The 63,479-nt window shown below is 38.2% G+C and overlaps 1 protein-coding gene and 1 long non-coding RNA gene across 3 annotated transcripts; both read left to right on the top strand.

Moving 5' to 3' along the window:
* The first annotated feature begins 12,621 nt into the window (after positions 1–12,621).
* On the top strand, positions 12,622–16,352 carry LOC143852801 (uncharacterized). 2 transcript variants are annotated; one of them, XR_013236863.1, is made up of 6 exons: positions 12,622–13,203; positions 14,844–14,934; positions 15,383–15,450; positions 15,557–15,631; positions 15,766–15,874; positions 16,107–16,352. It is a non-coding gene; the product is annotated as an uncharacterized LOC143852801 (long non-coding RNA). The 2 variants fall into 2 exon arrangements; XR_013236862.1 differs by lacking the exon at positions 14,844–14,934.
* Positions 16,353–19,172: 2,820 nt separating this feature from the next.
* LOC143853388 (nucleotide pyrophosphatase/phosphodiesterase-like) lies at positions 19,173–50,251 on the top strand. The gene is made up of 13 exons (XM_077363142.1): positions 19,173–19,599; positions 19,859–19,946; positions 21,130–21,396; positions 23,337–23,445; positions 28,157–28,271; positions 32,287–32,419; positions 33,121–33,308; positions 34,109–34,295; positions 34,376–34,443; positions 47,866–47,962; positions 48,915–49,103; positions 49,727–49,807; positions 49,924–50,251. The coding sequence occupies exons 1-13, from the start codon at positions 19,298–19,300 to the stop codon at positions 49,975–49,977; spliced, it is 1,878 nt and encodes a 625-aa protein (XP_077219257.1). The 5' UTR covers positions 19,173–19,297; the 3' UTR covers positions 49,978–50,251.
* Positions 50,252–63,479: the final 13,228 nt, after the last annotated feature.

Here is a 63,479-nt window from a genome sequence, read left to right as displayed (position 1 = left end):
TGTGAATGGTACTTTGGTCAAAACCTCTCTTATCACTTAATGAATCGGATGGGAATGCGATTTCACTCATTTCAGTCATTTCATTTCATACTTTCACGAAGGAAAAGAGAGGGGTTTTATTCTTTATGAATCATTTTCTTTGATAATAGTTATACATTATATTTGTGTATGAATTTTGATTAGTTTTATTGCCTACAAGCATTATTATACACATAGATTAAACATAGATAAAATTTTAATTTAGTTGAAGAAATCGCATAGAAACACACTAATAGTGGACTGTCATTTCATCTCTTTTTTTTTAAATTAATTGTTTACTTAGCTTAGTGGGACATAATAGGACACTCCGATGGACGATCTGAATTAAAATGGATCGTGATCATGATGTGGAAAGTAGGATCCGAAGAACAATCCGACTCTGACCCGACCGATAAGGAATTTGAATGGATCGTGACTGTGACATAGGTGGATCCGACCCGAAGTGGATCCATTGACACCCGTATTGATTCATAAACCAGGATTTACTTTGAATTTTTCTTCACATTTCAAAAGGTGTACACCCATTCTTTCTAGTGCCAAACACTTTGGATTCTAAAAGAAAACAAGGATGAACAAGGAGCAGACTCTGACTCTTTCAAGGAATACTTACAATATTCAAAGGACTTGGCTAAATTTTGATTCACCCTTAGATCAAATGTGTTGTTATTTTTTTGTATGGTAAGGCTAACCACCATTGGAGTTATCTCGAAAACCATGTCAAGAGGTTCTAATTTCTTCCAACAGGATTTTCGTCATGGTTATTACCCCCTTCAGATTGCTCAGTCTTAATGCCCCTAGTTTAAAAAGATATCAAAGCAAGTCTCGCCGACATTACTTGGATTCCAAGATCATGCCCTGTTCAAAAATTGTTTCTTTATCTCATCGACTTCTCTTTTTAGCAAGAAGTCACAACTAATGTCTTCCATGCTTCTGGTCTAATATACCACTTGTCTCAACTTTTGCCTGGATTACTTGTTCGGCTTGAAAATTAGAATTCTTCGCAACTAAGGAACTCCTTCTGAATCTCATTAGCTCACTCACTGTGGGAAGTCTTTGCCTCTGACTAGATTGTCTTCTCAAGCTTGCAACCAATCAAACTGCTACCCTCAATTTTGTATAAGCCAATACCCTTTAGTTATTGACTTAGTAAGTACATGACTTTGTCTTGGTCGCCCTTTCGGATTTTCAACCTAGTGGATCTTCAGACTCTCGTTCTTTTCTTTTCTTTCTGTTTTTATCTTCAATTGCCTTGAACTTTTACTTGCATCACCAGAAGGGCTTTCTAGGTGGGCTTGGGTTCAAATGGGCTGGATACGTAAGGTTCTAAGGATTTGGACCGAATCTAGTCTAGCCAGATTGCCTACGTACCCAAAAATGGAGGATCAGATCCACGTAATTCGTTTTGGGGTTTAACAAAGAATGGTTTTGCGTTTAAGCTTCAAAAATTAAAGGGATAATGATTTAGTTTTTATCCCCAAGGTTAACCGAACCTGGCATATCAGGCTGCCTATGTACCCCTGAAGAGTTAAGGATCAGGTCCACATAGTTCGGGTACATAAATGCCACGGGTTTATAATGTGGTTAGAAGAAAATAGTTTAATTTGACTTTTTGGCCCAAAGGGTTTACAAATGGATTTTTAAATGTTAGGATTTTAGCTATAAAGGGTCAGACGTCCAAGGATGGCCTCTTGGTACTTTTGACGTACAAGCTCTTTTGCTTAAGGTTCAAAGAATTTGAATATTTTTGTCGAGGAGTCTGGCGGTATTCTCAAGCAAGACTTCAACCATAATGCTTCACTTGAATTTTCGCTTATCTCGAAGATCTTGGATTTATGTTTAAGACTCCACAACTCTCATGAGTCTTCAAGCTGAAGACGATTCTCATATTCAATCTGTTTCATTGACTCCATCATTTGGGGTCTTTGATATTCTAAGGAATTGTCTTAGGGACACATTCCCTTCTCATTCTTGTCTTTCTCTCATGCTTTTCTTTCTTTTAGATGCGTTCTTTCTTTCGGACACAAGAATTATCCCTACTCTTTTAATACAATAACTTGAAATCCCACCAAGATGTACACCCAAATTTCTTCTTGAGGATCAAGTTATATGCATGCGACTTTGCATATGAAGTCTTCTCTCAATGTCTCATCAGTTCCATTGGATATCTGATGCTTCACTCTCTAAAATTTTTCACTTTTGACTTCTAAGCTGATGGAGTCTTGCTTTGCATCACGACAGGGCATTCCCCTGGTTTATCCTTATATGATCAAGCAAGACTACCTCGAACCTCTCTAAATAGGTTTATCAATTCCCCACGTTCCTCGCGAGATAAAGTTTTGTCAATCCATCTTTTTCGAGTTTCAAATTTCGATACCACAATCGATAGCTTCGATTTCTTCTTCGAGTGACTATGCTAGACGCTCTTCCTCTTGTTTGACCCTTTTCAAATCTCGAGGGGAATTTCGTCTGCACCTCATCTGAGGAGGGTGACTTTAGTTATTTAAACATCATATCTAAGAGTGAATAATAGAGTATCAAATATACAAAATCAGATGCTTTATTGAATTGAAAACTGTAAGTACATTGATAATTTTTGACGTGCCTCAATGGGCTCTACATTGAACTTTAACAAAAAGCTAAACACTGACTCTAAACGAGAAAGACTGATTAACATGACACATTTTTTTTAACGAACCTCACAATGACTAAACATTGACTCAATGAAAATGACTAACAGACTCAATACACTCAAGACTAATATTGACACAACTTGACTTGCCAACTTCGAAATGCGAATTGGCACTTATTTATCAAAAGACAGATTTTAAGAAAATGATTCTCTTTTATAAGCAAAAGATTGGCACTGAAAATTCACGAGTACCAAGCCTTCCTCCATGATAATGATAACTATAGAGTTCGATCCCGGAGTAGGAATCTCAGAAAAAACAACTACACAAGGTCTAGGTTAAATGAGACAACAAAAGGCTATATTGAGAATGTGAGTTAAGCAATAAATTGCCTGGATCGAATGAGTTTAGAAATGGTTAGTCTTTTGGAAAAATGGTCTTTCGCTGGACACCGACTCTTGAATTGGAAGCACACACACTACATCCAAGATCATGGGATAAAAATTCTGAACAAATGGAGATGAAAGCAATCTCTAGCATATCTATTGGTATTTTAAGTTGGAATGTCAAAAAGATACTTTCTATGAGGGTCAAAGGAAAATAGGCTATGATAATATGACCTACACCTATAAGGGTATTAGAGAATCCTCAATTCACTCCTTTAAGTCTTCTTTGGATATGACTGTTCTCATTTGGATATGAAAGAGTATGAATGATAAACACCCATAATCATAGGTTTTTAATCTCAGCAATAATCATGCACTCATGAGATAGATGGGCAGGACATAACCAATCCATTAATGGTTATGGTATGATACAAGAAAGGTAAATTCATGATAGAAACAGACTCATGATCAATGAACTAAAGGATAGATTATGGCTAAAACCCAATGACCTGATGATATTCCACAGAAGGGATTGATAGGATTAATTGATTAGATTAGGAAAGAAAACCTAACTAGAAGGTAAGCCATAATCTAATAAATAATATGTATACATATAAGTATAAGTATATATATATATATATATATATATATATACACATATCCTAAGCAGGGGCACCAACCCTAGTTTAATCTAGCGGAGTCAAGGAAGTCTTGACTCATGACAGACTGATGAGTATGCTAGCACTGCGTCTGTAGCCACATAAAGTGAGCTACCATAGTCTATAAATAGGACAAGACTCCTAACTCTAGGCTCCACATGTGTAAGTAACATATGTTCGTCCCTATATGCAAACAAAAAGACAATGCAATATATAGAGGGGGTAAGGCTGACTATCACCCAACATACGAACTATGTCCGTTTTACACACAAGGTGTACAGGTGTTGAGTATACTACTAGTGCGGTAGCTCTACAAGGCGGGTATAGCCCTCACGGCTCCTACTCATAGTATCCTGAATAGGTAACTTTGATATCCATCAACAACAAACCATAGCAGAAAGTAACCACAAAACAAAAAATATATGCATGGATGAGAGTGGTGTGTGAGCCCTCGTTTTATTACGCACTTATTTGGTGCCCTTGGTTTTCTAACGAAAAAGTTCCCATTTAACTTAATTTTGGCCCAAATTTCTTCAAAATCAATTAAAATGGCATGCTTAACAGAGTTAGGCATAGATTCGAAAGATCCTCAGCAGAGTCGCCAGCCTGTGGACCCAAATCCGGAGGAGGCGGCGAGGGAACAAGTCCCCTGTCGGTCCTTTGGGATCTCCACATGAAGGAGAGCTCTACCAAGGAACTCTCAAAATGGTGCCACCCTCATAGCATAGCACGAGTGACGATAAATGAGATACCTCTTGATCCAAGGATAAATCTCCAAACCAATACATACCTAAAACAAATCAGAGTCGACATCCATGGATAGGACATGGAACCCAAAAAATAAAATCCTCTATGTAATGGATAACCAGAAATATATATGGGTCCGTGCCTGATTACGGATGAGGAAGATCCGAAGAGCATCTCAATCCGGCCAAGTGGAAGCACTTGGTCTCTTATGCCATTTTTTTAATTAACTTTGATGAATTTTGGGCGAAAATCATGTGAAATGGGAACAAATATCCCCGAGAAGACGTCTACCTAAACATGCATGACCCGGGGATGGGCAAAAGAAAATAAACATCCAAGACCTAAAGAGAAGTGATATTAGTGTCACCTGACATGGGAATAGGCACTAGAATCCATCATCTCTCAAAGAGGTGAAGAAAAGTAGAGTTAATCCCATAACAGATAACACTGTTATCTATCTCAGCACATTCATCTAACATCCATACCTAAAAAGAGCTAACATCAGTTTCATTTATTATTAGAATAAACACTAGAATCCGCCGTCTCTCATAGAGAGGCGTCGAAGACTAATGCTACTCTAATACCAGATAACCTAGATATCTGCCTCTAGTCATACATTTAATCCTAACCAACACATCTAGTAAGCAATAAACAAACACATGCATATCTATAAAAACTAAACACGATGTACCTGCACAAGGAACAAACGTAAAAAAATGACAGTAGAAATGATAGTAGAAATGATGATCAATAATAATAAAAGCTATAGCTAAACATATAAGAGCTATAACTACGCATGTAAGGAACAAGTAATAAAGAACAATAAAGAAACTACAACTAAACATGTGATGGCTACGGTTAAGCATGAGAGAGCTACAGCTAAGCATGCAAGTAAACAAATAAAGAAATCATCTAAGTTAGAAAGAAAACTCACTATCATACACATAAGTAAGAAATAATGATAATCATAAACACAAACCCTAAAATACTAACAACAAACCCTAAAACTCTAGACGCATTCCTCCGATTCTTTGGATGGTTTGATGTTCATCCAAAGCCGCATACGTATCCTCGCTTCCACAAAAATCAAGGCAACATGGTTCTTCGCACCTATTCTAAACTATGATACCTAAGACATCTAGACAACTAAACTAGACTCGACCTACAAGACCAAACTGGTTTTTAAAGTTTCTTGAACTTTTATTTAAATTCAAGTGGATTATAGATTTTAAGACATCCTATATGCCTTAACTAAATGCAAGTTAGCTCTAAACTAATGCGGATGGTTCCTATATCCTATGTGTAACTAGGCTGTGTGTCTTAAGGAAAATAATGGGCTATTTAACGCATCCTATTCTAGTCATCAGTCGGCGATGTAGATCGCCAATTGACTGGGCGAAGACGTAACAAACTCTTAGTTAGGACAGACTCTTAACTCTAAAACAAACACAAAACACCCAAAATAAACACAAATAAAGCACACAACATATCAAAGACAAATTCCTAACTCTAAAACCCTTTATCTAGGACAAACTCCTAACTCTAGAGGAAAATCTTTTCGAAAACAATATTTTGAAAGATTTTTATGTTTTTTTAAAGAGTTCAAATGATTTATTTACAAAGTTTGACTGGACTTGGGATAAAATCTCAAGCTACCTACGTACCTCGTGGAAGAGGATCAAGCCAACGTAGTTCGGAAACAAACTTTCCTAACTACTCCTAAAACTTGACTTTTTAATTGTTTCGATATTTTTGAGTTTCAACTTTTAATGTTTTTTAGTTTTCAAAATGTTTTCAAATGTTTTTGCTCGTTTAGAAAAATATTTCAATGGTTTTAAATTTCAAAGTTTTGTTGTTTTTAAATTTCAAATTTCTAATATTTTTTAACTTTAAAAGGTTTTCAAGTATTTTTGAGTTTTAAAATATTTTCATCCAAACAGAACAACACACTAGGGACAAACCCTAGAACTAAAGGGGAAACCCTTAATAAATAAACTCACTAAAAGTGAAATGATCCCAAAACGATTAAACTAGTGTCCGAAGAAAATCAAATGATAAGATCCCAAATACGTAAACTAAAGTCCCATGATAAAAGAAAAGTAAGATCCCAAGATCCCAAGCAGGTAAGCTCTAATAAGATTGAGATAGTCTCTAAAAGGAAATGGGGAAACAAATGTTCAAAGAATAAACTCCTAACTAAAGGATAAACAACTAGTCTATATGATAGACACTAGACTAATCACTCTAAGAGATGGTGCAAATAAGTCAAAGTAAGACTGATACTCTATAAGAGGGTGCAAATAAGTCAAAATATGTCGAACACTGAACAATTACCACTAATGAGACAATGTATGTCTCCTATGAAGGGCTCCAAGTAACCTTACCATTGCCCTTGCAATGATAAAATGAATAAAGGAAACTAACAAACCGAGTTGGTCTTCCGCTAATAGGGGGTACAAGTTGAGGTACAAATTAAAGAGGGTTATATAAATGAGGCCAAACATGCCTTTTATGAGTAACTCTGCTAATGAAATCAAGGTATACTCCATAAGGGTAGGTTCTAAATGAGGCTTGTCTCCAAAGAAGAATCACCTCATGAGACAAATTGTGTCTCCTAGTGGGGATCTAGATGACTCTTTTACTGCCCTTGCAATGATAGAAAGCTCCAATATCCAAAGGTACCTAAAAGGCTATAAAATCCCTACTTAAAGAAGAGAAAAGAATAGTAGAGGGTGCTACCATAATCCGGTAGGTCCCTCTAAGAATGGGCTTGGGCTAATGCCTTCATTGCCTTTGACATGATCGGTTCCCTCACGGAGGGGAGAAGACTCAAGAAGACATGATCAAAATGAAGGATAACATGTTTTAGAAGTGATCTTATGAGTTTTATATGCTAAGTTGTCATTTAGTTCAAGAACCGGAAGAATAGAGCAAGCTTGTTCGTAGTGTGTCTCTAGCAAGGTCGTAGCATCTTTCAATGCTTAATTTCAGCTTTTTTTTAGATATTTTCAGTATGTTTTATTCAGGTTCAATCATGATTAAATCATTTGTTTGCATTACATCATTGATTTCAATTACTTAGCATTGAAGAGGCAATGAAAGCACAAAAAAGCAAAATAAATTATAAGAATTACTCTATATACGATTTATAATCTTCTAACATGTTCAACATAATCAAAACCATCAATTTGAATTAATCTAAGCTCAAAACAACATTAAAAATGAAGAAAAGACAAAATTTCCACCAAACAAGTAATTTTCACAAAAAGGGTAAAAATGCCAAACAATTCATGAAAATCATTCAATATATGATTTAAAACTTGTTAGCACGCTCACCATATCCAACTATAAGCATTAAAAGTGATTTAAGCCCAAAATAGTCTTAAAAAGCAATAAAAGGCAAAATTACAACTAAAGATGCAATTTTTGCAAAAATGTCCCAAAATTGGCAAGTAAATCATGGAAAACATCCAAAAGATGATTCATGACTTGCTACCAAGCTCAAAACATCCACAACAACCACTAAAAATGGTTATAGCTCATGTTGTCCATGATTTTCAAGAAATTGCATAGTTATGTCATATAGTGTGCAAAATTGTGCATTGAATTTTGGACCCCTCAAACATCAAAACCATAAAAAAACCCTACTAATCAAAATTGTATATCTCAACATGAATGACATTCTCTCAGTTGGCAATTCATTTTGATCCAGCCAGAAGTGGCCGGAAAATGGCCGCTTCCGATCCATCGCCATTAAAAGACATTAATGTTTCAGCTGAAGTTTGCGCTCAGTTTTGACACTCAAAACATAATTTCTGTAAAATTTGCTCAACGACAAAGTTTTAGAAAATCATTCAAGGAACAACTTTGTTTTTATGGCTCCGGCCAGATCCGGCCAGAAGCACCCAAAAAATAACCGACAATCTGCTGTTATAGCAAACACAATTTTTCCAGAAAACTGAAATTTTAAAAGTGATTTTTGACACAGCAGACACTGTTTCTGGAAAAATGAACACATTGACAAAGTTTTAGAAAATATTGTGGCAAACAACTTTATCTTCTATGGCTCGCCGAATCCGGCCAGAAGCGGCCCAGAAGTTACTCGACGCAATAAATTTCCAAAAACTAGGAAAAATTACACATTGAATGACTGAAACTTAAAAAGAGCATAACTCTCTCATCCTTTTGCCAAATTTGGGCTGCAATATGCCAAATCGAAGATCTCGACAAGCTCTATAACTCTTATGTAAAGTACAACACTCAGTTCTAACAGGAGTTTGGTGAAAAACTTAAAAAGTAAATCTGGACAGCATGTATTTTGAAGTTTTCATCATCTTACAAGAGCATTTCACATCAAAACCCTAGATCTATTATGGATTTCACTAGATATTCACATCACACACATATTAACACATATATTTTTGAATCCAAATCCTAACACATCAGATCTAAAGATTTTCACAAAAATCATCCAAGAATTTATCATTTTAACTTAAATTTTCAGCTGAAATCTTAAAATTGGCATAACTTCTTCGTTTCTAGGCCAAGTTTGTGCCATTATACCCCAAATCGTAGATCTCAAAGAGCTCTACACCTCTAAGTAAGAAATTTCCACTAATTCGAACAAAAATTGATGAACAATGACAAAAAGAATCTGGACAGCACCTGTTTTTGCTATTTTCACATCGAAATTCAACTACAACACAAAAATATGAGGTGAATTGCTTTAGATCTTCATATGAGACATATTTTTAAACATATTTTAGTTGATTTTAGCCCTAGGTTGCTTGATCTAACCATTTTTAAGCATTTTCCACTTAGATTTTCCATTTTAGGCTAGATTTTCAAAGAAAACTCAAAATCTACTCACCTTTGATGCAAAAAATTAAAAATTTCAGCCAAAATTGAGTAGATCATGAAGCTTTTGATCTGAATTCCAGAAGGCTTGAGCTGCTCCTTTGATTTCCTCCCTTGCTAGCTCTTTTTCTTCTTCTTTCTCTCTCTAGGAAGGTCTCTTTCTCTCTCTAGAAAGCTCTCTCCCTCTCTCTTTCTAAAAAGAGATTAAAAACCCTAATATTTTTTCAAATGAGAGCCCAAATGTTCTATTTATAGAATTTAGGCATAATTTTTTACCCCCATTAGTTGCTAGGGCATCCCCAAAATGTGATATTTTGACTTGGTTTTTTGTTAGTTATGGTGGTCTAAGGTAAAAGCTTTAATGAAAAATTAACATAAACTATTCCCCCTTTGGTTACCCTAAGACACCCCCTCTTAGGTATTTTAAATATGGTTTTGCTGAAATAAGGGGGTCTCGGGAAGAAAATGGGCCAAAAATTAATGTGGGATAACTCACCCCCCTTTAAAGGTAGCTTACATCATAAGCTAAGTTTTCTTAGTGTAATTAACTAAATCACCCCTCTTTTAATCTAGTGTAAAAGCTAGTTAGATTAATGGCTAATACACTCCCCTATTGTGCCACTTGCTCTAACTCGACTCGTCTTATTAGGCATTTTTGCTCAGATTTTGACAAAATTTTGCAGGGACCATCCTGGGACCCTAATCTACTCAAATGAGAAATTTGGGGCACTAAATCACCTATTTAAAGGGTTTTCTATCCTAACAATGTTATTAGGGTTCGATCAAAATGGGGTGGCTACAACCCCATGCCGCCACCTTAGCCCCCACATAAGAGCTCTAGCTATTGTTGTAGCCAATCTCGCACTCGAATCGATGACATGCATTACTACCCGGTTTGGAGTCAAATAACTCGAAACCGGATCGTATGAGAAATTTCCCCACACGGATCAGAAATCCGATGGGAACTAGAGAAGAGTCGCCACCTAGGATGAAGGGCCTATGACCCTGTGAATAACTTTGCGTGAAAAGGCAGGTCGACGTCCTCAAAGTGGTGGGTCCACACCTAATTACGCATGGGGAAGGTGTTAAGCACCCACTCGCCTTAGAATTCTCAGTTTCTTATGCCAGTTTTATTATTTTTAGAAAATTTAGGCGAAAATGTCTGAAATAAAAATCAGCAACGAACCAACATCCCCAAATAGATAGATAATCTATCTGATCCTCCATATGGTCCCACTCAACAAATTTCTCCTAATTGGCTCAAATATCAAAGTGTATGTAAATTGCCGGTCGGGAAAAATTGGCTTAAGTAGACCCAACGACCATCAAAGTCACGATTGGAACGGGTGTGAGAAGGGCGGCAATGAGGTTTTCCTCTCACGTCCCATGGAGGACCTGCTGGATTCGGAGGATTTCTCCCTCGAATTCAATGGGTCAAGGTCTACGAGGGGGAAGCCTTATTTTCAGGCTTCTTTAGTCGAGTTGTGAAAATACAACCAAACTCCGCTATAGAATAGAAAGAGAAGCAAACAACACATGCATATGATCCTTAAAAACTTGAAAAGAAAATAGGGGGTTGATATCAGTATCATCCAACCTTAGCTGAGGCACTAGAGTCCACCGTCTCCCCTTTTACAACTTTATACATATAATGGGCTCCAAAATACATCAATGGCTCATTGGGGAGGCGAAGGGATCTAGTGCAACTCCAAGGTGTGGATTGGAGCCTACTCTATGTGGCTACTAGGTTTTGGGATCCTAATGTCCATGTTTTCATCTTTGGCGCATAGGAAATATGTCCCATATTCGAAGAGTGGTGACGTCTGTTAGAGTTTTCCCATTCTGGCCCTTTGGTCCAACCCACATTTAAGGGTGGTTATGGCCTTTTGTTTAACGAATTGATGGCCAACCCACTCGTACCGACCCATTCCTTGTTCAGCGACTGAGGTGTATCCGTCACCCAGTTGATTAAGGCCTTTTCTTTACTGGGCAAGCCTATCGATGCTCGATTCCAAATCTGTCATCTCAAAGCCCTTCTTTTTGTGTCTATTCCCGGTTCTCGACTGTTCAACTATCTAAGATTGCTTCTTCAGTGCTCCTTGATTTGGTAGACCAAATTTCCCGTGGAGGTAATCTCGTCCCCACCATCTTGGACGAAACATTTACGGGATTTGATGACATCGCTTTCTCCAACAGTACATCATTTATTGGATGCCCAAAGTTATTGTGTGCTTGGCTCTGTGAGAAGTTTCGGATCCTCACACCCACTTCAAACACAGATTTCACCCTACGCCGATTTGCCTTGTACAAGAAAAGGTAGTATTAGCGACCCTATTAAAATGCAGTCGCTAATAGTACTAATTGCGACCCATTTTCTAATGTCGTCTCTTTAAAAAGACACCTTTTTGTTTGCTACGGCTCCAAAAATGGGTCGCTGATAGTTGTATTAGCGACGATATTTTTGTAGTAGCTAATACTTGGTCGCAAAAAGTGAATTTTTTTTTCCGCCAAGAGTTGGCATATTGTGGCGCGAGAGCATTAGAGACGAAATTAGAGTTAGGGTCGCAAATAACACTTATAGCGATTTCCAATGGTTGGGTCGCTATAGTTGTATTACCGATGTTTTTTGATGGGGTAGCTAATAAGTGGATGCGGAAAGTGAATATTTTGGCACATAAAATCGGCGCCTTGTGGCACAAGAGTATTAGCAACGAATTTAAAATTAGGGTGGCAACTAATACTTTTAGTGACGACCTATATTAGGGTCGCTAAACCGGTCTCTCTCTCTCTCTCCAATATGAATGGTTGGTCGTCCCAACAATTAATTTGTTTAAATCTTTGAGCCAGGTAGGTCCCACCCATGTTTTTCAAAATGAGCCCTATTGTCCACACCATAGGATGATCCAAACTGTCCATTTTATGTTGAGGCCAATCAAATGGATGGCTTGGATCTTCCTATGGTGTGGGCCGTAGAAGGCCCAATTGTAGGCCCCACTCCATATTTTTCAAAATGAAGTGTATGGTCCACACCATAGGATGATCCAAGCCGTCCATTTAATGGGCCACAAAGTAAATAGGTTGTGTTCTCAAAATCATTTTCATAGGATGATCGCAACCTTCCTCAAATACCACGTTCCTTCTTTAAGAACGCACGATTGTGGGTTCAGATTGTGGCAGCCGATTGTGAACGCTACATCAGATTATTGACTCATAATTTTGAACTAATAATCGGGCTCACAATAGGCTGCCACCTATCTGAACTCTGAAGCGAACAAGGCCTTAGGATTAAAGGCATAATCAATGACCATGATTAGAAGTAGGGTTAGGGCAGGTGATTCACGTTTGAAAATGGGGGGCGAAAGAGAGAGGAGGGTGAAGAAGTTCCATCGCCTTCTCGTGCGATCTCTCTCCCCGGCTGGCCACCCTTACTCCATTCCACCATCGCCACTCACCTCCATTTCAGCCCAACTACCATACGAGCTCCACCCTCACCCATTTCTCCAACAGACCTCATCTCTTCCTATCTTTCCCTTCCCCATTTCTCCATTTTCCAAATCTCAACAGCCCCACAACCAATTTTAGGGTCTTTTGAAAGTGTCTTTTAGGATTTGAAAAATTGATTTTAAGAAGAAGATAAAGAAGTCAGGAATTGGGGTTTGAGAAGAGGAGAAGAGGAAACTTCTGGGGTCCGGCTGTAATCTTCAATCTCCGCCGCCTGCAAATCCAAATTCCGGCGACTCACTCACCCGGAGTGCCATCTCTCTCGCTCTCGCCGACCAAAATCAGAGGAGTGAAAATTCGAAGAAGAGTAAAGGAGACCTCAATCGGCAGTGGATTTCCGGAGATTAGCGGGTGCCCCACGATTGTGACTATTTGCTCTCAACCCAAGTAACTCTTTTCCCTATGAAATGAACTAAAAAAAACATGGTTAACGAATAGATTATGTGCATTAGTATAATGTGGGTTTGTGATGTTGTTTAAATGTAGTATTGATTTAGATAATCGCTTGATTCATCACACCCCTTACTATCCAATTGCAGAAATTTAAGAGTTTGGACTCTGTCTGATCTAAGCTCTCAAATCTCAGATATGGATTAGTGCTGAGACCCCTTTGCCTCTATTATTTTCTTTGGGTCTAATCCTAAAATAACCATGTTTTGATGAATGCCCAAACCGTTTACTCTTTGTAAGTCCATTTTGTGGCATTGTGATGAACCCCTGATGATTGTGTAAATAATAAATGAGATGGAATAGGTTCTGTCCAATTATCAAAATGAAAAGGTGCTCATATCAGTACTTATGATATCTACACCACTAAATTCTAACACTCTCATTGAATCGGCTTGTCTATAATATTTAATAGATTTCCCTAGCTTTGTCTTCTTAGGAATAGTAGAAACACCGGGTGGCTACTTTAATCTCGGGCAAGATGAGTAAGTGTACTTAGGGAATTTGTCCATGGCGATGACCTCGTTTTCTTGAGCCCATAGAGAACTAACCCTTATATCATTGTGTTTTGAAAATGACCCCTTTCTGATGTTTAGCCCACATGGTAGCGGAGATGCCCTCTTCTCGAAGATTGAGCCCACATGTTTCGTCTTATCCATTAACATGGGTTCATTTCAATGAAAGGGCTGCATTTTGGAAACAATTTTAGTACCATCAAAACTCAGTATAAAGGTTTAGAGCAGGTTCCACAAGTCTAAGTTTGCTTCATTGTACCCTTGTTAGTTGAGGATTTTATTATGATGTGTGTTTGTTTTGATAATAGCAACGTACACAAATTCCAAAGCCTTCTTTTCTCCCATTAATTCCAAGCTCATAATCTAGGTTTGAGGTTCTGAAAGTTAGGAAATTTTTTGACCACCTTGAATTTGATCAAATAAATACAAGAAGCTAGAATTTGGAAGGAAAATGGAGCACTGTGTTAATTGCAATGGACCTGTGACATCCGATCCGCAGTGCTGTGTTATTTCCAAAGGCCCTTTGACATCCGAACCACCACTTTTATCTGATTTTTCACTTTGAGCTCTCATCAATGTTTTTTTTTTTTCTACTTTAAGCACCTCTCTACTTCTTTTGAAAAAAAATTTCCAGTTCCTTCACTTTTCTGGATTTTGTCTCCTATCGGTTTTCCACTTCTGATCTAGTTTCCATTATCCTAACTTGTGATTGCCTTGGATTCTTGTGTTTGCAAGTAGATAAGAAGACAAGGGTAGGGTCTTACTTTCTGTTCCAGTTTCATTTCCATTTTCAGAGTCTCCAAGGTGTGTATCTGCATAGCCCGTTGGTGTTTGTATCTTCTTCGATGTTATGGGAAACATGAGAAACCCAAGAAACACTCCCATAATCTGTGTAAACAGATTGAAACCCAGGAAACCCAATCTTTTTCTTCTTTCTCAATATCAAAACCCATTCAAAGGGTTTTCTTTTTCAAAACCTTCTCACTTGTTTACTTCGGCTTTTAACTTTAAAATTTTCTTGCAAACAATTATATGGATTGATTGATTTCTTCCTTTTATTTCCAGACAGATTGGGCTGCAGTGGATGCTTTCTTTTTATAATAACAAGTTAAATGGGATTTTGGCATATGAGATGGCTCTTGGAAAGACTGTACAGGTTATTTGCTGTTACATCCTTGCTTATGGAGTATTTGTGTGGACTTTGTGCTTGGCGTTTTGACTTCACTTGAGATATGGTTATATTTTTTTTCTTCCTTTTATCTGCTTTCCTCATGTTTGTGTTCTTATGTTTGTGATGTTTATATTTTCTATAAGTTTCACCTGTTCTAGGAGTTTATGGGTTTTTATCCTATGTTTTATTTTCTTTGGACAGGAAAGAGTTGCAGCCTGCAATTGCTCTGTTTATTTTTCTTGCTTGGCGATGTATTTCGAATTTGCGATGTATTGCATGTAGATGGTTTTTTAATTATGCATGTCTAATTTGATATAAGGAAGAGGAGGGCCTTTTCTATTTCAATAACTTTGTTTCAATTTAACTTTTTACTTGATTTAGACATGTGATATGATTTTAAATTGACTTTAGAGTTTAATGTCTTACTGAGCAGATATGACTTCCAGTTCCCAATTTTTAATGCTGAGAAGCAGAACTAAGACAGATTGATGGTTTCAAAAGGTTAGCTATCGATTGCTGCTTCTTTTTATCTGTTTAGTTTATGTTTATGTTCTTATTTGTTATGTTATGTTTAGTATCAAAATGCTAGTATTGATAATTCTTACAGGAACTGTAGGGAGCGTTTGTTGGGCTTTGAATACTGATGGGCAAGATAAGTTAGTGCAAATGTCAAAATATGATGGTACTGATATAATTTCCCTAGTTTTTTTATGCTTGGATATAAGCAGTATCATTTTTGGGAATTGTAATAACTTTGCTCATCAATGTGCTTCTTTTATTATTTGTTTCTTGATTTTAATTCATAATTTTATACAGAGGAAGCGATGATCTAATAGTGATGCAGCTTGCTAAGAGCGATAGATGAAAGAGATGCTCCAGGTGAAAGATCTATGTTTAAAAGTGTGTGTCAACATATTACTTACAGGTTAGTCGTTGTTGGGTGTTTTTTAATGTGATCACATTTGCTTTCTTTTATTAAAAAGTTATTTATTTGTAGTATAAATGCTTTTATCTCCTTTCATATCATTTGCACCAAGTTCCGAAATTGTCTTGAATATTTAGATTTGTGGGCCTTAACAAGTGGCTACTATATGTATAAACTGATGTTATTTTTAGCTCTATTTTATGTATACTTCATTCCTCGCATATTTTTGCAGCCAACAACTCGGTAAGGAGAAAATGTTGATGATGGAGAAGATGGTGACAGAGATGATGTTGCCGGAGAAGATGTTGAAGGAGAGGATGAGGAGTACTAGAAGATAAATGACATTTTTTTTTTTGAGTTTTAAAGGATGTTGGGTGTGGACATGGCTACAATTAATTTTTTACTTTAATATTGAATGTATGTAATGAGTAAGAATATTTTCGTAAGTTCTGATTTATATGTCATTTCAATTTTAATATTGAATGTGTGTTATGACTATGGTGGATATATATATGTAAGTTTTGATATATTGAACAGGTGCAGGTGCAACAGGATGATAAAATAAAATTTCCAAAAAACAAAATCTTAAAATTGAGTATTAGCTACCCAATTAATTTGGTCACAGAAATAACATATATATGGTGAAAATAGTATTTGCGACCCAATTACTTTGGTCCCTAATAGAACATGTATACGTTGAAGATAGTATTCGCGACCAAATTAAGTTGGTTGCTAAAAAGTTCTAATTATTAATAGCGATGCCATATGGTGGTTGCTAAGAGAGTTTTAGCTTCGCGAATTTATTCTTATCGCTAATAAATACTATTAGCGACTAACATATTTCGTCAATAATGCTTGATTTGGTCGTCTTTTTGGTTGCCTACAAACCTTCAGCTACGGTTATATGATGTCATTAGAAACGGTTTGATGGGTCGCTAATGGGTAATATTTAGCGAAGCTAATGTTAATTTGGCTCGCTATAAACTATCAGCAATGATCGAATTAGCGACCACACAACGACCCAAAAAAATGGTCGCTATTACTGTTAGTGATGGTATTTTTAGTACTAGCGACCCGAGATTTAGTGGGTCACTAATACCAATGTTTCTTGTAGTGGTGGCAGAACAAGGTTCCTACTTGCAGTGAGTCTGAGTGGGATGAGTGGCTGAGCTCTCGTGAGTGAGACCACATCGGTTGGAGGTACTCATGATTCTGTGAAGTAGTGCTCCAGTCCAGGCACTATGATTATATCCTTGGTCTAGACAAAACTTCCTTTTACATACCCGAGAGTGTCATTCGTCAGTATGGAGCCTTCTAGGCTCAAGTCGTCATTAGTGTACCACTCTGTCTTCCTATGATCTATGATTCGACGATCGCGAAAGTCGTAGTAGATGTGTGGAATTGCAGGACCATAATATCTTTGTGGCACATGGTCACTCAGTTTATCGATGAGGTATCTGATGACTACTACGAGTGGCTGAGCAGTGACTTGGAAGAATGAAAGTCCAAGAAAGCGAGAGTTTGAGAGAGTAGACTCATGAGAGCTTATCTTTGTAAATAAATATGTTGATATGAGTGCTTATAAATATGTTGAAATGAGTGCTAATGTTCAGAGAGTACCCCATTGGTGTGGTTAGACTCCCAGCTTGAGTTTTGCTTTGATTTTGCGGCTCGAGTTTGATCCTTGCTTTTGGGATCATTCTCCCTGAGTCCCTTACCTCTTCGCTTAATTTTTCAAAATTGAATTAAATCCATTTTTCCTCCCATTGTTTTCTCATTGTCGGATTTCTCGATTTTGGCTTGGTATATTTTCTTGTTGTTTTTATTCATCCATTTTCATGCACTTCTCGAGTTCTTTCTCCTTCATGGATTCCCCCTTTTTTTTAGTATTGTAGTGTATGCAGCTATAAATGGAGATCGGTATTAGGGTTAAAGAGAACAAACTCACTTTTTAAAAATTGAGCAGTAAAACTGTAAATAAGATGACTCTTTTTTCAAAAAAAAAAAAAAAAAAAAAAAAATTATATTAAAATATTAGCACTAAACTATTCATTGGTTGGGCCAGCATAGATCACTGTGCTCCAAAAAGTTGGGAAGTGATATTTACCCCCCTTTTGATCACCAAGGACACCCTGTGTCAGTGTATCAATGACAAAAGGGGGGCTAATGTACTTGATGTCAGAAAAATCAAGTGGATTTAATTGCAACGTACACTAGCGCTGGGTGTCCTGGTGATCAAAAGGGGCGTAAATATCATTTCCCAAAAAGTTGTACCATATGATGATCCTAACTTTGCACAAAGTAAGTAGTACCTAGGGCACTCTCTATGGATAGGCCAATTCGAAATGGATCGTGACCTAAACTCAAAAAGTATGATCCAAAAAGCACCTAAAGGATCCAACCAATAAGGGATCCAAATGGAATGTGACCCAGACTCAAAACGTAAGATCCAAAAGGCAATTCGAAAAGGATCCAAATGGATCGCGACCAAAACAGGTGAATCCCATCCAAAGTAGATCCATTAACACCCCCCCCCCCCCCCAGGGATTTGTTGCAAATGTGTCTTAAAAAACTACGTTCTTCTTGAACACTTATAATTTTCACATTTTGGAGTGCAGGCGAAAGAGACACATGCGGACTCGCTCTGCTTCCTTCCAAAAAAGAATCCAATTTTAGCCTCCTTAGCTGGTGATTTGTAGGATCGGGCATAACAGCTTGAGTTTGGAGAACTCCATTCTTCGATAATTTATTTTTTTATTTCTCCATCATGAAATTGACATCGTGACAACTGAGTAAGACCAACCGGACAATGGAACAATGAGAATGTGCAATTAAAGGAGGTGAATTTATCCTCAGGCAGAGAACCATTCTCATAGAGACAGTTAAGGGTGGGGATTTTATCCGTTTAGGGGGATATCAGTCGCCTTTTCCTAAACATAATGGCTGGCTTACATCAATTATGTTGTTGTGCTGTGAACCCATTTGTTCAGTCCCCTACTTAGGTCTTACTGGCGGTCTCGCCAGCATACGTAATGAAAAAAAGTGCAGGAAGTTAAAGAACATAACTTAACTTTTTGACTAAATCAGTATTCTCATAGAATTACTAGCAAAAATCCCCTTATTAAAGTATATAAATTTTATATTGGTGCCTATTTTATCAAGATATTGGTGCCTATGATCTTTCTTTCCGATAATTACAAACATTAGAATCCACCAAATCCTCCTTGTTAAAACTCTTTCCTTTAATATTTCCGCTGACAGCAAATAAACGAAATCCAAACTAAGTAATAACCGCCTACTGGCATCAATAACGGATCCAGACCGAATCACAAAAACCCAACAAAAGAAAAACAAAAAAAAAAAAATATTTGAAATTCTTATTAAGATCCTTAGAACACCCTTCTCCAAAGTTAATTTCACATCATGACTTCCAATTTTCTCTCAATATCTTTTTTTCTTTCTTGGGTTCTTTTCTTTTCTTCGTGTTCTTCGTTTCGAATTCTCAATTCCACGTCTGAATTCGATAAATATACAGCGATTTCGCAGTTTCGGATCATAAACAGAAGATCTTTGATTCAATGTCCTGATCTAAATCCTTATCTTGAAGTTAATATCAGTTCTAATTCGCCACTTTCGGACGAAGAAAATGTCGAAATTACGGTTAGTGGTGTTCTTGTTCCTGCTGATTCGGATTGGGTTGCCATGATCTCACCTTCTAATTCCGAGTAAGTGACAAAAGAAATGAAAGTAGAAAAAAAAAAAACCCATTTGGACAAACCCAGCTTGTCTTTTCTTTTACAAGTATTGGCTTTTTGGGAACTGTAAATCTGTAATAACCTTTGACGTCTCTTCAAATGATAAAGGACCAGATGAGTTAGTGCAAATATCAAAACATGGTTATGCAGATCTCATTTCCCATTTTTTAATATATATTATAATTTTATATTGATTTACTGACTTTTCTTATATTTTTTGCATTGACAGTATATCTGATTGTCCTGCTAATGATTTGCTTTATAAGGAGACTGGGGATCTTAGCAGCCTTCCTCTTCTCTGTCATTATCCGGTCAAGGTAATAGATAGGATGAAAATCTCATAAAAAGAAGGAAAATTAAATGTTAAGGAACAATAAAAAAATAATTTTAGTTGGATTGGTAGATTAAAATGAGTAATTCGTGTAATGTTTTTTCTTCTTCATAGATTTTATTAATGATAAAAAATAGAGATACAAGGAGGAAAATGAGCACAAATGCAAGTTGATATTAAGAAAAAATTGGTATTAGTTGAATTAGTAGATGTAGCTTCGGAAATTTTCTTTGTGAAGAGGTGTTATGTGAATATCTTAATAAAGAAGAAACAATAGAAAAAGACCCAAAAAAGAAAAAGAAAAAAAGAGAGTATATATATGAGCAAAAATAGCAATTTCAATGAATTAAAATTATTAACAGGAAAATGGTTTTCATTGAATTAGTATATAAAAACAGGTACTTAATGAAATCCATTAATTTTCTTATTCATAAATTTTTTTTTATGATGGATATTATATGATTTTTTATTAAAAATAGAAAAAGAGAAGAAAAAAGTCATGGAGAAGGAAAATGAGCAGAATTAACACTTACAATAAGATAGTCATTAACAAAAAATTGGTTTTAGTTGAATTAGTATATAAAAATATGTACTTCATGAACTCTTTTTTCTTCTTCATAAATTTTCTTTGAGATTTGTAATATATTAAATTTTTTTTATAAAAAAAAAGGAATATAGGAAAATACAAAAGAAAAAATAAAGAAAGAAGACAGAGAAGGAAAATGAGCAAAAATTCGAGTTGCAATAAGGTAGAGTTATTAACAAAAAATTGTTTTAGTCGAATTAGTAGATAAAAAAAGTACTTCATGAATTCCTTGTTAATCAATAATTTTTCTTATGATTCGTATTATAAGAATTTTTATAAAAAAGAAAAATTAGAAAAATCCAAAAGAAATAATAAAGGAAAACAATAGAGTGAAAATACAAGTTGCAATAAGATAAAGTTATTAACAAAAAAAATTAGTTTAAGTTGAATTAGTTTATACAGCAAAGTACTTCATGAACTCATTTTTCTCATTCATAAACTTACTTTACGATTGGTGTTATGTGTATTTATGAACCAAAATTGGGAAAAAAATAGCCCAAAAAATAACAAATAGAAACTAGACAAAAAAAAGAAAGAACATATTATTCATTTTAATGAAGTTTGAAGTTGTTATGGAATGCAGGCTCAATTCCTGAGTACAGACCCTGATTATCTAGGTTGCAAGAAGCATGAATGCAAGAAACAAGCAAAAGGAGTATGTCTTGTGAGAACATGCAGTGCCTCTTTAACATTCCATGTTATTAACATCAGAACAGACATAGAGTTTGTGTTCTTCGCGGGTGGGTTCGATACCCCATGTCTACTTAATCGATCGGACCCGATTACTTTTGCGAATCCTCAAATGCCGTTGTATGGCCATCTCTCCAGTGTAGATTCCAGCGGAGAATCGGTAATTTGAATCTACTTAAAAATTTAAATTTAAGTTAGCAAATAACCAAATAAGGATGCAATTTAGGTTGGGTCTTGTTGATCTTTTGCTAAAATATGAATGAGAATCAACCTGATCCAGACCCATTTTATGGTAAAAGGCCCGATTTTATGGTAAAAGCTCAATCCGGATTCCCAAAAAATGGACCAAAGTTACACCGTAAACCAATACACCCTAAATCAAACATAGATACATGTAATTAGTAGAGAAATTATATGGTGCCCGACTGTCAAATCCCGTGTGGGTGGTGCCGCCCTTGATATTTGATCCAACAGCAGCTTCTTAAAAGGTGGGCTTCCGTTGGATCAAATATCAAGGTCGGCATTGCTGGAAGTTTTCTAACTTTAGAATTTCTAAAGTTAGTGCAAATCAAGGGTATCTCCATGATTGGGATTTGATTCCATGATTTAGAGTTTCCATATTGTGTGGTCTTGCATACTAAGCAACCTTTCATTGCTAAAGGGTAATTCCCTAAGTTTGGAAACGTCAAGGAACTTGACAGCCGGGCAACATATAAAATTACGTATGTCTGAGCATGTGAACATTATACACACATCTGTTCGTATGAACATGTGTGAACTAGGGGAAATGATATCAGCTCAACCATCTTTTTATAATTGCACAAATCCATCTTGTCGTTTATTTTTTAAAGAGCTGTCTAGGGTTATTACAGTTCCCAAAAAGTTCTTACAAGCAAATTAAAATGGAAAAGACAAGCTGTGCCTGTGCAATTATTAAAGAATGGTTGTGGTGATATCATTTCCCATCTTAATAACGGTGTTTGGTGCGCGGATACAAATTTGGGAGTGAAATTCACCTCTAAAACCTACTCATCCTCAAATCCTAATTATCCTGAAAAAAACGGCAATAAATAGGATTGGAATCAAATTCATTGAAAACAAATGGGGATAAGAGAATTAATGTTGGGAAAAATGTGCACGTCAATCAACTAATCTATTAACCTTGAATCCCTTACCATTTAAGCCGTGTTTGGGTTACCAGAATTAGGAATCAGAGTCAACATAATATTCTCTTTCTCCCTTAAACAGAATGAGAAAAAATCTAAATAAAAAAATATAATAAAGTTTCCATTCAGATTGGGGAAGAATCAGAATACCACATATTGGAACGGGAAACACATTTCAGCATTTATCCCTCTAATTCCGCCCCCATGCATGTCAATTCCACCACATTGATTCCATTTTTTTTTAACCAAACATTGGAATCAGGCATAATTGGAGTCAAATCCCGATTCTTGTGCCTGATTCCGACAATTCAGATGCACCCATAGGGTGCACTTTGGATTGCTACAATCAAGAATCAGAATAGGCATCCTATTCCAATTCCCCTAAAAATGGAATGAAAAATATCCACTAAAATCTAAGTCCTGAAGGGGTGGAAAAAGATACCACCTCTTGGACGAGAAAAAGATTCCAGCATTCTCCCCATCTATTCCACCCTGGTTTCAATTCTTCCCCACTTATTCCATTCATTTTTTGAACCCAATGCCGAAAAAATAAGGGGTGCAACTTGGATCAGGTCAGGTTGAGCCTTTGCTAAAAAAAGAATTGGAATAAACCAGAACCCGATTCGATTCTATAGTAAAAGCAACTCAAATTTCCAAAAATCGACTGAGTTGCACCTCTAATTGGAATAGAATACTGATTCCAGAGTCTGATCCCATCAACCCAAATACACCATCCTACCCTTCTAGCAAGAAAAGGATATGTCAAATCCCCAATTATCGTTTCCTAGCCCAACCAAACAACATGTGACTGTGGAATACATGAATTAGGTTCATTCTGGGTTCTTATCCGCCAAACAGCTCCAACAGGACATAGACTATAGCTTGTAGTTTCTTCATTTTAAAAGATTTTCACAGTTTGATAGAATTATTGCAGATGAGATTAACTTGGGTTAGTGGAGATGCAACGCCTCAGCAAATTCAATACGGGGATGGAAAATCTGAGACTTCCCAGGTTTCTACATTTACCCAAAAGGATATGTGTGGTAAGTTCTCCTTTCTACACTTGATCTATATTTTATCTATTTGGTTTTTCATGTTTAACTGTAGATGAAGGATGCTAGAGTAGGGATCGAACTCGTTGTAATATATTAGTAGGCCCCACCTTTGGTATATCCATTGAGGGCCATGGGATCGAACGGCCCAAAAATCACATTATCATCATCCTCTTTAATAAGTCTTGTAACTATTGATTAGATGGTTAGGATCATATGATCATCATCCTCTTTAATTTGACAAAGACCAAAGGTGGGCCCATCTATGTGAACGATTTGATTTATCACGTGTTAGGAACCACTATGTAATAGTGGTCTGCCTCATTGTATTATTATCATGAGGTGGTTAGGGAAGACCCATGAAATCTCAAATAGGGTCAAGATCCTAGTCCATATCTCTTGAGCATACCTGCAATGAATAAGCATGTGGGGGCACTGACTCTCCCGCTCCCATACAGAGGGCATAGTGGTCGATGATAAGGAATCTACATTTGCGGAGATTATCTATGGGCTGAAGCCTACTCTGAAAAGCCAACCATCCGAAAGCTCTAACTCTAGGGGTGGGGTGGGGGCTGGGATGCTCCAAACTTTGGAGAGCCGCGATGGAGGGGAGGAGGAAGTCAAAAGGAGATAGAATGATTTGACAAACAAAATACCAGAGACATTTAAGATCCAAACCCTTTTGTCCTTTCCTGAATTCCTTTTGTCCTTTCCTGAATTCCTGATGTAGTGAGATTCCAATAAGTGAATAAGGGATGCCATCCTATCCACTTCCCAATCAAAAAAATTTCGATTGAATTCAACCTTCCATGTAACCCTATCTCCAACTGTCTCAAAACGTCTTCGACAAATGTTTTAGTGTTCGATGATACTCTGAGTAGATCTAGGAACAAATCTTTAAAAGGATCTTGAGAACACCATATATCCTGCCAAAACTTCACTCTATCTCCACTGTAAACTCTGAACCTTATTCTTTCTTGAAACTTAAACGATTGTCTCAAGATATCTCTCCAGATGGTTAAGGCTTTAGGACCATACTTGTCCATAGAGACCAAATAACCCGGATAACATCTGTTCTTGCTCTCAATTATCTTTGGCCAAGATTATACATTTATTCTCCAAATCTCCAAAGCCAATTACCAAGCAAAGCTCTGTTAACATTTCTTAAAGAGAGGATCCCAAGGCCACCTTCTTTGATTGGCTTACAAACTTTCTCCCACCTAACCAAATGCAACTTCTTTTTTTAAAATGTCCCTCTCAAAAACAAATTCTTTGGATATGCTCAATCCTTTCAATCACGCTAATGGGACATCTTAGAAGAGATAAGTAGTAGATAGGGATGCTGCAAGGACCGCTTTTATGAGTGTGATCCTCCCTCCAAGAGACAGTAGATTCCTCTTCCAGTTGGAAAGCCTTCTATCAACTATCGGATCCGAAGCCTTCTTTTGCCACGTAATTACCATACAACTTGGATTTGCTAAGTTAATCCTCTGGCCGGTCACTACTACTTCATAGCAACGCAGGACGCACTTTAGCTGTATAATGAGATCCTCCCCTGCCTTGCTAAAACTTAGAGTGACATCCGCAAATTGTACAAGAGATTCTTCCCTTGTCTAAGATTCTACTCGAACATTCCGCCATGATAATCTAATCTTGAATAAGATCTTGACCCGAATTGCCTATTGTCGTGGGATAGCTTTTCATATATTAGTTTTATTCTGTGTTTGTCGACTTTGTTTTCTATCCTGGAATTATTTTTTATCTACTATTTGTTCCGTGATGTACTATCAAGGAATAAATTATCTATGCTCTATGATAAAGTGAAGGGCATTCTTGCAAGAACCCAACGGCAAAGGTGCCCAATTCCATGTCACTCACCACAGTAGGAGCTAGCTACCCATCTCATAAAAAATTGACCAAACTACGCTTACCTCAAAGAAAATAATCAAAATGCCCATACGTAATTGAAAATTACCGAAATGCATGTTCTATGAAAATGACCAAAACATAGAAAATTATGAAAGTACCCTTATCTCATAAAAATGATCAAAATACCCCTAATCCCTATGAGGTATGGGTATTTTGGTCATTTGCTATGAGGTAAGGTACTTTGGTAATTATATATATATGAAATATGAATATTTTTATCATTTTCTATGTAATAAGAATTCTCTTAGGATTTTCTTTTTTATAATTTTTAAAAAAGTACTCATGTTTTCTATTTTTTCTCAAACTTTATGTAGATACATAAACTTTGTATATGGACATTTTAGTTATTTTTAATGAGATATGGGTATTTTTGGTCATTTTTCATGAGAAGTTATCCTGCAATCAAATAGGCCCTTAGTCTTGATACAGATCTCGCATTCACAGTGTAGGAATGGAATGGTCATTCATTTGTTCAACAGCACCCAAACAAAGGATAGGCAAGATCCTAGGAAACCCATTATTCTCATATATATCTCATCCACAAACAAACAGTTGATTCATTTCTAAGAAAGGTAGGAATCCTCTACTGAGGCGGCACACAATTAATGGTGCAATCTTAAACAACCTTTGTTTGGAAATAGTCACAACAATCAATGATCCTCGCTATTTGATTGATTGTGTCTACACTAAAAATGCTAACAAAACACAACCATGGGCACCTTAAAAAGACATGGCTCTACATCTACCACTTGTCCAAGAAAGAATGGCAGTAGAAGAATTCTAGATGCACACGCAAACATGTGTGCATCTTTAGAGGTTGACTACTACTCAAAATAAAGATCAAAACCCATGTCCTACCCACAAGCCATCTTATCATCTAGGTACATATAAAAGCGCTGGTAGTATAAAAAAGACCTCAACAATTACCTTTCTCTTGTAGTAGATTATCTTTCATTTGGCCCATCAATCTTTATTGTGCTTCCACAACTTTGGTATTAGAGCCATATTTTCTTTCAATTACCTGATTTTCTAATAGCCCCTTTAATATTTCGTTTTCTCCAACAAATTTAGTATCATTAGGGCTGCAACTCGGGTCGGGCGGGTCGGGTTTTGGAGAACCCAACCCTACCCGAGAAATATCTCGGGTCGGGTCGGGTCTGGTTTTTTTTCGGAAAACCCATGATTCCCAAACCCGGCCCTACCCATGATAAATCTCGGGTCGGTTCGGGTCGGGTCGGGTTTTTTCACGTTGACGCAAATTTTTAAGGAAAATTCTTGTCTGGCAAGGCAACTCAACTCATAGAAGCAGAAATTACACTCACATTACACTTGAATCAAACAATGATGTAATTACACTCACATCACACTTTAATCAAACAATGCTGTAATCAAACAATGTTGTAATTACAATCAAACAATGTTGAATCAAACACTTGAATCAACTCAACTCATAGAAGCAGAAATTACACTCACATAGAGTAACAGTGGGTGCGTGGGTTTTCACTTTTAACTTTGGGATAATTACATTTACACCCCCTCTAGTTTCTGACACATCCACTTCCACCCCTATAGTTTAAAACGTGACATATACACCCCTGTAGTTTCAATTTGTTTAAGGTTTGCCCCCTCAGCTGAAGGTTCGTCCATAGATTGAAGGGTTAGGATGATCCGATGGAGCTATTTTTTGGGCACACCATATCTATGTCAGGACCCATCAAATGAACGCTTTGGATCATCCAAATAATGTGGGCCCCTACCCGAATCCAAACACTACCAAAAAATCACCCAAATAATGTGGGCCCACATTGTTTGGATGATCCAAAGCGTTCATTTGATGGGTCCTGACATAGTTAGGGTGTGCCCAAAAAATCAGCTCCATTGGATCATCCTAACCCTTCAATCTATGGACGAACCTTCCGCTGAGGGGGCCTACCTTAAACAAATTGAAACTACAAGGGTGTATTTGTCACGTTTTAAACTATAGGGGTGGAAGTGGATGTGTCAGAAACTAGAGGGGGTGTAAATGTAATTATCCCTTTAACTTTTAACTAACAATAGAGAAAAATATACATACTATAACTTATGTAACTCGGGTCGGGTCGGGTCGGGCCCCTTCAAACCCGGCTCGACCCGAGATTCATGCGGGCTTTTGAATGCTGAACCCGGCTCGACCCGAAACCCATGAAACCTGAACCAGACCCAGGCTATTTTCGGGTCGGGTCGATGCGGGTCGGGTTTTACCCGGCTCGAGTTGCAGCCCTAAGTATCATGGCCACATTTTCTGTCAATTATCCTATTTTTTAATAGCTACTTGTCACATATGTTTTGGCCTCCATCAAATAGCAGGCCCTAGTATTTTCTTTAAAAGACTACTTACAAGTTACAACAACCAATTATAGACTTCAATGAATGTCTTGCACCAGTTTTACTCGAATATGTATAAATCATACTGATTCAACATGGCTTTATGAGAGAGTTAGTTGAGAAAGGGAAATTTACGATAAACCTTGTCAACACCAATGAAAAACTTACGGATATTTTTACCAAGGTGGTTACTTATGAAAATAACGAGAATTGTAAATTAAGAGGGAGTGTTTAAATATAATTTGTAATTCTTTATTGTGCCGTATAGTTTCTATGAGAATTCTACAGTACCTTATAGTTTCAAAGTCCAAAGAAATGTTTAATAATTAAAGGTGGTATATAAGTGTTTTTATCAATTTTATTTTATTATTTAGGTTTTAATTATGCGTTTCGTTTTGAAAATTATCAGATTCTGGTTTACCAAGTCCAGCAAAGGATTTTGGGTGGCATGATCCAGGCTACATTCATTCAGCTGTGATGACAGGGCTCCAGCCTTCTACCACCTACTCCTATAAATATGGAAGGTCTGTATACATTTAACATGAAATATACATACTATTTTTTTGAAATGGTGAGATTTGATTAAAGGGAAAAAGCGCTCATGACCAAGGCAGTAACTGGCCTAATGAGTACAGAAACAACGAACAGAGTAACAAACATGCAGTTCTCAGGGAGGAAGATAATTGAAGAATTCAATCTCCACTCTAGTCACTCCTTCACATACTAGGCGAACCACTTCACAATTAGCCGACCTCCTAACATGATGGTAGCAATCCGAATGACCCTCGACCTGATCCAAAATCTCATCAAAGAACTCAGTAAATCTCCAAGGGTGATGAGATTGGCCTTTCAACCATCCGATGACAATAAGAGAGTCACCTTCCACCATAAGGTTATCTATTTCTCTTTCCGACAACCGCCTAATGCCCTGGAGCATAGTCCTCACTTCCACTTCATTAGAGTCCGCAGTTCCTATCGGCCCAAAGAAGGCCCACTTTGTGGAACTTTTCTCATCTCTAAGAACACCTCCTATGTCTGAGGGCCCCAGATTACCCAAGCTGGAGCCATCAAAATTCAGCTTCAACCACCTGTGGGTAGGTGGGGCCCGTCTAGGAACGACCGACTTTTCTCCTTCCCTGCAATTGCAGATCTCCTTCCAACATCATCTTATTTCTGATGCCGAGTAAAGGAAGAAATAAAAAAGAACTTTAGCCCATGCAATGACTAAAGAGATGATCATTGAGAAAGAGACGGTGGAACTTTTCACAACATTCTTAAACGTGTGAGCATTTCTCTCTTTCCATAAGACTCAGATGGAAGCCATCAATGCCAAATTCCATAATGTTTTCCCTTGAGGGCGAGGGAGCATAAGACCAACGATCTAGAAGATTTGACATCTGAGATGGAAAAACCCAAAATATCCCAAATAGATTCAGGATCTTACTCCAGATCTCTCTAGCATACCTGCAATGGATTAGTAAGTGGGACACACTCTTTCCTGCTATGATACAGAGGGCACAATGATCAACAATGAAGAAGTAACACCGACGAAGATGGTCGACGGTCTGATGTCGACTCTAAAATGTTGACCATCCAAATGCTCTGACTCTAAGGGGCGTTGGGTTGTATATATACACACACACACACACATGTACAGTCATGGTTTTAAATTGCGGTGTCCGAAATTTTGGATTTCAGTGGAGACCGAAACCAAAATTTGGCGAAATTTCGGAATTTCGGTCCGAAATTTTGAACTGAAATACCAAAGTTTTTTTGAATTTTAGGATTGAAATTTAGGATTTCTGTGGGGTCCAAATTTGGTAGCAAAACCAAAATTTAAAACCTTGTGTACAGTTGATGCTCCTATATTTTCTATTCCTAGTGGCATTTTTTTATATAAAATATTAGAGCATATTAAGTATTAGAAAATAAGTCTATTACCTTATTTTTCTTGCAAAAGTTAGCTGCAACCTGTTGAGTTGGTGATACAATATCACCGGTTCTATTTCATTCTTGGAGTGGGTCCCACTTGGCCTTTTTAAGTGGGATGTGCTTTTCTCTCTATATATATGGATTGTATATGAAAGAGAGGGTTTGAAGAAGAAAGAAAAATATAGGGAGGAGAGGAGAAAAGGCTAGGGCAAGGCTAGAGGGTTTTCTCTTGTGGGTCCTAAGAGGGCTTTTGTGGTGGAGCAAAAGCAAGTTCTTCTTCTTGAGTAGAAAAGGCTCAGGCAAGGCAAGATGGTTTTCTCTTGGGGGGCCCTAGGAGGGATTTTTTGCGATGGAGCAAAAGCAAGGTTCTTCTTCTGTAGGTGAAAGCTATAGCAAGGCAAGAGGGGTTTTCTCTAGGGGGGCTCTAGGAGGGCTTTTGTGGTCCAAAAGCAAGGTTCTTGTTGAGGATAAAGATAGGGTAAGGCAAGAGGTGTTTTCTCTTGGGGGCTCTAAGAGGGCTTTTGTGGTAAAGCAAAAGCAAGGTTCTACTACTCAAGATTGAAAAGAAAGGTTAGGGCAAAAGGAGGGGTATTCTCTTGGTCTCTTGGCAAAAGGAGGGGTGTTCGCTTGGTCTCTGGGAAGGCCGTTTTCCTCTTTGTGTTTATCAAGGTGTGTTCTTCTTCTTCTTCCATTATTCTTCTTCTCCAAAGAGTTTTCTTCATACGAGAGAAGCATTATATTGGAGGGTTTGCCAATAGAGTTTTCCTTATACTCGGTGTAGAGATTTGAGGGTTGCTTTAGGGTTGCATAGAAGGTTGGAGAGAAGTGTTTCATCTGTGGATTTTACCGGTGGAGGTAATATTGTACTATTTTGGTTCTAAATAGTGGATTTTTTGTTGCCTTGTCCGTGGAATAGCCCATTGTGGTGAACCAAGTATATTCTTGTCTTTTTGTGGTTGCTTGTGATTTTCTTTTGGTGATTGTGGCTTGTTGGCATATTTTTCTCCATCTTGTTGAGCAAGATCTTGGGTATTTCTGTGTGTTCGCCGGTGGTTGATTGGCAGTGTTATTGGCGGTGGGTTCTTGGCCCCCTATAATGATACCATTTGTAGGGAATCTAACCGAGGTAGAACTCACCCCTAAAAGCTAGCCATTAGAGGGAGGATGTCCATTCCCGTATAGCTCATCCCCATCCATTTCACTTATCCGATGTGAGACTATTTGCTTTTGCTTGGAACCCCAACAATCTCCCCCTCCACGCGGCGGCAATGTGGGAACCACGAGATACTACATCGGGATTTCTAAGATCTCCCCCGAGGGACATCTTGCCCTCGGAGGCAAACCGAGGTTACCACACCATGAGTTCTGATCCTATTTGCTTTATTATTTACAGCAACGAAGAATATAAATATCACTATATTTATTCCTTTTTCTATTTCTTCTTCAAAGCGTAGGATATCCCCAAGGGGTTATGGGTTTTTTCTACCAATTGGGGTCCTCCCTTCACCACCCCCATGGGGATGGCATATAGGGTTCATAGCTACTCCTCCTACTAAAGGACGCTTCCCTAGCCAACACTTAGATCCGGCTCTACCCAAATTTTTCTGGTTCACCCATTTGTAGCGGCTGCAGAAACCCATCCACATGTGGGACTATTTTGCTTTTGCGTGGAACCCCAACAATCTCCCCCTCCATGCGGAAGCAACGTGGACAATCTTGCCCATCCACGCGGCGGCAACGTGAGGACCATGAAATACTACTCCGGGGTTTCCGTGATCATCCCCGAGGGTCATTCCCGCACTCGGAGGCAAACCGGGGTTACCGCGCTCTGAGCTATGATAACATTTGTAGGAAACTTAACCGTGTAGAACTCCTCCCTAAAAGTTAGCAGTTAGAGGGAGGAGGATGCCCATTCCCTTATAACCCATCCCCATCCATATGTGGGACTATTTTGCTTTTGCGTGGTACCCCAACACTGCCGTTTCTGCAAAAGTGCCTAGCAAATCCCCTCTATAGTATGTTTGACTATTGAAATCGCCCCAGCTTGAGGCATGAGATGATTGATTTAGTCAATTAACTTTGGGAAATGATAAATGTGCCCCTTTTGATTACTTCGGACACCCAGCTGCAGTGTACGTGGCAATCAAGTCGGTTGAATCCTTCCCTGGTGAAGTACATCAGCCCCTCTGCAGTCAGGTGGGTGTCCCAAGTAATGAATAGGGGCGCATTTATCTCTTCCCACTTAACTTTTTATTAGAAAGCTATTGTACAGTTTACAAAAAATAGATGTTGATTGAAGTCTTACACCAAAGGATAGAGATAGAAGTCTTACATGTATAAAATTAACTTAGCTCATATTTTACTTTAGTTAAATAAAGATTAGTGCATTGATCGACATGCATATAACTTAAAGAGTGGGTGATGCATGGGTGTTAGGAGATTGACTTAAAATGCTTGAGGCTTATTGACTGAAAAGTAAATGTTAGTTTGGAAAGAAAGAAAAAACGATAGGAAATAAGTCATTTGTTTGAAAATCTCTCAATTTCTCTTTCTTCTTCAGTTAGATAGAAGAGTTACGTTAAAGAAAAGAAAGTTTTCATCATGCAGCAATTCAGCTGGTTGGAGTGAAGAAATAAATTTCCGGACCCCACCTGGAGGTGGATCAGATGAGCTAAGGTTCCTAGCATTTGGTGACATGGGAAAGGCGCCACGTGACCCATCTGTTGAGCACTTCATCCAGGTGAGACCTACTTAATTTGTAAGATTAAGATATCTAATGGGACATGATATATTAGCCAATTTTTTAAATTTAGGACAGCCCCGTCTAGTGTAAAAGAGTAGACATCAATACACTATGGGGGGCTGGCCTAGGGAAATGAAGGGGGCGAATAACAACGTTTTGATAGTGGGACGAACTTAATTATCTTCTCTTAGACTCTTTAATTAACTGCTGAAAGCTTTTGGGGAATTATAATAGCCTTTTGACAGTTGGTCAAACAATAAAAAATAATGGTCGTGCCGATATCAATGGTGGGTATGTATATAATATAGATATGATATACAGAGAGGAATGCTAATCTCAAGAGCAACCTTGCAAAAATCAGATGAAAGGGGGGCCCCATTGGTGCAAGTCACGAAAGTTTATTTATAATATGTGTAAAAGTCAAAGAACATTAATTGCACTTTGGTGGCGCGAAACCAATGGGGCTGCTTTTTTATCTGAATTTTGTAAGGGCGCCCCTGAGTTTAGCTTTCCTCATATACATATATTTGCCCCTTTTTCACTTGGGACAGCCCGTTCTACTATAAAAGAGTTGTCATAAATACAATAGAAGGGGCTGTCCCTAGTAGAAAAAAAAGGGGGTGAATATATCACTTATATATAATATGTATGAGGAGGTATATATTGGGTGTTGAATATTTGGTTTGTGGGACATGCAGCCAGGATCACTGTCAGTAGTAGAAGCCATGTCTGAAGAAGTTTCATCAGGCAATGTGGACTCAATATTCCACATTGGAGACATAAGCTACGCCACTGGCTTCTTGGTTGAATGGGATTACTTCCTTCACCTCATTACCCCAATCGCTTCCCAAATTTCTTACATGACTGCTATTGGAAACCATGAGAGGTAACATTTACTCTTCTTCATCTCTTTTGCACAACAAAAATTATAGGCCAATTCTACAAGATAAATTACCGTATTCGAAAAATACGGTGTATATGCCTTCTTAGCTCCATTGGAGGCTATTATAATTCTCATAAACAAGATATACCCTAAACTTCTAGCCCATGTTTTGCAACAATGAAAATCTTTTAGGGGCCGTTTGGATACGTGGATTTTAGAATCCGGGATTTCTTCAAAATTGTAGCTAAGAGACGAGAAGAAGTGGACCGGCCATCTTTTTTGACTCGTTTTTTACTTCTCACCTTTCTTTCCGTCAGCAAGAGAGTAGGAGATCCGCCCATATTTCCAGGTTCTAGAAATCTCAGGATGTAGGAGAGATTTTTAAAACCTCAATTTCTCACTTAAAATCCAAGAAACGCTGTCAGGACAGCATACAGCAGCTTGATCATGAACCTCTCTTTTACACTGTTTTCAAACTAAAAACCTAGATTCTAAAATCTGCGTATCCAATCCGCCCCTTAGTGAAAAAAAAATCATTGAAAATAATTTTTGGAAGGTTTGTATTGCATTTTCTCAGGTAAAAGTTACTTAAGGTAAAACTTTCTGAAATAACTTTTACCTAAAAAGGGGTTATAAAACTTTGGAAAAATTATTTTCCAAAGAAAAAAAAAATCTTGGTTGCCAATCATGCACTAAAGTGTATACACTATTATCATTGTCCTCTAATAATAAAAGAAAAAAAATTACATAGCGAGTGTAAATTATAATGAGATGAAGTTTTTTTTTTTCAAATTAATTAACAGAGATTATGGAAACTCGGGATCTGTATATTTTACTCCGGACTCTGGTGGAGAATGCGGGGTTGCATACGAGACATATTTTCCGATGCCGACGTCTGATAAGGATAAACCATGGTATTCGATCGAGCAAGGAAGCGTTCACTTCACTGTAATTTCAACTGAGCATCCTTGGACTAGTGATTCTGAACAGGTAATGCGAGTTATTTTCTAATCACATTTTAATAATTAAGATTTTATTTTTATTTTAATAACGAATGATAATGTTTTCAGTATCAATGGATTAACAACGATTTGGGATCGGTTGATCGAGCACGAACGCCATGGGTGATTTTCACTGGGTAATTTGATTAAACTTGAGATTTTTATTCTAATAACAATAAGAATGATAAAATAATAATAAGGGAAACGATATTTCAATCACCTTTTCCAGCATTTCCACCCCTCCTTTTTTCTTATCATGTATTTGGCTGTATTTATAATTCATTTTTTGTCTTTTCCTGAAAAATAAAGTCACTTTTAAAAAAGAAAAAGAAAAAAGGCAGACAACGGAAAGTGCAAATGCTGAGATAGGGATTGAAATATCATTTCCTAAATTATTATTATTATTATGGATTTGCTACCGTCCATCAGAAGGCATTTCGCGGATGGTCTGTTGCATCTGACAACAGCCACAGTCTCAGTTTTCAACAGATTTTGTCTTCATTCACTAGGTTGCGCTGTCAATAGACTATCCGCGAAATACCTTCTGCGATGGACGCTAACAATTCCCTATTATTATTATTATTATTATTATTATTAAAGAACTAAAGAAGAACAGAAGCAGGAGTGCTATCTACTTTAAAGACTCTTTATTCTAAGGGAAATGATAAATTAGTACCCCATATAGAATAATCCGCACCCCTTTAATGTGAACTTGGGTGCGAATTATCCTAAAGGGGGCGTGAATTTATCATCTCCCTATTTTAATTTTGTTGTTGGTTCTTCCTCATTGAGAGCTACAGTTGAAATTGTAAAAATAAAAAAGGCCTATGCTAAGTTAAGGGAGACCTTGCCAAACCACACCCACAAGGACATCCCATTGGATCCACGTCACCCAACCATGTTTATCATTTCTTTAATTTTGTATATTTCAGTGCCATTGTAAATGCAGTTGGGTAACGTGTATCCCATGGGGCGCCCATACAGCTGGGTTTTTGCAATTGCACCCTTCGCTTTAGCGTTCTTTGACCATTTTCAATTAGAGGTGTTAGGCATTTTCTAATCTCTCAATTTTCGCAAGGTGCCATCCGGTGGCACTGGTGGCACCTTGTGAAAATAAGATGTGAGAGATTATCTCCTCCAAATGGTAACAAGGGATTTGCTAGGGACCATGGTGGAAGGCATTTCGCGGGCCAGCTGTTGCATGAGAGAGCATCCACATAGGCTCACTTTCAACAGATTTTGTCTCATTCATGAGGTGATTACTTAATTTATCATGCAAAAACCAGCCGGTGAAATGCCTTCTGCAATGGTCCCTAGCATATCCCGGTAACAGAAGACAAAGATTACATAAGAAATACTTTATTACTTCCTTTTTATACTGCTAACAAAATGGAAATCCATTTTATAGAAATAAGAAAAAAAAAAGGAATCCTCGATCTTTGAAAGGGAGCTCGAATCCCTACCAAACGACAAAAACACTGAAATGGTCAAATCATTGATCATTTGTGCACTTTCGTCTTTATTTTTGTTGACTTTTTATGTGAAAAAAGTCTTTTTGTAATTCAAACTTACAATGTGGTGTTTTTAGTCATTATATGTATGCTTTTGGGCTTCCCTCCAAAAAGACTAAAGTCATGAGAAAACTTTAGTCCTAGATGGGAAGTGTGAGAGGATGAGAGTGGCCATATATATACTTTCACTCTCTTAACCTTGTAAATAAGCAAGAGGTCATTGGGATCCTACGCGCACGGATCGTCCAGTTGGGTCCGGTGGGCTTTTGATCTTACCACACACGCGCGCCGCCCGGCCGCGTGCGTGGACCTAAGTCTTTTCTTTTTATTTATTTAATTTTTTCTTTTAACGGTCAAGAATTTATTTATTTTTATTTTAACTCTTTTTTTACCGTTTGAGATTCCTTAATCGTGGTTTAGTGACCGTTTGGAAAACGTCTCTCACGCACTAAAAGAGTGTGACGTTTAACCCTAACGTATCGATTACCTTTATATATAAATCGGTTTTAGAGAAAACAGAAGGACATCCTTGACGGATTCTTCTTTTGCTCTTTCTCTTCTCTGGTTTTCTCTCTGGTTTTCTGCTCAAGGCTTTTGGCAAATACAAGCGAGTTCTTAGGCATCCGGGCTGCGTGAGTGCACACCCCTGGAGCGAGAGTTGTTGTATCCTAGAGGCATACGCCGAGACGCCCATCTGCACCGTTGATTCGTCATAGTGGGGCGAGATTTGCCTTAAGGACAGCGAAGATTATTTGTGCCTCAACTCGATAAGTGATCTAACGATTTCTTTTTCCTTTACAGATTATTATTGCAGAAAATAGTATTATTGATCTTTGTCTTCAAGTTGTGAGATTAATTTGTTATAAGGTATTCTCGAATCCTAAATTACAGATTTGCACATCAATTTTTCTAACAATCTTAAGGCAAATATTTATCTGTGATCTGTAATTTTTGGAATTTCGATTATTGGAAATTAATCATCATGGCTTCCCAAACCGAAAGACCGGAGAAATTTGACGGATCGGATTTCGGTAGATGGCAGGAAAAATTGCAATTCTTTCTGACTTTTCTAAACCTAGACTATATCTTGAATGATCTTGACTCATTACCTGATGAGGAAGAGCCTGCTAGAACTCATCTCACTGAGAAAAGAAAAAGAGATAACTATTTCTGTAAAGGTCATATACTGAGTTGTCTCAGTAATAAATTGTTTGATGTATTTTTTAGAATTGAGTCTGCAAAAGTGCTGTGGGAAACTCTAGAGAAGAAATACCTAGTTGAAGCAGCGGGTTCTAAGAAACATCTAATTGGAAAATATTTTCGATATCAGATGGTAGATGGAAAATCCATTATGGATCAAGTGAATGAGATCCAATTGATTGTTTCTGACATTCTTGCTAGAGGGATCAAAATAGAAGAACAGATCCAAATTGGTGCAATTATTTGAAAACTACCACCTTCATGAGAGAAATTCCAAGACACATTATTGCATGACAGAAATGATTTTTCACTTCAAGACTTGTTTGTTTATCTTAGAACTGAAGATGAAAATCATTTCAGAAAACATAAATCTAAGGCCTATGAGTTTAACTCTAAGGCAAATCTCACTGAATCTTCATATGGAAAGAAAACTTCTTCTAAACCTGCATCTGGATCAGGAAAAGGTCATTTCAAGAAAAATAATAAGGATTTCAAGAAAAAGAAGGGTAACTGCTTTGTGTGTGGGAAAGAAGGTCACTATGCTAAAAACTGTCGGAAAAATGATAAGAAGAAAACTCTCAAGGAAACAATGCGCCTCAGGCTAATGTGGCTGAAGATCAATATCTGTCGGCCGTAGTATCTGAAGTGAACCTGGTTAGTAACGTGAAGGACTGGTGGGTGGACACTGGTGCCACCAGACACATCTGTAGTGACAGAAGTGTATTTTCTTCCTACTAGCTTGTAGGGGATGGAGAGCAGCTTTTCATGGGAAACTCGTCCTCATCTGTTGTGACGGGTAAAGGAACAGTGCTGTTGAAGCTTACATCTGGAAAAGTTCTGAAGCTCTGTGATGTCCTTCATGTACCAGATATAAGAAAGAATCTGGTGTCTGGGTCACTTCTGATCAAGAAAGGTTTTAAACTGGTTTTTTAGGCTGATAAATTTGTAATCACTAAAAGTGATGAATTTGTGGGAAATGGTTACTCTAGTGAGGGCTTATTCAAACTGAATGTAACTGAGAACATTATGAATAAAGCTTCATCTTCTTCTGCTTATATTACTGATTCTTCTTGTTTATAGCATGGTAAACTAGGTCATGTTAACTATGCATCTTTAAAGAAAATGATGACCATAGATTTAATTCATAAAAGTGATCAAGTAGTAGAGAAATATGAAGTATGTGTGCAATCAAAGTACTCTAAGAAGCCTTTTCACAAAGTAGAAGAAAGAAAAACAGAACTATTAAATTTAATTCACAGTGATGTATGTGACTTAAACAATGTTTTAACTAGAGGAGGTAAAAGGTATTTTATTACATTTATAGATGATTTCTCTAGATATTGTACTGTTTATCTTATTAGAAATAAAGATGAATCTTTTGATAAATAAATTACATATAAAACTGAAGTAGAAAATCAGTTAGAAAAGAAGATCAAAATTTTAAGATCTGATAGAGGTGGTGAATACACTTCTAATGCTTTTAGTGAATTTTGTGAAAACCAAGGCATAATACATCAAGCTACTGCACCATACTCTCCACAGAAAAATGGAGTTGCTGAACGTAAAAACAGAACTCTAATGAACATGGTAAATTCTATGTTAGGAAGTTCAGGATTATCTCAAAATTTATGGGGAGAGGCTCTTCTCTCTGCTTGTTATATTCTGAACAAGATATCTTTTAAAGATTCTGACAAAACTCCTTACGAGTCATGGAAGAGTAGAAAACCACATTTTAAATATCTTAAAGTGTGGGGGTGCTTAGCTAAAGTTAGGATTCCAGATCCTGAGAGTACTAAGTTAGGTCATAAGACTGTTGATTGTGCATTCATTGGATATGTACAAAATAGTAGTGCATATAGGTTCTTGATTTATAGGTCAGATCATGTTGATATCCAACCTAACACCATAATAGAATCCAGAGATGCTGAATTCTTTGAAACCTTATTCCCTTATAAGACTATTCTAAGTGAGAACACAATTAAAAGACCCTTTGAATCTATAGATAAAGAGCATTTAGTGTTTGAAGAATCAGTAGAGCCTAGAAGAAGTAAAAGGGCAAGAGTAGAGAAAAACTTTGGTCCAGAGTTCATTGCCTATCTTCTAGAAGGAGATCCAAAGACATATAAAGAGGCAATATACCTTCCAGATTCTTCATTCTGGAAAGAAGCTGTCAAGAGTGAAATAGACTCCATTTTGAGTAATGGGACATGGATCTTGACAGATCTGCCTCCTGGTTGCAAACCTATTGGTTGCAAGTGGATCTTTAGGAAGAAATTAAAAACTAATGGAACTATAGATAAATATAAAGCTAGATTAGTAGCTAAAGGGTTCAAGCAAAAAGAAGGAATGGACTTCTTTGACACCTATTCACCTGTAACCAGAATAACTACAATAAGAATTTTAATTGCCATAACTGCAATCTATAACCTGGAAATCCATCAAATGGATGTCAAAACTGCATTTTTGAATGGTGAATTAGATGAGGAGATCTATATGGATCAACCTGAAGGCTTTGTAATCCAAGGCCAAGAGCAAAAGGTGTGTAAACTTATAAAATCTCTATATGGTTTGAAACAAGCCCCAAAACAATGGCATGAGAAGTTTGATAGTGTGATGCTATCACATGGATTCATAATAAATGAATCAGATAAGTGTGTATACAGCAAATTTAGTGGGGATAGTGGTGTTATTGTTTGTCTGTATGTAGATGATATGTTAATCATCGGAACAAACATTAGTGTAATTAAAGGCACTAAAATTTTTTTATCAAATAATTTTGATATGAAAGATCTGGGAAAGGCAGATGTAATCCTGGGTATCAAAATTAAAAGAAACCCAGAAGAAATAATTCTATCTCAGTCTCATTATGTAGAAAAAATTCTTAGAAGGTTTAATCAATTTAATTGTAAACCTGTGGCTACCCCATATGATTCTAGTATAAGATTATGTAAGAATAAAGGAAGTGGAGTAAATCCACTTGAATACTCTAGAGTTATAGGGAGTCTAATCTATTTGATGAACTGCACTAGGCCAGACATAGCCTATGCAGTGGGTAGACTCAGTAGCTATACCAGTAATCCTGATAGTGATCACTCGGAAGCTCTAATTAGAGTATTGAAATATCTTAAAGGAACCATAGACTATGGTTTGCATTTCACTAAATATCCTGTTGTACTAGAAGGGTATAGCGATGCAAATTGGGTATCTGGATTTGAGACCAAATCAAGGAGTGGATATGTTTTCACTCTAGGAAGTGCAGCAGTTTCTTGGAAATCAACCAAGCAAACGTGTATAGCCAGATCAACTATGGAGTCTGAGTTTATTGCTTTAGAGAAAGCAAGTGAGGAAGCTGAATGGCTTAGAAACCTTCTCACTGATATTCCATTTTGGAATAAGCCAGTACCGGGTATTATAATCCACTGTGATTGTCAAGCTGCTATTGGAAGAGCAGGTAATAATGTATATAATGGTAAATCCCGACACATTCGTCGGAGGCATAACTCCATAAGACAGTTGTTAAAGAATGGAGTGATAACCATTGATTATGTAAGATCAAGTGATAATATATCAGATTGCCTTTCAAAAGGACTAAATAAAAATTTAGTCATGAGCACATCGACGGGGATGGGGCTGACGCCTACTGTTTAGATCACCTATAACAGGAACCCAACTTATCTGACTGGAGATCCCAAGAAGTAAGTTCAATGGGAAAAACAAGTTATTTGAGTGATCTGTTTTGCACCAAGTTGTATGTGAATTAAGTTCACTAAGCCTATCCCTATGATGTGGGTGCAACCTGTAACAAAAAGATGATGAGTTGTAGGACTCTTAATGTTATCTATAGCTGACTAGCTGATTGTCAATGGGGTGCGTAGTTACAGGGCACTCCTGATAGATACTGTGGACCCCGATCCGAGACAGGCGGGGGACGTGTCCCCACAGAGAGTCTCTAGATCATCCACGTGAAGGAGAGCCCCACCAAGGAACTCTCGAAAGAGTGCCCCTCACAGCATGAGCGGCGATGTAAAGCGAGATACCTCTCGATTCGGGGACTAGCCCGGATTCGAGACGCACCTTGAATAAAGAAAGAGTCACCATTCAAGGAAGCGGGCCCTGGATCCCATGCTGTGCTCTGTCGCAACAGATAACCAGAGATACAAAGGGTCCGTGCCTGATGACGAATGGGGAAGGGATTAGGCGCCCCCAATTCGCCCAAGTGCGAGCACCTGGTCTCTTATGCCATTTATTATTAACTTTGAAGAGTTTTGGGCGAAAACCACGCGAAATGGGAACGAATATTCCCGAGACAACGTCTAGCTAATCATGCACGCCTTGGAGATAAATAAGAAGCACAAAAGAAATGAAAGATGTGTCACCTAAGAATAGCTAAGTTATGAGTGCCATGCCTAATTGGTGTCTAAGTTCTGGTGGACAAACACAGGCATGCTACAGCTAAAGGTATAGGATCTGTACATGAAAGTAAGAAAACACAGCAAAACATTCAGCACAACCCATGACCTGACACGACAAAACCCTAGACTCTAATGCGATACTTGACTCGGACCAAGATGGCCATCCATCTTAGCTGCACTACGTATCCCGGCCTCGGGAAGAATCAGAGCCAACGTAGTTCGGCAACCTATGCTAAACTACAATGCCTAACCTTCTAAGACCGTTATCCTAGACTCGATCAACTAGACCTGACTAGTTTTTAAAGCTTCTTGCGCCATTACTTAAGTTCGAGTGAATGGTAATTTTTTTAGGACTCCCTATATGCCCTAACTAATGCAAGTGGACCCTACACCTATGTGTGACTAGGCTGTGTGTCATAAGGAAAACCATGGGCTCTCTAAGCGCGTCCTAGTCTAGCCATCGGCTCGACTAAGTGTCTAACCGACCACGACTCGAGGCCTCCTAACTCTGAGGACACTCACACGACAGGACTCAGCAGAGCAACACAATCAGGACAGACTCCTAACTCTAAGACACCCCACACACCTAGGACAGACTCCTAACTCTATGGGAGGATCTTTTTGAAAAAATGAATTGCAAGGTTATTTTGAAGAATTTTTGTAGTTTTGGAAAGTTTTGAAAGGTTTCGAAGCTTGTAGAAGTTTTTGAAGTTGTGAAAGTTGTGGAAATTGTGGAAATTGTGACTGAACTCAGGATGCCAGCTGCACGCCTGAGCTGCCTACGTACCCCTCAGCTAGGGATCAAGCCATCCGTAGTTCGGACCTGACTACTCCTAATGACTCGAGATTTTTGAGATTTTTGATTTTTAGATGCTTTTGAAGTGTTTTTTGAATTTTTGACACAAGAGGACAAAATCCTATCACCATAAGGGTAGGATAGACTCCTGATGTCCCGCAAAGGTTGGACAGCATCCTATGCTTTGCGGGGGAATTGGACAGAATCACGACTCTGCAAGGGTTGGACAACATCCTATACCTTGCAAGAGCGGATAAAATTTACGCGACTTGATGAGAGGATGGACAGAATCCTAACCCCTATGATGATAGGACAGACTCCTGAAAGACTGAAGGACTGACTCCTATGCTGAAAACGGACTCTGGAAGATGGAAAGGCGGAATCCCAAACTTTATGAAGGGATAGGACAGAATCCTAAACTCTACAAGGGTAGGACAGACTCCCAAACCCTAGGACGGTAGGACAGACCCCTAAACTCTCTACGACTGACTCTATAGAGGAAGGAGGAATCCCTTAACCTGCGAAAACTCTAAGGCAGGAAGGGAAAAGGGTTGGCTCAAGAAGCATTCCGTCATAGCCTAAACTTAAGAAGACGGAGCTTTTGAAAAATGATGAAAAGATCATACACTGATGCTAGTCCTAAAATCTAGCGAAGATTCCAAAAGTAGGAGAAAGTCCTAAGGAAAGAAACCAGAGCATCGGCCCGAAACCTAAAGAAGGAAGAAGGGACTAAGATAAGGAAGAGCTCCAAGCGGCTTCATTATAGTCTCCTTTTTGTCTTCATAAATGCCGAAACCACAAGCTGAGCCTCCGAAAAAATGAATCTAGGGACCCGAGACCCACTCTTATATTATGCAGACATGCGTAGTAAGAAATCCTAAAGAAGAGACATAGAAATAACGAGGTTACATGTTAACTAAGCCGAGGATGAAATCTATCATTATTACACACATCATTCAAAGACACCAGATATACACATTGAGAGAATCGATTGAAATCAAAATCAGATCAAATGGGCAAATCCTAGTTCAATACCCTCTAAATGAACTCCTCAAGGTGCAAGTGAAATCTATAAGGCATGGTACTATCCTTAAGAAGAGAGGTATTGACATTCATAAAACCAAGCTCTGATAATGAGGTAAGCTGAAGGAGACGAGTTGAGTTTGTATGGCTATCAAATTCATAAAGCCAACATCACAAGCCTATAGACATTGGTCCAGGCACTACCCTTTGTTTTGGTATTCATACTAACCTCATCACCCTCTTCCCCCCATTGTTAACAGGCATCAAGGATCACTAAAAGGAGAGATGCAAGACATCAATTCAGATGAGAGAAATAATGCGCTTGTATACTCTTACACGACATGGATGCACTGACATTTGTTCTAAGAATATGAAGGGGAACTTCCCTAACTATTTGCAAATGAGATCAAATTTATGAGATGGTGTCATATCCATGTCATCAGGGCATACACACTAGAATTCAAGAAGAATAATTCCAAGTAGAACAACAAATAAGAAGTGAGATTCATTGCAAATCCTTTCAAACATAAACCTCATGATATACTTAATACCTCACACTGACAACTACAAGGTCTTTGGACCTCCTGCGATGCGCTAACCCAAACATAGCAGATTTACATCCTTTGATGTCCCGAATATAATGAACTCACACCATCTGTGTTCTCCTTTCAAAGTATGCCTAAAAGAAAATCTTCCCTGCAGAATACTTAGCATCCCCCGTTCATGCCAAGTATTAACGCTTAAATGACTCAAAGGAGGCTATATTTAGGCGTTTACCCCTTGTCTGAATCCAATGAAGACCTTTGAATATGGACCTGGTCAATATTTTCTAAGCAAGAAGCAATCATGCCAGTTGAATCATGGTTTGGTCCTGGACACGCAATTTCTAGAAGAGACAGCATGGAATTTGCATTCAATAATCCTAAAATACACGGATCAATTATGAGACTAAAATGGATCAGAGGAATTGCAAATTGATTTGGCTGAAACTGATGAAACGATTTTTTCTTCTTTTAAACTCATAGAACCAAACAAAGCTTGTTAGGCTACATAAAACATCATTAATAGTGGGCTGAATTATCACAATGAGAATAGCATCTATAACTATTACTGCAATTTCTAACACAAGGCATTGCTGAACATCTTTGTAATCATAGAATAGCAAAGCATGAACCAAAGCCAAAGATGAGAGCAGAAATCGACAACCATACGACTGTTCAGGGATTAAAATCACTCCCCAACAAAATTAAATTGAAATCCAATCATTCATCAGACCCCATTCAAACAAAAGACAATCGTATGAGCCTTAATTCATCATTAGAAAGGAATGCAGATGTTACCTGAGTGTGTTGCTCCAGATGGGGTCGAACGATGGTGGTTGGAACCGAGTAGGGTTGGGATTGTCGGATTCCGGCCGGTGCTGAAGCTCCTACGGTGGTAGAGATGGTCGGTGGAGGGTGTAGAATGGGTTTGCAGAAAAAATGGTGGGAAGGTAGTGGTGGTTGAAGAAGAGATGAGGCCGCCACAAAGTTGGATCGGAGAAGACGGAACGGGTGCCGGATTCCGGCAAAACTCACCGGAGAATAAGGGTTTTCCTCTCTCTGCTCCTCTCTCTCTGTGTATGTTAGAGAGAATAAAGAAAATAAAAAATGAAGAATGAAGAAGCTAGATGGGGGAGGGTTTGGGTACGGTGGTTGATTTGGGGCAGGGGGTGTGGGATCAGAGGTAAGGATGGGGTTTTGAGATTTTTTTTAAAAAATGGGTTTGGGGTGGTTTTGATGGAAAACAAGAAATGAGAAATGGGTTTTTGAGGGGAGGTGGCAGAGATGGAGATGAAGGTGGTGTGGATGGGGCTTGCCGACGGCGAGAGAGGTGGCCGGAGAAGACGATCGGCCTCTCTCTCTCTCTCTCTCTCTCTCTCTCTCTGCGTATTTATTAGATGAAAATGGGGGTTTTCAAAAGGGGAGGTTGGAGAAGATCGCGGCTTGCCGGAGGAGCGGTCGGAGGATGTGGAAATGGTTTGGATGGTTAGAGGGCCGGATTAAATGGGTTTGTGGAAAAGAAGAAGAAGAAGGAGAAGATGTAGGTGGTGAAGAGGGTGGCTCGGCCGGATTCCGGCCGGTGGGTGGTGGTGGGAATGGCGATAAGAAGAAGAAGGGTTTGCAAAAAATGGGTTTGATGCGTGGATGATGGGTTTGGAGGAGAAGAGGGTTTGAGAAGATGGGTAGCTTGCTGGATGTGGGTTTGGTGAGGAAAATGGTGATGGGTGGGGTACGGTGGCTGGTTTTTCAGTTTTTTTGTTTGAAATGGGTTTTGATAAAAAAAAAAAAAACGGCAGAGGTGGTTGGGTTTGAGGAGAGGGTAGGGAAATGGGGAAGAAAATGGGTGGCTGTGGAGGAGTTGCAGAGGTGAAGGGGAAGGAAGAGGTGGCTAGCAATGGAAGAGGGGAAGAAGAAGGTGGAGCTCCGGTTCCTTCTCTCCGTGCGTGATTTTTTCTTCAAAAAACCAAAATGAGCTCCCTCCTCCACTGTTCACCCCAGAACTCTTTGTTTTATAGTTAGGGCTAAATCCCTAACTCTGATCCTAACCATCTATGTGGCATCTTCCTTTCTTTGGTTGTTTTCAACCATTGATCCTCTCTCTTGTTATTAATTCTCTGGCTTATCTCAGCCCTACATCTCATCCTTCTTATCTAATGGCCCATGATCATTGCTTGTAGGGAAAGTAATGCCCACCTTATTAAATATCCCAAGGATGAGGCGATTTTACCCTAATGCCATTATGCCCTATTTGATTTTCTCTTTATCAATGAGCACCCTCACTTGATTGTTTCCACCCCCTCTTCCGTAATAAAGAGAGATAACACCAACACTACCCTGTTTTGATAGCTGCGCTAACCTGTTCCGATTTTTTTTTACACTGATTGACCAGCAGGCCGACATGGGCGCACCCTCATTTTGCATCGAACGAGGGGAATGATATGAGCACAGCCAGTTTTGATGATGGCACACACTCGCCCGTCTTGTTCCCCATTTTTCGCCCGATTGCCCTGAAATTTTGCAGGGGGATTCTCGAGAATACTAACAACCTCCTGGGGAATTTGTACCCAGGAATATGCGTAATAAGGTGCTCCAAGACTCAAACCTTCTTCTCATTCTGGGCCCAGTCCCCCAGGAATTCGCGGAGATTAAATTCGGGACATCTAGGGACTCGAAATGTGAGAATTTTACTGGATATTCAATTTTTGGGGACTTTAGGGCCTTGTCAAAATGGGGTGTCTACAGATACACCTATATGAGTGTGGAAGTGTGGCCGCTTCCTATGAGAATGGGCTAATTTCTCTAGAGCGCTCATAAAAACAGGACATAGCACATGGCCGAAAAGTGAAACACCGTGTAAACTTGCTTATGCCTTCTGTGTTGTGTGTGTGGTATGTTGATTCAGCTTATTACTAAAAGTGCTTGGTTCGAGACGTATGTTTACCGAGTACTTGATAAACTCGATATACCTACACTAAGTAAAGGTTCAAGTCCAAAAGACATCTCTACTGATGCATAACACATCTTGGCTTGATCAAATCTATTTACATTTATGATTTATTTATTTCTTTTAATTTTGAATTAGTGGGGGATTGTTGACTTTTTATGTGAAAAAAGTCTTTTTGTAATTCAAACTTACAATGTGGTGTTTTTAGTCATTATATGTATGCTTTTGGGCTTCCCTCCAAAAAGACTAAAGTTATGAGAAAACTTTAGTCCTAGATGGGAAGTGTGAGAGGATGAGAGTGGCGATATATATACTTTCACTCTCTTAACCTTGTAAATAAGCAAGAGGTCATATGGATCCTACGCGCACGGATCGTCCACTTGGGTCCGGTGGGCTTTTGATCTTACCACACACGGGCGCCGTCCAGCTAGGCCGGCCGCGCGCGTGGACCTAAGGCTTTTCTTTTTATTTATTTAATTTTTCCTTTTAACGGTCAAGAATTTATTTATTTTTGTTTTAACTCTTTTTTTACCGTTTGAGATTCCTTAATCGTGGTTTAGTGACCGTTTGGAAAACGTCTCTCACGCACTAAAAGAGTGCGACGTTTCACCCTAACGTGTCGATTACCTTTCTATAAAAATCGGTTTTAGAGAAAACAGAAGGACATCCTTGACGGATTCTTCTTCTGCTCTTTCTCTTCTCTGGTTTTCTGCTCAAGGCTTTTGGCAAATATAAGCGAGTTCTTAGGCATCCGGGCTGCGTGAGTGCACACCCCTGGAGCGAGAGTTGTTGTATCCTGGAGGCATACGCCGAGACGCCCATCTGCACCGTTGATTCGTCATTGTGGGGGCGAAATTTGCCTTAAGGACAGCGAAGATTCTTCGTGCCTCAACTCGGTAAGTGATCTAACGATTTGCAGAAAATAGTATTATTGATCTCTGTCTTCAAGTTGTGAGATTAATTTGTTATAAGGTATTCTCGAATCCTAAATTACAGATTTGCACATCAATTTTTCTAACAATTTTCAAAACAAAATTCCTCTTTGGAAGTGTTTTCCATTTTTTTTTAATTTAAGCTTCATTGTGTTACACAATTGAAAGGCTCACAGATAAAATGTTTGATGGTTTGCAGACATCGCCCGATGTATTCATCAATAGAAGAAGGACTGATCCCTAGTGTCGATCCAAAATTTGTTACTGCTGTTGAGCCGCTTCTAATTAACAACAAGGTATGGATGCTAGTGCTTAAGACAATACTAATAAGGCCTAGATTTTTATTATTATACACGTTCACTTATTTAGTGACTACAGCAAGATGGGGTCAATTTTAATAATTAATGTTGCCATGTTTGGTACCACACAGGACATGTATGTGTAATCATGATCATAATCACAGATATGTGTCTTTGAAATTTCTAGGAAATTTAGGATATTTTAAAATTTTTTAAGAATTTTTTTGTTTTATCAAAAAAATTAGAAAAATAAATTATTTATGATATATAAATTATAAAATTTAAGAACAAATTAAGACAACAAATTATATCACAAAATTTTCAAGATCTTTTGGTGATATTTGTGCGATAAAAAATAAAATATGAAGATGCCTCAATGTTTTTTCAAACCATTCAAAAAAAAAAAAGTTTCAAAGTTTGATCCAAGCGGCAACCATAAGTCCGGCCAAATGCCGTCACCATAGGTCCAGCCACCTTGTTCAGATGATCCTAGGCCCTTGATTCATCACGCCTCACTTAGGTTTCCCGTTTCCACCAAGAAATGCTAAACAATTGATTTTTGTAGTCCTTTATCTTAAGCAGTCACAAATATCTTACATACTTTTGAAAAGATCGCAATTTTTTGATAAAATGACAAAATCTACAAGGTTCTGAATAGATCAACGACATCTTCATGTTGTATTTGTATATAACATGAAAAATTTTCTTCAAACTTTGTTCTTAGATTTATATTTTTATATATTTTACATGTTTTATTTTTCCCATTTTTTCCCAATGTAAACCCAAAAATTTAAACTTTGTTCATCAGAAATCTAATCGTACAATCAAAGTGATTTAACCGTTAGGATATCCCGATTTTCCATCTTTGAGATTTTCCTTTGACAATTTTACAATCTCCAAAACCAGCTACTCCAAAGAGAAATAAAACAGTTTTTATGTTGTTTTTCAGGTAGACCTGGTTTTCTTTGGCCATGTTCATAACTACGAGAGAACATGTGCAGTGTATCAAAGTGAATGCAAAGCAATGCCTGTAAAAAACAAAGATGGGATCGACACATACAACAACAGCAACTACAGTGCACCTGTTCATGCTGTCATAGGAATGGCAGGATTCACACTAGACAAGTTCCCTGACAATGTAAGTAAAATTAGTATAATCTCTTCACTTTTGCTCCACTTCTAGTATAGAGGAGTGATATAGTACAAAAAGTCCATTAGCTTTGATACAGTGAGAATGAGTACCCCTGCAGTTGGGCCCACATAGATGACAATAGCATAATCTGGACCGTTCATCCCATGGGACAATCCGTGGGCATACTATAGACCATGTTACACAGATTCTTTTGAATGGGTGAAGTATCGATGATGTCGGGCATGTTATGGATTCTAATCTTCAAGGATTCACACGCCATTTATAGATATCTTTCGTGTATGTTTTTTTCTGAATACTACTACCACAACTTTATAATTGCCACGGGTTTTGAGTTTTATCCATCTTAATAGTAAGTTTTTGAGAATTGATCAGAACAATTTGACAAATCCACTGATCTTTCTTTTCGAGGTTTGCTGAATCCAACACTAGTAACTGTACTCATTCAACATAAACCATAGACCAAAAACTGCTGTAATCAAATAATCCTAGATCCTCATCTAGTGACCAATGACTGGATGATCGAGAAAAATTTGATTAACAAGCCACATTCAATCCCTTCAACTCAGATGCGTAGTATTTCCTAATATTTGTTCTATACCTGGCTACAGGCTGACAGTTGGAGTTTATCAAGGGTTTCTGAATTTGGATATGTAAGAGTACATGCAACAAGGGAACATATTACGGTGGAGGTTAGTAGAAAATTCTCTGAACTAGCTGACATTACCTTAATATAATTCCTCCCTCTCTATTAAGAAGTTCTAACTGACATTGCGATTGGGTTTTCATCTCTTTTGTTGGATTTCAGTTTGTGAACTCAAATACAAGGAAGGTACAGGACAGTTTCATCATCACTAAATAGAAGAGCTCTAGCTTCCTTGCTCGTATTTGAAAGATGTGACATATATACTCCACACGTATGGACAGAGAGAGAGAGAGAGAGAGAGAGAGAGAGAGAGAGAGAGAGAGAGAGAGAGAGAGAGAGAGAGAGTTCCCTTAAAGTATTGCTATAGAATCAACTTTCGGAATTAGTTTTGGTAACTCACTGTAGTTGTTTACTCTTGAATGATTGTGCTTAAATGTTCATATATATTTCTGTTTCTTCTGTATATTGGTCGTGGAATTTGGATTTGAACCATCAACGAATCATGTATGATTTTAATTTTATGCCTTTCTAATTTTGTTTGAGCCAGTCCTATTAACGGTCATGGAGTTCCAGAGGGTGTAAGTTTTACTGTTGGATGAAATAAGTCCTATAGTTGCAATGGATCAGAACATAGAATGTTAACTTGTGTCTACGTATCTGGTACGGGACATCATTCAAGTCTTCATCCGGAGCGAAGGCGTGGATTAGTTGATTAGTCAAAATGCGGTCAGGAACTACGAAGGTGAGAGGGTCATGATGGTCTCTGCAGAACAACTGCTTGACAGGTGTTAAGTAACCGCCTCTGAGTGCGGGCGTAACCGTAGATCCGTTAGGTGACACTCTCAACTCAGGCTGCAAACGAGCCGAGCCGAGCCGAACATTGGGGTGTTCGTGCTCGGCTCGCTTAGTTTGAGGCTCAACTCGTGTTTGGCTCGCGTTGGAGACAAGCTTTTTTTTTGGGCTCATGTTCGGCTCGCCAAAATTCAACAAAGCTCGAGCTCGGCTCGGCTCTGCTCATCTCGTTTAGTAAACGAACGAGCCTGAGCCGAGCTTGCAATGAGCCGAGCCGAGCCAGGCTCGAGCTTGGTTGGGTTCGGGTTCAGCTCGTTTAGTAAACCCATCAAATAAATACCATTAAGTAATATATCTATATATATAGTAATATAACGAACATAATCCGAGCTTTAAAGCTCGGCTCAGCTTTATGAACCGAGCCTGAAGAGTTCACGAGCATGTCCAAGCCGAACTATACAAAGCTCGAGTTCGGCTCGTTTATTTGACGAGCCTAATTTTTGGGCTCGGGTTTGGCTTGTTTAGTAAACGAACGAGCCCGAGCCGAGCTTTTAATGAGCCGAACCCAAATATGTTCGTGATCCAGCTCGGTTCATTTGCAGCCCTACTCTCAACAAGGTATAGAATTCCTCGAAAGTTGGGAACATCTCCTCTGCGTCGAAGCGAAAGAGATGATACTTAGGATCCCAGAACTTGGTTGACGCCCTAAGTAGATCCCAATCCACTTGAATGGAAAGCAATAAAGGAAAGAAGTCTTCACTGGGGTCGATAAGCCACTCGAGAAGCTCATGGTTCTCAAGAGAGTATAAAAGCTGGATCCACTCACTCAATATGTTGGGATCCATGATTTGCCTACACAGGAGACAGAGAATCAAAACAGATAAAACCTTCGGTTTTGTATTTAGGATCCCAGAACTTGGTTGACGCCCTAAGTAGATCCCAATCCACTTGAATGGAAAGCAATAAAGGAAAGAAGTCTTCACTGGGGTCGATAAGCCACTCGAGAAGCTCATGGTTCTCAAGAGAGTATAAAAGCTGGATCCACTCACTCAATATGTTGGGATCCATGATTTGCCTACACAGGAGACAGAGAATCAAAATAGATAAAACCTTCGGTTTTGTGTTTTTTAATGATTTTTACAACTTTTTACAAACTTTGACAGACTTGGACAAGTGAGGGGTTGAGAGCGAATAGGGGGAATACCCCTGGAAAGAGTATAGAGATGAGAATGATTAGGATTTAGAGAATGGTCTAACCCTTTTTCTGAAAAGAATAGAATGATTGACGGGCAGAGCCTCGACATTTTTCAACCATACCATAATGATGGTTGAAAAAATGGGAAATAAATGAGAGGTTAAGGTTTTGAGAAGAAATGATGACCTTTTTGAAGTTATTTTTGAAAAAGGATTAGACCAGAATGTAACTCTTTAGGTTAAGTGTCTTAACCTTAAGGCAAACATTCCTCCAGGGTCCATGATTGTTTATCCAAGGAAAGTAATTATATGGGTTTACAATCAGGTCTCTGGAAAAAACACAAGGTTTTGAAATAACCCCTAATTTTGGGTAAAAATAGCTGCGACCGATGCGCATCTGGCTAGGGTAATGAGATCCCTAACAAGAATTGAGCCAACCCTCTAGACTCAATCGACATGCCCTATGTGAGCCAAAAGTTTAGTGTATCCTTATTCGGGAACATTCTCACATCTCTCGATAGTAAAAGGTTTTGGATTAGCCTAACTCTAAGCTCAACATACCCTATATGGGCATGGTGTACAACTACGTGAATATGCTGGGCTTATGCGGTGTGATGAAGGCTTGAAGGTTCCCTTTGCAGAAATTCGTGAACAACCCTTCCTAAGAGGCCCTGGTGCGGCGGGAAGTTCAATACATTTTCGTTTTAAGGCCACCACAAAGGTGACGTGCGAAGAGGTGTTGCTTTCACGTCAAACGGAACCATGACCAACAACAATTCGGGCAATGATATCCCAAATGCCACCAATCCGGACTGAGAGCTAGTTACTCCCGAGGATAATAGGTATGCAGATTATGGTATGTGCAATGTAACAAAATATAAGTAAGAAATCCTAGGTGCCTCCCGGGGCATTTTCATGCAATTGGCGGTAATTTTGAGCGTTGGCTCAAGCAATCCTAAAGAACAAAGCAAGCATATGGTACGGAAAGTAAACCTATCACTTGTTTTATTTTGCTTGTGAGGAGTAGCCGCAACTTGCGTGAGATTCGCAACTTACGATTGCCCTTGAGCGCATTATAGGGTTAAGATTAATCATAATAAAGATGGAAAAAGATGATTTTTTTGATAACTTAATGAAAATCTATTAATTTCAAGTCACTCTAAAGCTATAACCTTTATATCCCCAGCATAGTCGCCAGTCTGTGAACCTCGGGTCCCAGGCGACACGTCGCGCGGGGGGGGGGGGGGGGGTCATGCCTTGGTGTTTGAAATCCCAAAGGGCAACCCAAGAGGGGGGTGAATTGGGTAATCAAAATTTTTACACTAAATTTAATAGAAATTTTAAAAGCAATGCAAATTAAATCTAACCCATGCTCAATCAAGCTTAAAGAGAAAAGATGGTTAAATATTAATAAACAGTCAAGTGTAGAAGAGTTGAGAAAGAGATAGGAGGCGACACAATGATTTTAGAGTGGTTCGGTCCCTTAACCTTAAGGACCTACTCCACTACCCAAGTACTTGGTCTTTCCTTGAGATTTCTTTCACTGTGATAGGATTCCACAAACGCTGAATCCCCAAGCTTTAGACAGAACACCGCCTTCAAGGGAACAAACCCTATTTGCAAAATGCTACCAAGGAGATTAACCCTCTTTGCAAACCACCTCCAAGGGAAGAACTCCTATTTGCAACTTTGGATTCACCTTTTTTAATGGGCCGAATCGTAGACCCTCGATTACAATGAATGAAGAAGAAGTTTACGCTCTCAAAGCCTCTTGAAAGGCAAATATTACAATGAAGAAGCTCACTATAAACTCTCTCAAAGATATACAATAAATCATAAACTCAACACTCTTGATGAAATCAAAATCAAGGCACAAGTGTTGAAGAGAGGTTTTTTAAAACCCAAAAATGGTAGAACAATATTCTTGTGAGTCTTAGGCTATTTTAAAATATTTTTCATAAAATCAAAATGGAGTTAGAATCTCCTTTATATAGCGGTTGGGCGGTAAAAGAGTAAAACTTTGTCTTTTTGAAAAGTGTTGACAGAGCCCCAATGGATCTATTTTCCAACAGTTGCGGTCGGCCGAGGTATGCCAGTCGCCTGCGGCCTATGCGTTGGTCATATTTTTAAAATAAAGTTCAGGGTGTCGCGGTCGACCGAGGTATGGCGGTCGCCCAGGGTCGGTCACCCGCCTTTCACCTTCTGACCATTTTTATTTTCTTGATTCACAAGGGCTAGTCAACAGGGGTAAGGGGGTAGGTCGACCGCGGGTTGTAAAAATTGTGCTCTTAGTTTTAACTTTTGGGAAAAACTTTACAACCCTTTTTACTTCTCTCTTGGACATTAAAAATGAAATTTTTGGAGGTCCAAGAGAGTATGCCTTAATAGAGAAAAACATCAAAAGTGTTAGGAATACAACCTATAATGGAAAATGACATCTCTTGAGTTTCTTCTCAAATATGATCTTCAATGAGCTCCGATCAATGCTTTACTTGATTGAGATCATCGAATTTGAAGTCCATCTTGTAGGATCATCTTGAGAGTGACATTTAAAGCTTGCTCTCATCAAGATTGAGTTGCTCTAAGTAATATGCAAGTGGATCTCCAAGCCATGCATAGTGTTGTGCCTGTGTAATGTAATAGAGTTATCTTGTTTCAACACAACACTCAAGGCAACTTGTTAGTCCTTCAAAGCTAGTCAATTTGTGTTTGTTGATCATCAAAACATAGGTGAAGGTGTGAGAAGCCCTTAGGGGAACCCTTGGGCTTAATATCTCTCCCTTTTTTATAATGACAAACTCAAATTGATGAGGTAGGAGGAACCTACATATGATCAAATGAAGTTTATGTCCTCCCCCTAAGCACATGTGCAAGTGTAATTTAACAATATAAAGTGAGCAATGCACATGACATGAGGACCACTAATCAATTTCAAAATTTCTCCCCCTTTTGGCATCTATCCAAAAAGGGCAGTTTTAGACAGTTTATGCGCAAATGAGAGGTGAATAATGGAATGAAAATGTAAAACCACCCCTATGCTCATGAAACATGAAATATTTAACATTGAAGGCTTGGTTGTGAGATTATCATGAGAATAAGTGAGAGAAAGATCAAATCAAGTCCTGAAAAGCAGTTTTTGTTTTAATTTGTAAGTCTCTTATGAAAAGAATTTACATGAAGATTCTCAAGAGACAATGCAAACAAGTTATAATAGGCAATATAAATAAATTTATAGGTTCAACATTCTCTTGACATTTGTCAAGTATTGAGATGAAGTAAGTGGGTCATATGGCCTGACTATTGCCCCACACTATTATATAACTTTTTGTAGTCAAAATGTATAGGATTTTTGTGATAGCAAATACGTATTAATTCCATTAGAAGTGTGATTGGAGTAAGGTTCAATAATCACATCGGGGCTAACTTTTCCCTTTGATAGTGAAGATACAAGTAAAGGCCTTTTCAAGGGAATGAACAAGGTTCGTTGTAAGGAGTCTTTATGAATTGAAGGTGCAAACCTTGGGCTTCAGTGCTTGTTTGCTAGAGATAGACTAATTAAATGAGTTACAAAATACTTCTCCCCCTGAATATATACATAATGTACATATCTTTATTTAAATTTACTTCCCAGTTAGTGGAGACATGTATAATCACTTGGGAGAGGAGACTTAGAGTCTCGAAATTTGACATAACAACAACGCTTGTTGAGTAATGAAGCTTCAAGTTCTCCGAAATTTGGCAGAACAATGGCGCTTGAAAAGTTGTGTTGCTCTAAGTCCTCGAAAATTCGGCAGAATGCCAACACCTACTGTGAGCTCCTGAGTATTTCTCTACTTTCTCTCTCTGGAAGGAAAGAAACTAGGGTTTTGCGCAAAGTATTTTCTCAGAAAAGTCAAAAACTAGGAAGAATCAGAAAATGATCGGAATTTCTCTGAAAACAAGTTTTTGATCAGAGTAAAATCTGATTTTTACCCCCCCTCCCACCTTTTATTTATAGTTTTTGAAAATTTTTGGAATAAAATCACAATTTGCAATTTTTAAATCACAAATTTCAATTTTAAATCTCAAATTGCAATTTGTTCTGGTTATTTAGATCGGGTAGGGGCATTTTTGAGATTTTTTGTGAGTTTCGACGGGCCATAACTCCTTCGTTTGGACTCCAAATCGTGCGCGGTCAGATCCGTTGGACTCCTTGCGGCAAGGAGAATCCAATGAACCTAGTTTTTCTCTTTGAGATGGTATGGGCAATTTTGGTACATCCGAAATTCGGTTTTCAGGGGTTTTTTCTGGAGTTTTCGGCAGACCATAACTCCTTCGTTTGGACTCCAAATTGCGTACGGTTAGATCTGCCGGACTCCTTGCGGTAAGGAGAATCCAATGAACTTAGTTTCATGCTTCGAATAGGTATACACAATTTTTGTACGTTTTTTACTCAAAGTTAATTTTGGAAAAATGCCGTGTGAAAACGGGCTTTTTGGTTGTGCTGTAAAAAGCGAGTGCCGTGTGAAAACGGGCTTTTGGTTTTAACTTTGGGACAAATTCATTTTTTGGGAGATACTTTATGTTTTGCAAACCAGAGAGAGATTGAGAGAAAGAGAATATGGGCCTTAGGCTCGTCATGGGACTCATCCTTGTGACAACCTATTATTAGTACAACTTTGACAAAATTGGGTATCTACGTTCGCCTGCTTTCCTCCTCACTAGCTCCAACTCCTGGATCATTGATTCTGGGGCATCCAATCATGTGACTGGTAACTCTTTATCCCTTACCTCATTTCAGTCATTTCCTTCCCATTATAGATCTGTTACTCTTGCTGATGAGACTAAAGCCCCCATCTCTGGTGTTGGTACTCTTTCACCCCATGAGGGCCTTACCTTATCTTTAGTCCTGGTGATAACCATGGCGTCTTCATGGGGTAAGAGAACTTTATCAAAATCTTCGTCCAAGAAGGAAATGATCTGATTGACTTTCTATTTTTTATTAGCATGTGGGCAAAATTGACCGGTTTGGCATAAGCTTTGCGAACTTCCGAAGATGTTCCTCCCGTTGTTGGGCCTCCAACTATAGTGTCTATGACCTCGACAATCTGGGGCGTCACTCCTCTCTATGAGGACTTTTAGGCATAGGAGTGTTAGAAAGGTTGAAAAACCACGAGCAAAATCGCTATACGTAGCGGAAGAATAAACCATGTAGAACAAAAATTTTCCTCTAACCCAGGATTCCTAGGGACTGTGGACCCCAATCCTGAGGAAACTAGCGAGGATACAAGATCCACATCAATCCTCTAATATCTCCACACGTGAAGGAGAGCTCTACTAAGGAACTCTCGAAAGAGTGCCTCTCACAGCATGAGTGGCGATGTAAAATGAGATACCTCTTGATTCGAGGACTAGCCCGGAATCGAGACGTACCTAAAATAACTCAGAGTCGCCATCCAAGGAAGTAGGCCCTGGATCCCATACTATACTCTGTCGCAACGGATAACCAAAGATACAAAAGTTCGTGCCTGATGACGAATGGGGAAGGTGTTAGGCACCTCCAATTCCCCCGAGTGTAAACACCCGGTCTCTTATGCCATTTTTATTAACTTTGAAGAATTTTGAGTGAAAATCACGTGAAATGGGAATATATATATATATATATATATATATATATATATATCAGAGAAGACGTCTACCTAATCATGCATGTTTCAGAGATGAATAATAAGCACACTCAAAAGAAATAAAAAAAGTGTCTCCTAAGTATGACTAGGTTATGACTGTCATGCCTAATTTGTGTCTAAGTTCTGGTAGACAAACACATGCATGCTACATCTAAAGGTATAAGGTATGTACAAGAAAGTAGGAAAATACGACAAACACACAACACAACTCGACTCCACACACAACTCGATACGACAAACCCTAGACTCTAATGTGAAATTTGACTTGGACCAGGATGGCCATCCCAGCTGCTCTACGTATCCCGGCCTCGGGAAGAATCAGAGTCAACATAGTTCGGTGGCCTATTCTAAGCTACGATGCCTAAATGTGCTTAGACCACACTAGACTCGACATGACACGACTTGACTCATGTTTAAGTTGTTTAAGTATTTTAGACACACCTATATGGTCCTAGTCTAATGCAAGTCAACCTAGTCTAATGCAAGTCAACCTAGTCTAATGCAGGTGGGCCCTACATCCTATGTGTAACTAGGCTGTATGTTCTAAGGAAAATAATGGGCTAACTAAGTGCATTCTAATCTAGCCATCGGCTTGACTAAGTGTATAAACGACCACGACTCGAGGCCTCCTAACTCTAGGGACACTCACATGAAACACGCAAAGCATCAACTTAAGCAGGACAGACTCCTAACTCTAAGACAACCCAAACATCTAGGACAGACTCCTAATTCTAGGGGAAGATCTTTTCGAAAGCCGGATGTAAAAGATTTATTTGAAGAATTTTTGTGTTTTTGAATGATTTGAATATGTTTATTTTGAAAAGTTTTGACTGGACCTGGGATAAGGATCCCAAGCTGCCTATGTACCCCGTGGAAGGGGATCAAGCCAACGTAGTTCGGAAACAGCTTTTTCGAAAAATGTTTTTGTTATTTTTGCTTAAAAATGAGTTTTTGACTCAAAAGGATAGACTCCTAGACTAATGGACAGAATCCTAAACTCTATGAAGGTAGAACAGAATCCTATGACTCTATAGAGGTTGGACAGACTCCTAAACTATATGATAATGGGACAGACTCCTATGACTCTATGAAAGTATGGCAGACTCCTATGACTTTATGAAAGTAGGACAGACTCCTATGACCCTATGACGGTAGAGCAGACTCCTACTCTCTATGACGGTAAGACAAACTCCTAAACTCTATCGTGGTAGGACAGACTCCTAAACTCTGGTGATAGGATAGATTCCTAACTCTAAGGTGGCAGGACAGATTCCTAAACTCTGGTGGTAAGACAGATTTCTAACTCTGGTGGTAAGACAAATTCCTAACTCTGTGGTGGAGGATAGACTCCTAAACTCTATGGTGGTAGGACAGACTCCTAAACTCTGGTGCTGGTGGTAGGACAAATTCCTAACTCTATGGTGGTAGGACATATTCCTAAGGGTTGCTAAGATAGGACAGGTTCCTAAGGGTTAGGACTGACTCCCTAAAAGGGTTAGGACTGACTCCCTAAACCATAAGAAGGGGAGGCAAACAAGCAAAGGACCAAGACTCGATGATAACCAAGACAAAGATACACGACAATCATAACTTCTCATCAAAGGGTTAGTATAGACAATGGTTATAAGACTCGAGATTGGACTAGTGCACTATAAAACAATCTTTTCAAATATATAAATGCAGCGGCGCATACACATTTATTCATGATTTCATAGCTTAAAATTCAGCAATGACAACACACAGAGCCATCCCGGACATAACTAGTGATCCTAAATATGTGATAAACATAGCATTAAGCTCATTCATCTCATTTAGTACATGAAAATGTAAGGATCAGATTCGTCTATTACTTCTCATTCTAAAATTCCTACAGCTATTGATATAAAGTCAACAGATTATATACAATTTGTAAAGAATTTTGAATTCAACAAATTATATTCAATCAGCCATGATTCCAAAATCAACAAATTGTATATACCTTACAAAGAGGCTTCAAATCTAATGGGTTACATGCAATTTTTGAATCATGGCATTTCTACAGAACATGGTGATTTTATAAACCAAGGTAAGCCTACAAAGCATGAATGATTCAATTGACACAGGAAATAAGTGTTGACATTTTTTTTTCTACAAAGCTCACAAAAAGGATATCCAATTTACAATCAAATTGAGCACAACGAGCTAAATTCACAAGATTCTAATATTTCAATGAAGCTATTTGAGAATAGAAATCATATTCCGAGAGGTGTTTGGGAACAAAAATTAAATTCGCATGGGCTATTTGAGAATGAAAGTCATATTCCAATGGGCTGTTTGGGAATGGAAGTGATATTCCAATGGGCTGGAACTAAGGAGCATTCTTTAGTTGAGACAAGAAGTCAACAGGTCCCACTACATCGTTCGAAATTGTGTCAAATGGTCACTAGTTATCAACTTTGAACGCAATTTCAAAGAAGCTAGTCACTTTAAACTAAGCTCAAACACCTGCCAAATCTAATTCTACAATTACTACACAAATGTAAGTAACCTTCTTCAACATAAGTAATTCCTGAACATTGTGAGTCCAAAACTCCAATATATGTACTAATTGCTCGGGATGAAACAGTAATCGGATGAATTAATGAACTAGGACAGAAGATGAGACTTGATAATCAAGTGTTGGTTAATTTGTGGGGACTCATAACCTTCAAATCAACAAGAAGAGTGATCCAAATGATAAGACATGAACTGAATTTATCTGAGATTAACTCTCACTACAAAGAAGGTATCCACAACCACGAATGTCAACAATTTTCAAGAATACAAATCTCAAATGTCCTTCACAAGCAATACGTCAAACACAAAACATGTAAGGATTATAAGCCTCTAAAATCTCAGATCAAGTAATGGATTAATGCTCATTTTCTTCTATGTTATATCACTGGTTACCTTCAGATATTGCATGCAAGTAAAAGAACCACTACTGATCTCATTTCTTACTTGATTTCATTCACTTCACATAGATAAACACAACTTCAGGCATCAATCAATGAGACTCTTAAAGCTAATCAATGAAAGTGAAAATTAGTTGAATACCAGTTAATATTGTTACCAGAATTATTGACGGAGATGCTCGCTGAAAAACGATCGGAATTCATTAAGTCATCGGAATTGCAGAGTCGGTTCAGATCGGATCTTGAGACAGTGATGGAGGCTCTGTGAAGTGGGAGAATATTCAAATGGGTTTGATGTGGTGGAGCTCAGCCGGCAGGCTATGGTGGTCGAGAAAATGGTGATGGTGATGGTGATGGGGTAAGGGCGGCCAATGGTGGTGGCAAGGGGAACTCCTCCCTCTTCCTTATCTTCTCCTCTCTCTATCTTCTCTACCCCTCTCTCTGTGTATCTCCTCGAGAATGGGGATCTCGCCCAAAACCCCTAATCGATTTGGGCTTTAAAAAAATGGGAAATGATATTTTCGCCCCCCCCTTTTTTTGCCTTGGAACAACCCCCCATCTAGTATATTTCACTCTCTTTTTACTCTATACAGGGGTGACTTAGTTAGGAAATGGGGTGAATATTTTACTATTTTCCTTCTTGTGTATATGGGCTGATATTGGCACACCTATGCCTTGATTATTCACCCTCCTTTTGTCCTTCATTAAATGACATATACACACCTTTGAAAAATGATATTGGCTCAACTCTCTTTTGATATTGACACACTCATTTAGCCCTTTTCTCACAAACAAGGTGGGTTAATGAAATCATTAAAGCAAGGTTGTATGTTAGCGTTTGGGACCTAGGGGTATGAGTAAAGGGGTGCCAATACCAAAACACAATGGCATTTCGCAATGTTTTTGCACTTTTTTTTTTTTTGGAACAATAAGAGTGATGATCAAGGCTTCCAATTCAAGGACTTTCTTAGGTTGCGAATAACGATCAATGGGCTTGACAACAACAATATTTTTTAGATTTTTTGGGTTTATTTTTCATTTCAGGACCTTATTCAACTTCAGGATTTTATTCGAATATGAGGGTTTAGGGCCTGGTCAAAATGGGGTGTCTACAGGGACTAGTTGATTTTTATTGTGATTTAATAAACACAATTATAAATAGGGAAGTGATATTTACGCCCCTTTTCATCACCAGGGACACCCAGCATCAGTGTATCAATGGCAAAAAGGGGGCTCATGTACTTTATGTCAGAAAAATCCAGAGGCTTTGATTGCAAAGTACACTGGCAAATGGGTGTCCCTGGTGATAAAAGGGGCGTAAATATCATTTCCCTTATAAATACCTTTAAGTTGCTATAGAGAAGAACTCGTCTGCTTGATCTATTCCTCAGAAATTCGTTGACGATCTAATCGACGCGAAACCGCAAGTTGAATCTATGGATTTCTTTTGTTGCACAAAGGATCTTGTAAACAACTCTTTGTTTACCTTATAATCTGATCTTAATCAAATTATAATATGAGAATTATTGTTTAGAACAATGGAGATTAGTTGGATGAATGCCTTTGAGTTCAAAAACTCAAAACTAGTTGATGAATAAAGAAAGAACAAAGGGAACAAATTTTCTTATGTATCTCTTTCAATTTCCAGCACATGAATTATGAAAGAGCTGTAGAAAACTCTATTCCTTTGTCTTGTATTTATAGATATTTGATTTGCCTTTGTTACAATCCAAAGTTTCTAGAGAATTCTTAAAAATAAGGAAACTAGTCAAAATTGGGAGCTTTCAATTTGGAAACAAGCTAGTTTCCTCTTTTCAAAATAGAAACCAAACAATGTGGGGAATGTTTTTAAAAATTCTTGGACGTTTAGAAAGCCCTAAATTGGGCGTTTTTCCAAGTGAAAACGTGGGTTGCTTTATTGGATAAAAACAATCCCTAAAATATCTTCTACACTCTTTCCTTTTTCTACTTTCCCACTATAATGTTGTATGTCAAATTTCGACTTCATTTTTGGACAAGTAAATGACTGAATTAGAAAAAATCATAAACTACAAAGTTATATATATCTCAAAATTCTTCGAAACGGGTACTTACATATTAATTTTGTCAAAGAGGTCAGTAAGTTATGACGGTTTAAGTAAAATGAGTCTATAAGCTAAACTTACAATTGTTTATTAAATTTTTAATTAAATAAACATATTTCCTCACATCCAATGTGGTAAAAACCCCGTCCATTTTTTTATAATTCCCAAAATACCCTTTAGTTAACATTTAACTAAATTGGTATTCCCATTCTCCTATGGTGTGTATGCACCATTAGAACTATGTAAATCTTTCCATTTGCATCAAATGCCATAAAAATAATTCATGTGTGTGAACCAATAAATGCGGGACTCCTATCAAATAGATGTAAATGGGTCATTTGAGTTCTGACTCGGATCGTAGCAGGGATTTAACGGTAAATCCTGCAGAACCCACAAATGGGACCCACTGCGATTATTGCCCCATAGCTAATGCTACAATCGCATTGAGTCAGTGGCCTCCATCGAGACGTAACCCAGAAGATAACCGTCAAATCATCATACCCCTAATCACATCAAATGTGCAAGTCTTTTCTCAAAGTCCACATCTACTGAGTTGAGTCCTACGAGGAGTGGACATTAACTACCCCGTGGGCTCACTCATGGTATACCTTTCAATCAAACAGTGTCGGCCAGCAAATGCATTTGCTAAAATATTTCAAAACTAATTTTGTGAAATCATTTTGATAAACACTTTATCAATTCCACCTGCCAGGTGTTTTTCTAGGCCTACTGCTCTGACCAAAACCGTAGATGTTGTCCTATAAAATAGGTGGAGAATTCCATGTTGGGTATCACTATTGACCTCGAAGGCTTGTCCAACACTCCAATATTATCCTCTTATGACTCCAATAGAATCACGGTTAAATAGACCAAAAATGAGAGACTCGCCAACAGACCAATATGACCCCTCAGGTCAAAGGACATGTAAAGGGTCCTGTCTGGTAGAATAGCTCAATTATCTCTTGTCCACAAGCTACTCTAATGTGATCTTGTTTAGTACGCAATCTCATTTACGTACCCATTCTATCTTGCTTAGGGTTCACCAAGTG

The sequence above is a fragment of the Tasmannia lanceolata genome, unplaced genomic scaffold (assembly GCF_043159265.1).
Source record: "Tasmannia lanceolata isolate RefF3 unplaced genomic scaffold, GAP_Taslan_0.1 ptg000019l, whole genome shotgun sequence".
NCBI lineage: Eukaryota > Viridiplantae > Streptophyta > Magnoliopsida > Canellales > Winteraceae > Tasmannia > Tasmannia lanceolata.
Note: the sequence above shows the minus strand (reverse complement) of the source record. Positions and strands in the feature narration are given on the sequence as shown.

What these genes read in the sequence shown, in the direction of transcription:
- LOC143853388 (XM_077363142.1), top strand. Translation starts at nt 19,298, where the DNA reads ATGACTTCCAATTTTCTCTCAATATCTTTTTTTCTTTCTTGGGTTCTT. An exon ending in ATCTCACCTTCTAATTCCGA is followed by an intron (nt 19,600 to 19,858) that starts GTAAGTGACAAA and finishes TTGCATTGACAG; the next exon opens with TATATCTGATTGTCCTGCTA. An exon ending in CTGTTGAGCACTTCATCCAG is followed by an intron (nt 32,420 to 33,120) that starts GTGAGACCTACT and finishes TGGGACATGCAG; the next exon opens with CCAGGATCACTGTCAGTAGT.